The sequence below is a fragment of the Coenobita brevimanus genome, chromosome 38 (assembly GCF_032717465.1).
Source record: "Coenobita brevimanus isolate Jiangsu-jjx chromosome 38, ASM3271746v2, whole genome shotgun sequence".
Lineage (NCBI taxonomy): Eukaryota > Metazoa > Arthropoda > Malacostraca > Decapoda > Coenobitidae > Coenobita > Coenobita brevimanus.
Window position 1 is genome coordinate 1714777 of NC_136991.1, and position 71928 is coordinate 1786704.

At 40.1% G+C, this 71928-nt stretch overlaps 6 protein-coding genes across 6 annotated transcripts in view; 3 read left to right on the plus strand and 3 right to left on the minus strand.

Annotated features, from left to right (window-relative positions):
• Positions 1-20625: 20625 nt before the first annotated feature.
• On the minus strand, positions 20626-24664 carry DCTN5-p25 (Dynactin 5, p25 subunit). The gene is made up of 4 exons (XM_080269813.1): positions 24506-24664; positions 22720-22907; positions 21762-21873; positions 20626-21158 (listed from the first exon to the last, which is right to left on the minus strand). Exons 1-4 carry the CDS (start codon positions 24551-24553, stop codon positions 20922-20924), a joined length of 585 nt encoding a protein of 194 aa, XP_080125939.1. The 5' UTR covers positions 24554-24664; the 3' UTR covers positions 20626-20921.
• Positions 24665-25093: 429 nt separating this feature from the next.
• Sf3b6 (splicing factor 3b subunit 6) lies at positions 25094-30382 on the plus strand. Its single transcript, XM_080269814.1, has 4 exons — positions 25094-25133; positions 26228-26346; positions 28227-28356; positions 29063-30382. The coding sequence occupies exons 1-4, from the start codon at positions 25107-25109 to the stop codon at positions 29162-29164; spliced, it is 378 nt and encodes a 125-aa protein (XP_080125940.1). The 5' UTR covers positions 25094-25106; the 3' UTR covers positions 29165-30382.
• Positions 30383-35231: 4849 nt separating this feature from the next.
• Positions 35232-45522, minus strand: Kat60 (katanin p60). The gene is made up of 11 exons (XM_080269815.1): positions 45464-45522; positions 44491-44667; positions 43974-44079; positions 43476-43590; positions 42241-42412; positions 40527-40745; positions 39400-39579; positions 38042-38184; positions 37268-37380; positions 36889-37015; positions 35232-35708 (listed from the first exon to the last, which is right to left on the minus strand). Exons 2-11 carry the CDS (start codon positions 44656-44658, stop codon positions 35510-35512), a joined length of 1542 nt encoding a protein of 513 aa, XP_080125941.1. The 5' UTR covers positions 44659-44667; positions 45464-45522; the 3' UTR covers positions 35232-35509.
• Positions 45523-46056: 534 nt separating this feature from the next.
• On the plus strand, positions 46057-53053 carry LOC145396441 (protein Churchill-like). The gene is made up of 4 exons (XM_080269817.1): positions 46057-46172; positions 48434-48509; positions 49399-49531; positions 51001-53053. The coding sequence occupies exons 2-4, from the start codon at positions 48471-48473 to the stop codon at positions 51162-51164; spliced, it is 336 nt and encodes a 111-aa protein (XP_080125943.1). The 5' UTR covers positions 46057-46172; positions 48434-48470; the 3' UTR covers positions 51165-53053.
• A 1-nt stretch (position 53054) lies between these two features.
• On the plus strand, positions 53055-54762 carry LOC145396440 (ribitol 5-phosphate transferase FKRP). The gene has a single exon (XM_080269816.1). The coding sequence runs from the start codon at positions 53055-53057 to the stop codon at positions 54573-54575; it is 1521 nt and encodes a 506-aa protein (XP_080125942.1). The 3' UTR covers positions 54576-54762.
• An 11658-nt stretch (positions 54763-66420) lies between these two features.
• Positions 66421-71928, minus strand: part of LOC145396483 (galactosylgalactosylxylosylprotein 3-beta-glucuronosyltransferase P-like) — a 7386-nt gene continuing 1878 nt past the window's right edge. The window contains exons 3-7 of the mRNA XM_080269855.1: positions 71244-71385; positions 69828-69982; positions 68596-68772; positions 67746-67856; positions 66421-66552 (exon numbers count right to left, since the gene is read on the minus strand). Coding sequence (XP_080125981.1) covers positions 66430-66552; positions 67746-67856; positions 68596-68772; positions 69828-69982; positions 71244-71385 — 708 coding nt within the window. The 3' untranslated portion in view covers positions 66421-66429. The remainder of the gene's footprint in view (positions 66553-67745; positions 67857-68595; positions 68773-69827; positions 69983-71243; positions 71386-71928) is intronic.

Genomic DNA, 71928 nt, shown 5'->3' on the forward strand with positions numbered 1-71928 from the left:
CACACACACACACACACACACACACACACACACACACACACACACTGCAGCCCCCTGAATGCGTACGGCTTACTCTGCTGAATAAAATCGTCTGGTATTAGTGGGAATAGAGTACGGTACAAGGAAGCTAACCTACCTTACAACCCCCTGACTCTTATGGGTCCTGTGTGCTTCATAAAATCGTCCGGGGCCAGGTGGAATGCTCTTACTAACGCTGCGAAAGGGTCAGAGGGATGGCTTGTGACCTCTTCAGTAAAATGAATTATTGTTATCTTTTGTTATTGCCATCTCCAGACGATTTTATACTCAGCTTTGGAGAGATTTTTTTCGAAGTGGATGAGTTAGATACACGACTTTAAATAACGCCTTCACAACAATAACTTCGAAAGCTGGAAAATAAGGGTGGGAAGATGTACAGACGGACAGACAGATACGGTAGATGGATTACATACAAGTGAGTGAGAGAGAGAGAGAGAGAGAGACAGACAGACAGACAGACAGACAGACAGAGAGAGGGGGGGATATAGATAAAAACGAAAAAAAAAAAATCCAATCATATAACCAACGATACTACTAGAAACAGAAACTAAAAGGTGGGCATAGTGTCGAATATTGACTGATCATCAAAGACGGACAGAGATAAGATTGTGTATTTACCTATTTACCGGTACCTATTTGTAGTATACAGGAATTGAGCAATGCTCGTGTTGTCCTGTCTCCATATCCACATTTATCAAGTCTACCTTTACACACATGAATGTTTTTCTCATGCACCACCTCTTTGTCTAAGTCGTTCCAAATATTTAAGTATTTACCTAATATACCTAATTGTGATATACACGGAATGTACTATGCTCGTGGGTTTCCGTTGCTGTTTCTCAATAAGTCGAATTTAGCTTTAAACTCGTTTAAGTTTTTAGACTGGACGATCTCTTTGTCCAGGCTATTCCATAAGTCTATACTTCTGTAAGGAAAGCTATATTTCTTGATATCCTTCAAGCAGCTTGACTTTTTCAATTTCATTCCATGTCCTCTTGTTGCTCTCTTATCCCATACAAACAGATCTTCTTTGTCAATTTTATCTACTCCCATCATGGTCCTGAACACCGCAATCATGTCTCCCCTCTTTCTCCTTTCCTCTAACGAAGGCAAATCCAGTTTTTCCAGCCTCTCTCTGTATGACAGGTCTGTCAGACTGGGGACCATCTTGGTTGCTGTTCTTTGTATTCTCTCAATCTTGTTTATATCTTTCTTTTTGTGTGGGAAAACCTTTGTTCACCTCCGGGACTCGATATGTGGCGCCTAGAACAAGTGCTGACGTCATGTGTGTGTGTGTAAAGATATATAGATAGATAGATAGACAGATAGATAGATAAATAGATAGACTGACAGAGAGCCAAAAATAAAAATTGTGTAAAAGAAAGAGCCAGAAAAATTAAAAAAAAAGGAAGAGAGAGGGTAGGATCAAAACAAGTGTTATGTCATACTAACGACACCGGCATTAATAACGAGGTGATTACGTGGGAGGGGCGGAGAGAAGGGTGGACACACGGGAAGGGGTTGGAGAAGATGGGGGAGAGGCCAAGAGAAGGGGGGAGTTAACTGAGGAAAGAAAAGAGAAAAGTATAAGAAAGGAATTAGGAGCATGTACGCAGACAAGGACGAAGGAGGGAGGAGGAAGAGAACAGAAAGGTAGGTAATGAGGGCAGAGATGTGGAGGGGTGTGGACAGAGAGAAGGAGAGGGGGTGGATGTTGCAGAAGGGAAGGGAGGTGGAGAGGTGGTGAGGGAGGAGGTGGAAAAGGATACTGTGTTGAGAAGGGGACGGGTTATGAGAACAGATAGGTGGAAGAGGGCCTACAGGTGTGGACGGGGGAACTAGGAGTGTGAAAAGGGAGTGTGAATGGGAGTGGGAAGGGATTGGGATGGGGAGGGGAAAAGGGAAATAAAGAGGAAATAAGAGATATACAGTAGACTGATAAGGAGTAAAAAGAATAATCATACTCCACTTCCTCTCATAGCTGCATATATATATATATATATATATATATATATATATATATATATATATATATATATATATATATATATATATATATATATATATATATATATATATATATATATATATATATATATATATATATATATATATATATATATATATATATACAGACACACTCACACAAACACGTCCTCTCTTCCCTTCATATTTAATTATACACAAACCTGTCAAATAATTTCTCTCTCACAATCACACATTCCCCTCCCCCCTCCTCTCTCTCTCTCTCTCACACACACACACACGCACACACACTTGGTAACGAGGAACCACACCTATCATCCTTTATGTTCACACCGACTCGTTGGTGGGGAGGCTAAGACAGGACTCTCTCTCTCTCTCTCTCTCTCTTTAATATCTGAGAGTGGAGGAGTGAACTGCGCTAAGTACTACACACTAATACCCTGCCTGTCGTTAATGAGAGAGAGAGAGAGAGAGAGAGAGAGAGAGAGAGAGAGAGAGAGAGAGAGTGTGTGTGTGTGTGTGTGTGTGTGTGTGTGTGTGTTGGTATTGACAAGCTGAATTTGTTTTTGAGCATGAAGTTGTGTGTGTGTGTGTGTGTGTGTGTGTGTGTGTGTGTGTGTGTGTGTGTGTGTGTGTGTGTGTGTGTGTGTTTGTGTTGGTATTGACAAGCTGAATTTGTTTTTGAGCATGAAGTTGTGTGTGTGTGTGTGTGTGTGTGTGTGTGTGTGTGTGTGTGTGTGTGTGTGAGAGAGAGAGAGAGAGAGAGAGAGAGAGAGAGAGAGAGAGAGAGAGAGAGAGAGAGAGAGAGAGAGGTGAAAATAACACAAATTATCTCGGCCCCTCCACCGTCAGATTTATCACTAGTTATTATTTCTATTTCTAAACCAAATTAATATAAGAGGTGTCTAAGTATTTTTCACCCATCCTCCTTTCCATAGGAGTAATGTTTACAGTATGTATCTAATTACTGTTTCTTTTATATCTAGTTTATATATTTATCTTTACGTTTTTATGCCGTATACTAATTGCTACAGAATAACACAATCACATTCTCTTTTCACTCTTCCTTACACACCGTCTCCTTTGGATATGTACACAAAAACTTACTTAAACACACTCTCTCTCTCTCTCTCTCTAACTTAAATTCCTCTATCACAGACGAACTAGGGTATTCTAATCTATCCTAACAATCTAACCCATACCTACTCATCGTGACGTAACCTGTTCTAACCTGTCATCTGTCATCCAGTCACTTTTTGTCCAGTCAGAAACGTAGGCACCGAGGCTAGGCAACTCTCCATACATTAAATAGTCGAAACACTAACCCTCTCATGGTAGGGACATTTCTGGTACCGTATTATAATCTCAGCAGACGATTTTATTCGGCTAAGACTGAGCACAGAAACCCGAGAGCATTAAGCCAAGTTGTCAGATGCTTTCCTTTAAGTGGCATAATAAACTCCAACCAGCCCTCGGATCTACACCCTCATGGGCCATGTCTGGTTGGAGCACCTTCACTAGACAACCAGGAATCTACAGTACGATACTTGGTTACATGGTTGCCATCCAACGTATTAAGTAGTTTCACACGCTATAAAAAATCACTTATCACTCAATGGCGTCACCTGAAGGCAACACGGAGCACTACATCAGGTCAGTGGATGGTAGGTGAGGGCTAACTTATCCTACAGCTGGGTCCCACAACGTAACCTAACCAGAGTGTGGCATGCTGGAGAATATACAACTTTACCGGTGCTTGTAATAAATAGAACAGTGAGTTGTTATCTGTGCTCAGCCGCCGTGATAAAGGCTGCAGTGGACTTGGAGCCAACAATTTATTCTGGGTGTCTTGAATAATAGTTTTGTAAAAGGTTGGATGGCTGGAACGATGAATGAATGATGTCTGTGGTCCATTTTCGCTGGCCACAATAAGAATAGCGAACTGACTTTCATGCTTATTTATTTCTGCATCCTGCCTACCCTATATACAGTGCATAAACCTGCATGAAGATCTGATACCGTTCTGACACAGGTGAAATACACTGTGGAGGGTGTACGGTAGCTATTGGCCGAAACTGTACATCTCTCTTCGAATGAATGGAAGGCGTTACATGTACTGTTTTTATATGATGGTCATTATGTACACGGCAAATAAGTATAAGGAGTGGTACTTTCCGTCGTTTGTGGAGGAATGGACAATAAGGAAGATAGGACACAATGCTGGCTAAGGACTGTCGGCGAAAATGTCCTCATAGGTGTAGCAGTCCTAAAAACTCCAGTCACCTCTTTTTTTCCTCCATGGAGGTGGTGGCGACAATCATCCACTCACTTGATGTAGTGCTGCCTACTTCTTCCTTAGCCTTTATCTTTTTTTCTTTTTTTTTTCTGTGCCTGCCCTCCTCTCTTCCTATTTCTCCCATCTTTCCTGTCATTTCTTATTGCTTTTCTTTCCTTTACAGGTGGCTTTACATTGAGTGACAAGCCAAATGGTTTCCTGTAAGCCAAGAAACCATTTACAACGCTGGGTGGTAACCATATAACCAAATCCTACGTGTCAACAAGTGGGTTGGTGGAGGGTTAGTGCCCCTCCCTGTCAAACAAATAACTCAAAGTCAATGGCCACCCCTTGCGGGATTGTGGCGTCTGGCAAAAGAGAGACAGATAGACTTCAAAAATCTGTAATAAATCCATAACAACCGACACCGATGATTTAGTCTGGCCAGAGATCAACGTCATCAGGGTCGGTTCCTGAAAATTTACCTCACTGAGTCTCAAAGTTCAGGGAGAGAGAAAGGGTAGGGAAGGCGACATGAGTTCTGATTCCGACTGTACATTTTTTTTTTTCAACCGTCCTGTCTATCTTCAGTGTCATCAGTGTTAGTTCTTGCAAATTTGCCACATTTTTGAAATTTCGTGAAGATAGATAGATAGACAGATAGATAGATAGAGATAGATAGATAGATAGAGAGAGAGAGAGAGAGAGAGATAGATAGAGAGAGAGAGAGAGAGGACTCGATTCCAACTACTATATATTCGAGAGAGAGAGAGAGAGAGAGAGAGGGGGGGGGACTCGATTCCAACTACTGTATATTCGAGAGAGAGAGAGAGAGAGAGAGAGAGAGAGAGAGAGAGAGAGAGAGGACTCGATTCCAACTATAATCGAGAGAGAGAGAGAGAGGGGGGGGGGGCAGGAAGGGCGACAGGACATCTGATTCCCACTGCATATCTCTTCCAACGCCCTGTCCATTTTCCCTCAGAGTCCACCAAACGTAAATAAACGGCCAGCCCAGCGTCCCCTCCGACCGCCATGTAACCCGGATCTGTCCCGTCCTCTCTCAGTATCGCCTTTTAATCTACCAATTATAGAATGGAAATCGACTGCCCGCTCCTCCTGTCTGTGCAAGGGTGGGGGGAGGTCTGGTGGTGAGAGAGGGGGAAGGGGTAACGTAGATCTCACAGCCGCCAGGTCGAATCCCAACCGTTACAGGAGGCTGTCTGAATATTTGAATTTCGTCGCAACAGTTTTAACCGTCCTTTTCTCTCTCTCTTTTTATTTTTATGACTCCACTCCAATTTTCTTTCTTTCCTTTTCTTTTTTTTTCTTTTTTCTTTTTTTTTTTTAATATAAGCCTCCACTCTCTTCCACCGATTTCTCCATCTTTATGCTACTTCAGATGCGGTCATCCACTCCATTCCAAGCCATCCTCCTACATACGACTATACTTCCCAGCTTCATCCTTCATGCCACGTATTTTTTACCATTACCCATGCTCAAAAACGGTCTATATTGCAACCCAAAATAAATTCTAGTGTACATCATTAAATTCAAACCCGATTCAATTGCAATCTATCATTCCATGCAATTCAACCCTCTTGCAATTAAAACCTTCAATTTAACTTTCTCATTCCTGGTCTACTTCTCTTCATTTCGCTTTTTACACCGATAAATTCATCACTGTCGAGAAATTTCATCGTCATTATCATCATCACCACCACCAACGCCAACACTATCATCATCACAACTACCACCATCATCAGCATCGTCATTACCACCACCACCATCATCGTCATCACCACCACCACCACTACCACCACCGCCATCATCATGCTAACTCTAATTCTCGCTCTGTATGCATTTTCAAAAACTAAAAGATATTCGCTTGGTCAATGAAAAGATTTTGGTCCTCTCGCAAATCCATCGCGAGATTGCCAAAAGTGCTGTGAGAAAAATGAGAGAGAGAGAGAGAGAGAGAGAGAGAGAGAGAGAGAGAGAGAGAGAGAGAGAGAGAGAGAGAGGATAGTATGAACAGATACAGACAGACTGACTGAGAGAACAAATAACTATGTCTATCATCGTTTCTAACACAAACCTTCCATTACGCCTCCCCCCGCCCCGTCTCTCGTATGTCACTTTCTTTTTCTTTTTCTTTTTTTGCTTTCAATATGTTTGCTTTGACTGACACACATACAAATATTGTTTCACTCATTCCCTCTCTCTCTCTAAATACAGTACATATTGGCTATATAGATAGATAGATAGATATACACACACACAATTATATCAGCCTCTGCTTTCTCTTCCTCTTTTACTAATTCTTTGTCTTGTTAGTTTCTCCTCTTCATTTTTCTCCCATTTCTCCTCCTTTTCCTCTTCGTCCTCTCACTTCTGCTTTTCCTCCCCGTCTTCCTCCCACTTTCTCTCTTTCTCCTCCTCCCCGTTATTATCATATTTTTATTTTAAATTTCTGCTATTCCTGTCACATAATGTCTCTTCCTCCTCTTCTCCCCCTCCCCTCCCCTCCCCTCCTTCTTCTTTCCTCTCCTTTCCCTTTCTTTCCCTCCCCTCTCTTCTCTCCTTCATCCCCTCACCTTTTTTTTTTCTTCCTATCCTTTCCCCCAGTCTTCTTCACCCCTCCCTTCCCTCCACCTCTCTTCTCATCCTTCCCTTTCTCTACCAGATTTTCTTCTTCCCTTCCTCTTTTTCTCGTCCTCTCTCCCCTGTCCATCTTCTCTGTCCTCTCTTCCCTCCCTCTTCTCCATATTTCTATTCGTTTCTCCTCTCCTTCACCCTCTTCTCCTCCTCTCCTCTCCCCTTCTTCATATCCTTTTTCCCCTCCTCCAAATTTTTCTCTTTCCCCTCCTCCTCTCTCCCTTTTTCCTTCTCATCTTTCCTTACTTCCGCTTCCTCCTTGTCTTCGCCTCGCCTTTCTCTTCCTCTTCCCTTCCTTCCCCTTCTCTTTTCCCTTGTATTAGACTTTCCTTTCTTGCACTATTTACCTTTCATCCTCTCCCAACATTCCAATTCTTCTCCTCTCCCTCTTTCTCCCATTTCCCTTTTTTCTCCTTCACATTCTTCTTTCTTCCTCCTTTTCCTCTTCCCCTCCCCTTCTTCCTCTAATTCTTCTCCTCTCGCTTCTACAATTCTTTCCTCCCTTCCTCCTCCTCCAGCCAAGTGGCAACAATAATAACTCGGCCACATTGCAATTTCAGCCGAATCCTGCAAAACTGCGAATGTGAGGGTTGGCGAGTGAGCAGTTTTGTGTGTGTGTGTGTGTGTGTGTGTGTGTGTGTGTGTGTGTGCATTACAGGTGGTGGTGATAGCAGTTATTATTATTATTATTATTATTATTATTATTATTACTGATGCACCACAACGAAGACAATAGTAGTAGTAGTAGTAGTAGTGGTAGTAGGAGGAGTACAGTAGTAGTACAGCAGTAGTAACATTAGTAGTAGTAGTAACAGTAACAGAAATAATGATAACAATACCGGGTAACCAACATTTTTTTTTCATTATCATCCGTATCATTCTGTGAAAGCTCAAAATAGACTAAAAATTCGAAGTACAAAATAAAATGATGCCTGTCCAATAACGCAACAGAAACTCAGCTCAGGTGATATTGCAGACTAAAAGAAAAAAAAAGAAAAAAAATAACTAGCATATTGCACTGACATTAATCTCTCTGTACGTGTCTGCCTGTGTGTGTGTGTGTGTGTGTGTGTGTGTGGTCTGGAGTATATCAATGTCTGTCTGTATGTCTGCCTGCCATTGTCACTGTCTATCTACTTCTGTCTATCTATTCGTCTGTAAGATTGCCTGTCTCAATCTATCTGCTTAACATGTGTCTGTCTGTCTGTCTTCCTGCCTTCTCTATCTCTGTCTCATATTCCATGTACATCCCTGTGTGTCTTGTCTGTCTCAACCCCTTGTGGAATTGTCTGGTTTGTGGAACTGTCTGGACTCTCTCTCTCTCTCTCTCTCATATACGAATAAGCTATATATATCTATTTCTCCATCTATGACGTAAATGGCATCACGAACACTAGTAATCACACAAAAGGCAGACCAACATCACTAATATCCAAGTAGGCTAATCTATATGCCGGTACAAAAAAAAAAAAAAAAAAAAAAAAAAAAATCGTCTCTCAAAAACACCGCCAATTTGAGTACGCCACTGTTATATACATTTCACAGCATCACCTACTTCAAATAATGCCTAAGCCTACTATAAAATGAATAACATCGACTTTAATGGTTTGTTGCATGAAATCTGGTGTCTTAGTTATGAGGTATGAGTCTCCTTGGTTACTGGTCAAATAAACTCTTCACTCATGGTCATCAGTTGTGCTAAATGGGGTTATGTAGGTACGTCAAGGTAGAATAAATATGGTACAGCAAACCTACATAGAAGAGAGATTCACAGCCAACTCTGTACAATACATAAACAATATATCAGTAACAAAGAAGTAATGATTATATAATTATTATTTTTCATCTACAGGACAATTAACTGGATAAATTTAAACTGAAGTGGATTATAAAAAAAAGTACATTACCAGAAGCATAATCCCGAAACCGGGTAAAAACATGGCAGTATAGTTGCCTATGGCCTGAACAAATCATAAACCTAATCTAACCTAACCTATCTTAAATCAAACCCAACTTAACTTACTCTACTCCAATATCTAACCTAACCGCTCCCTACCACCCCCACCCCCAAGAACAAAGATTAATCTATGGATAAAAAACGCAGCATATTTTGTAACAGTTAAAGCAGAACTAATGAATCAACCCAAACCTACACCTAACCTAGCCCGTCAGAAGTTCAGAAGCTAACCTAACCAAAATAGCACTAGTTAAGAAGCTAACCTAACCTAACCCACGCTAGGAACATACCTTAGGAAGGGCAGAAGACTGATGGAAACTGCCTCTCCTCAACGAACTCTCTTGAACGACTTAACTCTATTCATCAAGTGACGTATTTTATGTATTATCTTCTCGTTACTTTCAGGCGCTTTTATTCAGTTCAGACTTCAAACTAAGCAGTTAAATAATATACCTCTTGTATTTGAGCGGCATTTCTTACGTTTAAAACAAAACTGGATAATAAAAAAAAAAGGGGTGGGGGTCATCGGATTTAAGGTATTTAATTCGGTAACTTCTTCACTGGTTCATTATTGGTACTCCCGGGTGACTATTTAGATTTGGAAGGACCTCTAGAAGCAAAAGGGTTGATAAGGTTTACAACTAACACCTCCAGTTTCGTGAAGTTTGCTCTCAGCTGAATAAAATCGCCTGGTTGTTTCGCAAAAACACAATACTATAGAAGATCATCGTAGTTAAGGGGTTAGCCAGACGACGAGATGGTGACGTGGTGGTGGTAACGGTGAATTCACTACGCCACTGTTCCGTAATTTGTTTATGAGACGCCACTGTTCCGTAATTTGTTTATGAGATCCACTTAGTTTCAACAGTTGCTACACTTTTCACACTTGGCAGTCTTCGTATTAACTAATGAGCACAATCGAAGTCGCTTAATTTAGTTATATAATCCTCCACAGTATCAAATAATCAGCAATATGAAATGGCACGTTCACACACCGTCAACGAAATTTGAACTTGCGTCTCACGAAGAAACTAATGTATAAAGCTGTATGTATAGTGTTGAAACCAGAGTAATTTATGCTCATTTCAAGAAAAGAAAGATTTAGGCACAAAGAAAAGATTCAGTACAATGATACGATGCGCTATTGTTTACAAACATGTACGGAAAAATAGATTCATTCGTCTATAAGTATTATGAGCAGGGACGCGGGAAATGAGGCGTAGCTTGAGTGACCATTATTAAATTACGGAATAGTCCACAAAGCTCTCTTCCAAAGCCCAATATTCGGCAAATTCATTATTCGTTGTGTTTTTATCCGTCATAATTTCCCTCTTCTAATCCTGCCCTCTTTGTGAACACTGAGAAAAAAGGTAATTCATGAGATGAATAACCTGTCAGACGTCTGTCATAATATGCGACGCAAGCTGGCATCATCTTTTTTTGCAAATGAATATCATAATATTAGTAATGGCCATGCAAATGTGATCAGTTCTATCCCAATACTATCAATCTCCATAAAAAATGAATAGTCATCAACATAATCATTAATATCAACGTGATTAGCACTGCCAACCCGAGAGTAATCTCTTTATAAAGTGAATGACCTCATCACACGAGTAAACTCTATATTTTGAACGGCCTCATCACGATGCTATGAGCAAAATATCATTAAATGGCAATATAAAACATTTACTAAGTGAACCTGATAATCTACCGCCGTTATCTGTTAGGTGGATTAAAGTAGCAAACACAAAATTATGCACACAAATAATTTTACAGGAATTTTATCTGAAGTACAATATGCAGCTATACGAAGCACATAACCCATATTCTAAAAATGAGGTTTAAAAAGCTGCAGAATTGAGGAGTAAAAATTGCTTTTAAAAGATATACAAAATGTGTATTCTTCACTAAACATTCTCTGGTATTTTCTGGTGATACCATAAAGTTACGTTACTGGCTTACAAAGTGTTTTACACTATCAAAATATATAATGACTATGTCGTTAATAACAGCAGGAAAGCGAAACAACACGGCGATCCAGCTTTTATAAAGATTTCTCTTGCTTTGGCGGTGCTAGTCAGTTTAATTAGAGATCACTGGTGTACTTGTGATACCATTTACCATTCTCTCATATAAACCTCATCCCATCTGCAAAGCTCATTTTCTTTCACCCTGTCTCTCATTCTGTATTCCTCGCATTCTCTTCGATTTCTATAACTGTTTAATTCCGCTTCCTGTTGTCTCTCTCCGCTGTCATTAAAGATTAAAATGGAGTGAGGGGCCAAGGGAAGAAATAACTAAATCGCTGCCCATTAACCCAACCACTGCCTATTGACCCAACCACTCCGTGTAGGCCACAAGAACTTGGAGCGTACTGACACACCTGACCACCGGGCGTCGATTTGCTGGTTATATGGTTACCACCCAACGTAAAATTAAGTATTTGCGTTCAGGAAACCATTTGGCTTGTCGTTCAGTGTAGAGTACCGACATGTAGCACGACAGCGAGCGAGTGGATGATTTGGCTCACTCACTTGTCAAAATAAAACAAGTAGAGTACATAAAAGAAAAATTATACATTAAGTAAACCAGTAAATGCAAAAGCAATAAAATATAAAAATAAATAGCTCCGCCTTTTATTACCCCTACTATTACATCATCATGAGAGTAGGTGGCCGGGGCTAGACTTTTTTTATTTACACATTATCTAAATAAATAACGAGAAAGATAAAAAACGTAATTTCCTTGTGGCAGTATATTTAGATAAGCACTTGCCAGCAACACTTTATGGGTACTTGGGTGGGGAGAGAGAGAGAGAGAGAGAGAGAGAGAGAGAGAGAGGAGGGGAGGGGGGTGAAGAGGGAGTTGTCTGCGCCGTGGAAGTTGTAGGTTATGGAAAGGGGGAGTGGGGGTAGATAGACATAAGGGGGAGGGATCTCAGAGGGAGGATGGAAGGGAGGGAGAAGGAGAAAGAAGAGTTTTTATGAGAGAGAGGGGGAAATGAAAATCGCTAAAATGCTCGGGGGTTGGGGTAGGGAGGGGGAAGGAAGGGAAAGGAGAAGGAAAAGAAGGAGGGAGAATGTGAAGATAGAGTGGGAAGGAGGTGGAGGGTGTTAGGGGAAGGGTGGATAAGAGAGAGAGAAAGAGAGAAAGGAGGGGGGGAGGGAACCTCATCAGCTACGAAGGGCACCGAAAAATTATGAAGACCTTTGTGTATATTCTCATCTTCAGAAATTTCGAATATTTTCTGAGTATAATTTTGGGGGTTCATCTACTACCAGCAAGTTTTTTAGTCCTACCTTTCCCTTCTTTATTGTCTTTCTTATATCTTCATTTCCCTTATGCTTTCATTCTTTACTCTTTCCTCCTACCTCTCTTCCTTATTTCTCTTCTTTTATACATGTATGATCCCTTTTCTTCCCTTCCTATAGCTTTTCCTCTTCTTTACTTGCTCCTTTCTTTTCCATTTTACTTGCTTTCTTCATTTTGTTTATGTGATTATTTCCTTTCCTTCCTCTATTCCTCACACTTTTTTCTTCCTTGCATTTTTCCCTACTTCCTTATTATATCTAAGTAACATAAAAGAGAACAATAAGGTGTAACATGCATAATAAATCACTAAGGAAAAGGTGCTACACTGCCTCAAATGCCAATTAGAGCACAGCCATCAGCCCTTCCTAGTACCAAGCCCTCCCTATCACCTTTCCCTTTCACTGACACCTTTTGTACTGTATATTACTCTTACTTTTTCTGTACTGAACTTATTCCATACCAAAACCCACATATCAATATTTCCCTTCAGACACCTTTTGTAGTGTACATTATTCTTACTTTTTCCATATTAGACCTAGTTTGTACCCACACTTCCATATCACCACTCTCCTTCACTGACACCTTTGATACTGTACTGCATATTATTCTTCAATTTTCCCTATTATTCTTACTTATTCATGGCTACCTAAATTCCTGGATTATGTTAACATCACTGTAAGGATAATTACCCGAGTGAATTATCCCAATGAATTACAAGATCCATCCCGGTGCATTCAATGAGCCGGACCCTCGTTTGGTTACCTCATTAGTGCATTAGTCATAATTGGGTTGGACGAGTTAATTACTTGCACGAGCAGTGGGGGTACGAGGAGGTGAGCAGATTATTAAAGGAGATGCACAGAGACACGACACAGAGAGAGACATAGGCAGAAACAGATACAGACACATACACACAGAAAAAGGTGGCCACACAGCCACAGAAAATTCAGGAAGAAAATTAATATTTGATGGAAAGTTTAGTATATGTTCCATTCAGAGAGAGAGAGAGAGAGAGAGAGAGAGAGAGTTTCCTAATCTAAGTAAGCCATTGCCAGTTATGTATGTGAAAAGAATACAAACTCAGAACATACAATAACAAGAATGAACTAAAAAAGACCATCACACTACCGAAAGCATCAATAGGTGTAACTTCTAGCCCCTTCACTCCTAACACTACCTAACCTGAATAAAATGATCAACCAGTAAAAAGAATAAATCTGAACATTAATGAACCCAGTGGACTGCAGGCTGAGAATACCCTTCTGCAATCCACCATCCTTCTTTAGGGGGATAAAGAGGGAGCTGAGGGACATTTGTATAATCAAACGGGAACCACCCAGCCACATCAGTGCCACCACGTGAAGGCCTCTCTCTCCACCACCGAACAGAAAGGGTTAGATCATAGTGGTCCTAATCATCCAATCACGTCCACCTCGACCCCCTCATCAGCATACCTAACGACCTGTCCCGTGTGTGTGGGGAGGCCAAGAAAATTGGTCAGTGATTGGCTCATTAACACCTTCACTGCCAAGACCTTTTTCATTCTTGCCACTCCCACACAAATGAAACTCAAGGAAAGCCTCTCATTAAGAGAGAGAGAGAGAGAGAGAGAGAGAGAGAGAGAGAATCAACCCAGTAATGTGTTTCATTGATGTGTTCTTGGTGCTAGAGAGGAACACCTTCATGTGTAGGCACTGATATAATTAGGTGGCTCAACTGCCTGGCTATACTGCTGTCCCTCAGCTACTTCCTCTTCCCAATAGCAAGATGGTGAAATGGAGCAAAAGGGCAACTTAAGCCTGCAATCCACTGGATTCACATTTGAGACCCTCTTCTCTCTCACACACAACATAAGCACACATGCTTATCACGGGCACCATTTCACATAATAAAAAGATATGAGAGAGAGAGAGAGAGAGAGAGAGAGAGAGAGAGAGAGAGAGGGGGGGGGTACTATGCGAGAAAGGCAGTGAAATGACGTGGGACAGGGCGACATGGAGGCGATTTGTTTGTGGCCACCCCTTACGGGATTAAGGAGTCTGGCAATAGATAGATAGATATAGATAGATGCAATTACTATTTCACTTTTCTTATGACCAGACAATTTCACATGACTGGAGGAGACACCTGTCTGTGAAATGATTAAACAGTGTTGTTTTAAACCTCTTCACATCATTCTGAGGGGTCCTGACAACAGAAAATTATCTAGCAGTAGAAAAAAAAAGGGGAGGGAGGAGGGGGAAGGGGGGAAGGTTAACTATAACTTTGCCAAAAATCTGTACAATATGATTCAATACACAAATACCAAAATGCACCAAAGAATGAAATACTCAAAACATAAGAACATAGGAAAACAATTACTGTACGAGCAAGCATGTTTTTTTTCATTCATTCATTGCCAGACACCATGTATCCCAGACGGGGTGGCCAAGGGCTTAGAGTTAATTGTTTTACAGGGAGGGGCACTAATCCTCCACCAACCCCACTTGAGCAAGCATGTATCATACACACACACACACACACACACACACAACTTGTTGATAAAAATTCTTAGTCTGATTAGTAAAAGACATAAAGTTCTCTACCCTTGGGTTGTTTGGCCTCACTGTAAACAAAAATATTGGGGACAGGAAAGGGAGTGAAGCTTGGAACATGGAAGGGAAAGAAAGGACTGAATGTTACTGAAGACCGGGGAAGGAATGAAGTTGGTGAAAAAAGCATGACATAAGAAAGTACTGTACTAAACTGCACCAGCATCAAACCCTATTACAGTAACCGTCAGAGACCAGTGTCACCTGTAGGTGACAGAAGTTTGCACAGAATTTTTAAGTTTTATTAGTTAGCCCTTAAATTTTAGTTTTCAACGGAGATCAGTTTTGTCTGTCTTCTTTGATAGTCAGGTGGGTACATTGTTTACATAGGCAGCTGTAGCAAGAGGGTGTGGAGAAGAATTTTTACCAAATTCTCAAGTAACATATTTATAATGGGTGCCAAAAGAGTAAAAAGGTAAGTGATTGGATTTACTGTCTTTGTTGAACAACATAAATATATGCCAAAAAAATAGCGAAACGTTCATATAATCAGAAACTGGCCTTAGTGCCGTTTTATAATTTGGTATTAGTAACTGCAGTTTCGGACATTTCCCTCAGTTAGGCCAGTTACATTACTTTGGTTAAATGACCTGGGTTGGTTCCCCAAGTTTAATCAGTTAGGTACTACCCTAGGTTACATTGCAATAGTTAAGTTAGGTTGGGCGGTAAATTTTCACAAGTGGACAATACACCCCCCAGGTAGTGCAGTATATTTTCCTGGCAGTTTTTGATGCGATTCGAATGTTTCTGACCTTCATTTTTGTCGGAAATGCCCTTCACCGAACACAATAAAACTAACCAAACCAAACCCAACATACCTAACCTATCTTAGGGGAGTAATAATCAATTTCTGAATGGGGTAATGGGGGTTATTTGTGATCCTTAGGGACTATACTATACGATAATGGTGCTAAAATTCCAAAACTGCATATTGTCCACTTGTAAAATAATACCGGTTGGGCCAGGTTATCTCTATCTATCTATCTATCTATTGCCAGACGCCTCAATCCCGTTTGGGGTGGCCACAAACAAATCGCTCCAAGTCGCCCTGTCCCCCGCCATTTCACTGCCCTGCTCCCAACTCACACCCCCCTCTCTCATATACCTCTCCACCCCATCCCTCCATCTCATCCTCGGCCTCCCCCTCCCTCTTCCCCCCTCCACCTCGCTCACATACACTCTCTTCGTCAGTCTTTCACCCTCCATCCTCTCCACATGGCCAAACCACCTCAGTGTGTTCCTCATAACGCTTCCTATCACATCCACATCCACACCACAACACCCCTTTATATATATATATATATATATATATTAGATAGATAGATAGATAGATATATGGATCTTGACTGTCTGAAACTGCATTTACCTATAATTTGTATAGCATGTCACCTGTAGGTGACAATAGGCACTGGAGCAACTATCGTGATACCAGTGTCTAGCAATAACAGATGATAGAGAATTTTATATAGCATTTATGTTTTTCATTTCTCAGTGGTTAAGGTAACAAATATAATGTATTATTTAATGATACATTTGTGGTTATGATGATTGAACTGTTATTTAGATTTTTATAGTTTTTTCTTTTGCTTCAGTCTGACTGTTGATGAAGTGCTACAAATATTGGAGACCCCAGATGTTGAGAACCAGGAATCCCAGGATGCAGATGAAGAAATTAGAGGCAGGGATATAGAAAAAGTCATGATTTTCCCTCCACAAGATGGGGCAGAAACAGACGAGGATTCAGATAATGAAAATACCAGAAATCTGAATCTCCTCACTGCAGCTCAGCTAGTTTCGGAATGTGAAGTAACGGCTAATGTTAGAGGGACAAGAAAATCTAGGAATCAAAATACCGAGAATGAAGGACAATCAAGGAGCAGGGAAAAAGATAGACAGAGGAATGCTAATGTAGAACTCCCTAAACTATCTGCATGTGAGCAAAATGTGCAAGTAAATGACACTGAGGGTGAGTTCATGACACCTATTGATTGTTTTGAACTTTGCTTCAACAAGTCACTGGTGAAGCTATTAGTAGACATGTCAAATAGATATGCATCTCAGAAAAATCATAACCTAAATGTGACTGAAAGTGAGATGAAAGTGTACATAGGAATCCTTTTGTTGACAGGATATCTTACTCTAAAGAACATACGCATGTTCTGGGAGACAAACTCTGACACCCACAATGAACTGGTTTCAGCTAGCATGAGAAGGGGGAGATTTTTGGAGATTCACAAATACCTTCACACATGCAGTAATGAACAGCTTCCTGATAATGACAAATTTGGAAAAGTGAGAAAGTACCTAGATCATTTGAATGAATGTTTTGTGAAGAATTCAAAGTACGTAATGGTGACAAATAACATATCAGTTGGTGAGACATTGGTGCCATATTATGGACATCATGGCAGTAGGCAGTATATACATGGAAAGCCAATTAGGTTTGGGTATAAATTATGGTCAGCTGCAACTCCAGGAGGATATCTGGTATATTTCATCCCATACCAGGGGTCAAAGACAGCTTCACTTCCAGACCAACTGAGGCTAGGACTAGGTGCTTCTGTTGTTTTGTCCCTCACGTCTCACTTACCTAAGACATTCAGGTCCTACAGTCTTTACTTTGATAACTTTTTCACTGGTCTGCCACTTCTGGATGAACTAACTGAACTGGGTCACAAAGGAACAGGACCAATCCATGAGAACAGAACTGAGAATTGTCCTTTGGAAAGTGCACAGGTGATGAAGAATATGCCAAGAGGATCAATGAGCATGAGAACAACAAAAGATTTAAATCTTGTCAGATGGCATGACAATGATATTGTGACATTTGCATCTAACTGTCATGGATGCCAGCCAGTTACAAAAGTAGACAGAGTAGCAATTGTAAATAAGAAGAGACAGAAGATCAAAGTTGACTGTCCACATGTGGTGACTGAGTACAATAAAAATATGGGTGGAGTGGACCGATTTGATCAGAATGTAGATGATCAAAGGGTGTCATTTAGAGGAAAGAAATGGTGGTATCCTCTGTTTGCCTTTGGAATTGATGCAGCTTGTCAGAATGGATGGCAGATTCATAAACTATGTGGTAACAGTAAAATGACGTATTGTGACTTTAGGCGTTCAGTAGTGCAGGGTTACTTGGGAACTTATCAGTCACCAACCACAAAGTCACCTTACTGCGGTGGTAGAGGGGAAAAACGAGTGCATCAGGAAGTACGCACAGATGCAGACATAACTGGCCACATACAAGGGTCGTGCAACCAAGCCCGATGTGCAGAGTGTCACCAGCGGACCAGAATCATGTGCAAAAAGTGCAAAGTACCTCTTCATATTCACTGTTTTTATGTCTTCCATTCCAAATAGGAGAACATAAGGCATAGATTTTGTTTGAATAGACTACTTATATATCATTAAAAAGTTTCATTTGTTTTTATTTGGTACCAGTGGTACTGCATCATGTCACCAACATTTTATGGATCAGAATTTTTTTTCATTTATGTATACATAGCCTAATATTTGTGTCCAGTGAAATTATTTATGAATAAAGATAAAATATTTGAGTGCTTTGAGTCCTCTGTAACGAGGACCATTTCCCTTTTTGGCATACTTGAGACACAAGTATAGTTGTTGCTACAGTAAAAGTCCTGCAATCCAAATGGCAGGGGAGAGGGTCATGTGGACTATTGGAAGGGACCTTTGAAAATATTATAAATACCAGTATATACATGATCAATACATAAACACTTCAAATGATATGGGTTATTGTTTTTCTCACTGGATATGCACAGAAGTGTAGCTGAATAGCTGCAGGCAGGTACAGTACATCAAAGTCGAAGAGCAAGTCCAAACCAGATAAATCCTTAGATAAAGTCCAGAAAAATTCAAAAAATTTTGCCCTGACAAATTCAGAGTATTAGGATATTCAGATTATTGGTGGTCAGATTGGAGGACTTTTAATGTATGCTCTAAGATTACTAAGATTTCCAAATAGGTATCATGGATGTAAATGTGAACAATAAATCTTCAATATGCACTTATAATGCATATAGTTTAATTAACTATAATTCCTACTAATATCAATAGTTCTATAATCTATGCAAACAAATATTACTTCATACATTTTTGAATGGATAGAAGATTCACCACGCTAAGATGGTAAGTCTAAAGCCCAATGTTACCTGTAGGTACCAGCCATTTTCTTAATGAACAATAGCACTTACGAGAAAAAACAGAAGTAAAAGTGTCTTACAATTGTGTCTTTAGTAATGTATCAAAATTTCATAAATACTGTCTGAGAAATAAATGAGTGGGCTTTGATGGGTTGAATAGTCTGAAACAAAACTTAAATCTAGTGAGACAAGTGCATTTCTATTAAATATACAAGTTTTTCATAAAAGTCCTGTGCAAGAAGTGCCCCAACAACAGGAAAAATGAATTACTACAGTATTAATAAATAACAATGAATGAGCTAGGCAATTATCTTCCTAGAGTTATGATGCTACTCATGACAAAGGTAAAGGGAGACAGACAAGCACTCTTACCAGTACCTTGTCTGACTTGTTCCATAAACTGTTCATACAGAATAATTATATGCATGTACTTACATGCAGTAAAAATACTGCATTATATATATATATATATATATATAATATCTATCTATCTATCTATCTATATATATATATTGTTGTCATTCCAGGTTCAACTTGAAGTGATCCCTGTGGTTCTAGATCTTGCACTATAGTTTTACCTTGTCATGGGTTAGCCTAGCATTTCCTTGGTTTGTCAAACAAATAAAGACAATCCCACTTAAAGTCTAGTATGTACACAGGCAAAATTTTTGGTAATACTTGCATTTGGCAGGTATAATAATAGCAATATTGTAATAACAATAATAATAATAATACACTAATCCATCCATCATCCAATCCTATGTTGCCCCAGGAGAAGCATAGAAGCCCGGGGCTAGGCTAGTTGGTCCTGATATTTAAGATGAGAGTGACCAGCCTCACTCATCCCTGAGTGGCATTACATAAGCAATAAATCCCAACCACCCCTTGGATATAAACCTACACCGGCTCAATCCGATAATACTACTACTACTACTAATAATAATAATACAGTAACAGTCATCATCATCATCATGACTATTACTGTAACAGTAATTACAGTAACAGTAATAATATAATAATTTCTTACTTTAAGAGGAGCGGGGTGGCTCAGTGGTATGATACATGACTCCAGATTGCGAAGTTGAGAGTTCACACCACACCTGGGTAGCTTCCTTTGCTGGGAGGGGTAGGGGGCAGGGTGGCTCATAGGTAGAGTGTCACTCGGAACTGAGGGTCGTGAGTTCGAGCCACACTTGGTAGCTGCTATGCTGGGAGGGGTAGCACCCTCCTGTCAACTAGCAGGGCTGTATATCTAATAAGGTCTAGCTCGCGGGAACATCTCCCTTCTGCTGGGAGGGGTAGCGCTCTCCTGTAACCCTAGCAGGACTATATGATTTTTTTTTTTTTTTTAATGCGAGGAAGAAGGAACCAAAGGCCACAAGCCCACAATAATTGTTCCTTCCAAGAGAAAAACAAAATACAAGAGAGAGCCAAATTCAAGATCCGATCATTTCGAGGTCTAAGTCTAGATTGGGGGACTAACCCCTTTCTTACTTTAAAACACATTAGTATCATCATTATTATTAGCATCAACATTATTTTTACTGTATTCTGACTTTTATCCCCATCAAAAGATGATGCAATGAAATGCACGCAATAAAAAAGCATCAAATCATCATATATTTAATAGCAGAACCAATTAAATTAAAAACAACTTTAAATGAGGAATATCTCTAGCCAACCTAGACTTACCACAATATGAGTAACAGTGCTGTGGAATGACTGCACAGTAGACTATCAGAAACCCCAGAATCTACTCCATTACATCCACTAGATTTCAACCAACTTAGCTACATTATCCTTGACCTTCGAAGCAAATCACTGATCCTGGTGGAGTGGTGGTAGTACAGGTAGGAAAAGAAAATACAGTATCAGAAAGAAATCTCTGTAAAATATGAAAAAGCAATCATGTACCTACACCACCATGTGCACTAAACCTCGACCAACTTTGCCTCCTTGGGCTGAGGTGGCATATCCTTGACCCTAATGAAGTGGTGGTAGTAAGACCTGGTGTAGTCTGTCATAAGGTCCTGTGTGGCCTCAGGCAGGTCTGCAGTGTGGGTGCCGGGAGAGCCACTGTAAACGGCGAAGGGTGGAACAACCGTCTCTGGTGGAAGTACTGTGTTGTCTGCCACCATACTGCAGTCCTTCAGCACACAACGACGACCCTGACACAGACACCAGTACATAAACACATCTACTGTATTCTTCATTACAATGACATCTATTTTTCCTTAAATTCAGGATATCTATAAAATATCTTACTTGAGTAGGAAAAGCCTCTTGTGCTGAAGACCACTACCAACCTGAATAACACTGCCTGACAATAACCAGAAATTTTCTTCGAAAATATGTTATCATGGTGAAATGGTTAACCCCTTCAGCATGTTGTTTTTTTTCCCCTGCTACTGTCAGATTATTTTATTCAGCTACAGAGAGCTACCTACTCCTAGAGAGGCTACATCTAATGCCTCCAGTATGATCAGTTTCTCCTATGTACCGTATATATAAAACTGTCTGAAAAGCAAGAATACAGAAATGAAACTGCATTGTACTGTAATGGTTAACTGTGTCTCTCATGGAGCTAAGGAGACTCTTTGCAGAGAACTGATTAAAAAGTTTCCAATAAACCTTTCAATACAATGACAAGTTTCCTGTTTTACTTTTTCTATTGCCAAATGATTATACTAGCATTCAGCTATGGAAACCTCCACACAACAAAGTGTTTATTATAAACTGATGTACCTAAAGCAGACTCAGCACATACTCACAATTACACAATTCTTGCCAATGTACACATACGACCCAACCACGGCTGCATTCACCACTGAGCCTTCTCCGATGAACACATGGTCACCAATGTGTAATGGGAAGAATGCAACACTGAAAGTAAAACAAACAATTGTAGGCTAATTAATTAATTTACTGCAAACATTCTTGACAAAGGCACGCTACAATAACTTTACTATTTGGAAACTATATTTATGCACTAGAAAATACAATACAAGCACTGTACCATGTAAAAAAATATGTGTCAGTTTATTTCATTTACAGTTTACTGTATACTGTACATATACTGGCACCTAAATTATTAACATTACACATTATGTATGTCTACTCAGGGGTAGAGGAGAATTTTTCACCAATGAAGGAAAACATGATACTATATTAACAACAATAAGCATAAGAGACTGCAACACAGAGACATGTGCTGTGTCAGTGCCATGTGGTAATGCTGACGAGCCAATTCCATCATTTCCATCCTGAAAAAGTAAAGCTCAACAAAATGAAGCTTTAGAAACAAATTACACCTTATTACTACTGTATTAATTTTTGTAACTGTACTCCTTGGCGAAATGATCTGGGAATACTTGTACAATAACTGTAACTCAGATTTTAACCCGACCAAGCTCCATTGCAGAATCTAATTATCACTCAGCAGCTACCATCATGACCCTATTTCCCATAAAAAAATAGGGTGAGGTATGATCCAGAAACACAGAAACAGAAGATATGAATGTGGGAGTTTTATCAAGAGAATGCTGAATGGAATGGAAATAAAAATAACAATAATAACAATAATAATAATACTGTAATAATAATAATATTAATAATAATAATAATAAAAATAATAATAATAATAATAATAATAATAAAAATAGTAATAATAAAATAAAAATAAACCAGAGGTATAAGTACACTATACAGTACTGTACATTGGGAACCTACCCTTTACTGAATTTCTTGAAGGGTGGTCGAATAACAGCCCTGGATGACACAACACAGTGGCGGCCGACCCTCACATTGGCCAGGTCCCCCCTCACCACCACCCCCTCCAGCACCACCACCTTCCCGCTCAGCACAATGTTCTGCGACCCACATAACACACTACCTCGGCTCACACGGTTACCTGTGGCCTGGGGGGGTAGTGTATGGAGGGGCTCAGTTAGCGGCAAGGGGATGAGATAACAAGCTATGATATTACTGACTGGAGGACTTGTTAGTTGTGGTAGCCTGTAGGAGTTGCCTGGCAATTATAAACTTCATTACGTGTGACTTCAGGGATAAGGGACTGAACAAAGATGTTGCTGGAGATTGAGCAGCATGGATGACTGCTAAGGTGACCAAGGCTGACACTGGAGAGGATATAAAAGCCTTTATAAACAAAGCAGCAAAAAATAAGTGACATCATTTTTTTTTTTTATTGTATTCAGTACTGGATAGTGTAATTTGAACTGGAGGAGTTAAATACAGCCTCATTACAGCAATCCCTTCACTACTAAGGCTTTTCCTGACATAAGTAAAATGTGAGGTAGCAGCAAAAATTAATATATAGTACATAAATATATAATTACAGAAGCAGCTTACCACTTCAACCCCCAGAAATCATCTTTTGTTATTATTGCTAAAGTACAGTATCTCCCTGCCATTTTATTCAAATTATGATATTCTATTTATGGGGTTAATGATGGTTATAGCCAAGCCCCTTCTGTTCAGAGTCCCTCCTAAACAAAATTGTTTTGAGACTACAAAAAGGAATGGAAAGTGACAGAGAATGGGGTACTGGTTATAATAAAACTGTTAAGAGAGGAAACAAATCTGGAAAAGAACATCTGTTACTGCTTATTCCCATCTCAATATTCCACTGATCACAAAAACAGTATATCTTTCAGGACAAGAGAAATCTTAACCATTTGATCATCCCTGAAATACTGTAATTAACTCAGGAGCGACCTCTTGTCATTTCAAGGTTAAGAAATTTTTGGTAATCCTTTCAGGATGAGAGAAATCCTTACATGCAATTCTTGCTACTGTGACATGATTTCATCCAACCCATACATGGTGTCCAGCTGTGTAGCTACGGGATAATATATTCTGCAGGATTAGGAGTGACTGATGGACACAGACTCATGTCATCTATGGGCTAATTATGTAACAGAACTTGGAAATACAGTACAATATTATAGTTATTAGCTACTACCAATCTTCATGCTGGGATGCTTGAAATTTACATTTACTTTTCTTTTAATGTCCTTCTTATTGGAAAAACTGGGTAAAAATGACTGACAATTTTCCAAATACAGTACTGAAAACCTTTCATCTCTACAGCACTTTTCTTCATTTCGCTACGGTACGTCCTTATCGAACCTGGCTTGTGTCAACTTTTAACTTTTCATTAATATTGCAAATAAAATATGAATTTTATCAGTCACATTCCATAACAATGGATAGAACCTATTAGACATCACCTTATTTAAAGTCAAAAGAAATGAAATACTGTCTTGCCTAATCTAAAATATGGGAAATCATAATTATCTGATATTCAAAACTTTCAGAACATTCCCTGCATTATTATAGCACTTGTACACCCAATACTCACTAAAATATTTATGCATTACACTTAAATAAGTACACTTACAACTAATAATACCTTTCAAAATAAAAAGAACCAGTAATACTTCAAACTGGAGTGCAGTATTGTTAAAGGACTGAAAAATCACCACCATCATCTCACCGTTTCTATGTACTGAGCTTTTGGGTAATATGAGTCCTCAAGCTCCATCTTTAGTTCTTTTTTGCCGCCCACGTGATATGAAGGGCGTGCTCAGGCGTCCATGGGTGAAATTCTGCTCTTTTTTATGGATTTTGACAACTCCCCAGACTGTATGACTCAACCCCTCAATCCTACACCTCGGCTCTGCTTCCACCTTAGAATGGCCTTGTCAAATCTGTAATATCAGATTTACAGTGTTGTCGATTTTCTTCTGCAATTTTCAGTTAATTATGTAAATAGTGCAATGCAAGTACTGTATAATTATGAGTAATTATTCCATGTTATCAGCCGAAAGCAACGAAGCATAAATGAACGATAATTATTATATATGTACGGAGTTTTTCATGTTTCTTTGAAGACGACTTTTATTACAAGAGTTTCCCAGTATGGAAAAATTGCTCTTATATTTGTTATATTATCTATATTATTACTGAAAAATATATACTGCTATTTTCACAGTCCTGAGTACAATTATAAGTTTTTTTTTTTTTAGTGTACAATAATTTAGCACCAATGGATAACACTCAGACTCGGACGTCCCAATTGTAAACAAAACGTCGTGATGGCGTTGGCACAGAAGCGCACCCATGTAAGTTTTGAGTACATTTAGTGACAGTTTGACTATATAATCATATCTAAAGTGTATTTGTGGATCTGAGAACAAAATCAGAACCGAAATCTTAATTGATTTTGTAATGAATGGTGTCAGAAGTGTCATTGTTGGCTTCAAAACAGCAGGTTGAAAATTGCAATCAAGGCCAGTGAAGGAACCCCATTCTTAACTTTAGGAGGACAGTATTCAGAAGCACACTGAGGTACAGATGTCAGAAACAATGGAATGTAGTAGCTTACATGATCAGATAGTATTTTCAGTTGACGATTTTGATCTTGAGTCAAGGCAGAAGGTTCAGATTTAGCTGACTAATGCAATGGTTTGGCCATGGGTTATATCAATTAATATTCTTTGCACTCTGAGGTCAGTTTTCGGTAGTTCACATCACTCGATTTCGGAACAAAAAATATTTTTTCAGGTTGACTTTAATGTGATTTGAATGAGTTTGAGTGTCATTTTTGTCGTAAATCAGTCGTTTTGGAGATTAGATCTACCAAGGCAAAGAATGCCCATTTTTGAGTAGTTAGGAAACGGCCAGGTCGCCAGTGGGAACGTTTACTGACGGTCTCTCTGACTGGCCACATTATTTACCAACCATCACTCCAACTGGACATGTCAGTGCATCTCTTGTCAGAGCGATGGAAAACTTAATGATTTAACCAGGTTTGACCTAATCCAACCTAACCTCATTTGCATTTGACAGTCAGCGTTCAAATGTAAAAAATGCTTGTTAGGAACGATATATATGTCTAGCTACTGGCAGACATTGGTGGAGATCCAAGGTAATTAAATATAGGAGTTTCACATTGAATATACATTTTATATTTGATTTGATTCAAAATAGTGTGGTTGTGTCAGATTTCCTGAACTAGGTGATGTGAACTACTCACTCTTTTAGCAACATATACAGTTCACACACATTCTGCCATATTTAGAGTATACTGTACATACTTGTATTCCAGTATACATATGTAGAATACCTGTACTACAGAAATATCATATATAAAGTGTAGAGAATTCATATTGTATATCATAGATGTTTCAAAACTACCTGTACTGTGTATCCTCAGGTTCGGCTGCCGCCAGAGGTGAATCGCATTCTGTATGTCCGCAATTTGCCATACAAGATTACTGGGGAAGAAATGTATGACATCTTCGGGAAGTATGGTGCCATCAGACAGATCAGAGTGTAAGTGCTGGACAGGTACCGTACGTGTACTTTGGCATACCTTTATATTATGACCCAAACTAACAGATGAGCATACAATGGTATAGTAACCTATAGTAAACTGTTGTATAAATAATTAGTTATTCCACCCTTTTACTCACCTTTCCCATTGTTTCTGGATGTACAGTTTATTGCCCCATCCTCTGGTGGAAAAAAGTTCAGATTGTTGGTGAAAGTGATTAAGATTAAAGTCAATTGCCTAATTTTTGCTGGTCATTTGCATTGCTGATTGATTATTGTAGGCAGATAATATCCTGATTGCATGTTTTTCAGAGTCACAGTGCACACACTTTGTTTAACTGTAGCTATCACATTAATATCATCACACCAGTGTTGTTTAAGATAGGCCAAGCATATATTCAGTGTGGATGGCATAGTATTAACACTCAGTGGTGTGTGGTGCAAACAATTGCTGATTTGAGGGACAGGTACAGAAAGCTTTGTTTGAGGGAAAGGTACAAAAAGCTTTCTTTGAAGGAAAAGTACAAAAAGCTTTGCTTGAAAGAAAGGTACAAAAAGCTTTGTTTGAAGGAAAGGTACAAAAAGCTTTGTTTGAGGGAAAAGTACAAAAAGCTTTGGTGACTGCAGTATTGGGAAGGGATAAGTCATAGTCTTCTTATACTTTTCCTTATGTGATTTCTTCATATTGAACCATTAACCTGAGTAATAATATATTTTAATATGGATTTGTCATTGAGGTTAGTTTGGAAATCTTGGGTTTGTGGCACTTTTTAGTTTATGGACAGTAGTGACACTAGTTAGTACTGGTCTATCTATCTATCTATTGCCAGATGCCTCAATCCCGTTTGGGGTGGCCACAAACAAATCGCCCCCAAGTCGCCCTGTCCCCCGCCATTTCACTCCCCTGCTCCCAACTCACACCCCCCTCTGTCATATACCTCTCCACCCCATCTCTCCATCTCATCCTCGGCCTCCCCCTCCCTCTTTCCCCCTCCACCTCACTCACATACACTCTCTTCGTCAGTCTTTCACCCTCCATCCTCTCCACATGGCCAAACCACCTCAGTGTGTTCCTCATAACGCTTCCTATCACATCCACATCAACACCACAACGCTCCTTTATATCCTCATTCGTCAGCCTGTCTCTCCATGTGACTCCACAGGCTCCTCTTAAATAACTCATTTCCACGGCTCTCACTCTTGACTTGTGTCCTTCCAACAACGTCCAAGCTTCACTTCCGTACGTTAGAGTTGGTATCACAATACTGTCATGTAGTAACTTTTTCACTTCCATGCTCACTTCCCTGTTTCTTATCACTGCTTTCAAAGAACCAGCAACCTTTCTTCCCTGCTGTACCCTTTCAAGCACTTCACCCTCCAAACCTCCATCCTTACTCATCACACTACCCAAGTACTTAAACGTACTCACATTTTCCAATTCCTCACCATCCAACCTCGCTGTACATTCACTGACTTCACCTCTCTCAAAGACCATCACTTTACTCTTCCCTACATTCACCTTTAGATTCCATTTCTTACACACTCTCTCAAACTCATCCACCAAGCCTTGCAGTTCCCCTTCGTCTTCATTCAACAACACAGTATCATCTGCAAACACCAGTACAGGGAGTTTCCAAACACTACCCTCTCTCACCAGGGCCACTCCAACATCCACTACCCTACCTTGTACCTCTTTTATTACCCCATCCATGTACAGATTGAACAAATAACAGTTAGTACTGGTGATGATGATAAATGTAAAACACAGTACATCTTTATTCTGCATCAACAGCCTTTCTGAAGCCTTGTAAAATATGTGTGTTATATAAAATATTTCAGTGTCAAGTGAATTATAACTCATCCAACCTCTATCCCTACAGAGGCAACACTACAGAGACCCGTGGCACAGCCTTTGTTGTCTTTGAGGATATATTCGACGCCAAGAATGCCTGTGATCATCTCTCGGGTTTCAACGTCTGTGGCAGATACTTGGTAGTGCTTTACTACCAGGTGAGAAATTATCAAGACAGGGTTAGGATGTATCATGGAGCACCTTGTGGATAGCCCTTTTTTTTTTTTTTTTTTTTTTTTCCCACCACCCTACTTGATATAATGGAAAAATCAGTAAGTCAGTTAGGAAGGTGGTGATAGGTTGTTGGTAATTTGTCTATTTCTTTCTTTGTCATAGTCAGAAGTAGCACAGCAGCTGTTTATTACATACTTTGTTTTTAATTACTGATTTGAATTGAGTCATTGTTCAGAAGATACTTTAATATCTATGAATTTGACAGCTGTTATTTAAATATTGTAATGTATATGAAATTGTTTGAAATCCTAAGATTAATATCCAGTGCATCTTGACATGCTTGGTCCTTTGTTGTTAGTGATGCCAGTGGAATGAGCTGGTCAGTACATATTACTTCATAGTGTATTGGATTGTGCAGTAAACACTACCATTTAGGTGCAGGATTATGCCTTAGAATGGACAGGCAGATGCAGTTTAGGAGATAATCAAATATTAGTGAAAAGCCGAAGTTGCTTTTACGAATCTGCTTTTTTGTTGAATAAATTGCAGTGTAAACTTTCTGATTGACAGGCTTTTACACTTGAAAACAACTCTGTTAACTTTTTTCAGTCTTTACTATGATAGGAAATAGTTTTGCCTGCAAACAGTCGTGAACGCCATCAACATTTTTTTCTCCCCCACCCCCCACAGTCCAACAAAGCTTTCAAGAAGATGGATGCAGAAAAGAAGCAGGCAGAGCTGGACCGTGTCAAGACGAAATATGGCATCAACACAGAAGAAGTTAAGAAATAAGGTGTTGGTAGTTGATTCCGTGTACATTAATTTTTGAGAAAACTCACCATTACAGTCATTTATTTTCTCCCATCATATGTGTACCGTAATCATATTCCTTTACTATAATTATATCTCTTTGGTGTAGTTGGTATGCAAGTGAGTATGAGCTTAAAATGGCATTCCTCATTTGAAGGAGACATTTTCATTAGCTTTTAATATGACAGTGCAGATTCAGTTTTTCTTAATCCACGACTGTGCTACTTTAAAGTAATGAATGAATGATGCAAGTTTTCATAACTGATATATTGTAATTAAAATGCTGTACTTGAAATATTTATACCATCATTTTCCTGAACATTCTTCCATCTTAGGATGTTCCTCCTGCCAAAATAATATCTGTAATTGAATAACAAATTATAGCACCTGGTGGTTTAGTGGGTAATTAAGGTGCTTCAATTGTATTGAGCCTGTGTAGGTGTATATCCAAGGAGTGGTTGGGGTTTATTGCTCACGTAATACCACTCGGATGAGTGAGGCTGGTCACTTTCATCTTAAATGTCAGGACCAATTTGCCTAGCCTCGGGTTCCAGTGCTCCTCATGGGCGACGTAGGATTGGATGATGGATGGATAGATGGATTATCATATGTAGTTTCAGGACCAAATACTTTGTGATGTCCATCCATCCTTCGTCCAGTCTGTTATTGTCCTGTCAATAGTATATGGGTCAGGGGCTTAGCTACTCACTTCAGACATTGAAGGCAAGGGTTTACCCAAGCAACTATATGTGATCAGTAAACCCTAACCACCCATTGGAAGTAGACCAGTACAGCACAAGCCACATCAGATTGGAGCTCCTCAGTCATGAGATGGGCAAATTTAACTTTTTGGAGCACTATTTTATCAGTATGGAATTACAGTAACCAGCAAATAAATTTTGAATTTCAGCTTGGATAGCTTACATTGTACACTCTAGTGTGTTATCACCATCATCATCTCTTGTACAAACTGCTGCCTAGGAACCCTCCAGCAGGGGATGATCTTGGCACATCCATCTCCAGGTTTTATGGCCTCTTGGAGTGATTTATAGTATCATTCATATAACCATTCTAAAATGAGAGGGTTGAAATAGTTAATAAATCTAAAAGACAGTGAATTTCTTATATTAAAAAACTAACATGATTTTAAATACAAACTGCTTCTGTGTTATTTGTATTTTGTGGGTAAAATTTATCATTATCCAACCCTACTTTCCATTAGAGAAAAAAAGGAGGGGGGATGGAGGCAGTATCCAGATATAGAAAAAGAAAGTACTGTATCAGATCAGGAGAACCAGTTACAACAAGCCAGCAATCCATGCTTTTATTCCCCACCCCCCACCAATGCCTAAGGGATAGAGAATTTCACTGACTGCCAAATTATCATGCAACCATTGTCCACGCATATTTCCCTGCTATACATATTTCAACCCATTCCGGTCCATCTGTTTATTTGCTTGATGCTTTCCTTACTGTATTAATTTCCTGTACAGTCCCTTATTGTATCTAGTCATCATTTTGGCCTTCAACACCTCCTCCCTTTAAACTCACACACACATCTTGTCCACCTCTTTTTTTTTTTTTTCTTGTCATCATAGTTAATTCTCTTGATACCATGGAAATGTGGATGGTAATGTCTGTGAGGTGGAGTCTGGATTCTGGGGGTGTGGGTGTTGAGTGAATGTGACTCATTCGTTAGCATGCTGTTGTTATTTTTCCCGTCGTCAAGTTTTTTCTTACTGTGGACCATAACTCACCACATCCTTGGGTGAGAAAGAGAGATTAGGATGCTGCTGCTGATGAATTGGCAGTCTACTTTATTTCTTACAAGTCTGAGTATACAGGCATACATACATAAGAATAATGCCGTGCTTCCTCGTAAGGAATCTCCATACTGAAGATGGCTATGGTACAGGTGATATTTTCTGTAGACTGAAAGCTTAACCAAAGACAAAAATCTTTTTTTATTTTTTTTTGAGCATTTACTGGAAGCTGTTTGGGGGGGGGGGGAGAAATCCATGATGTTAATAAGATTTGTAACACTGTGAGACTCTCAGGTTGGACTTTGACTCACCTTGCTTGTGACTGAGATTCCTGGCTAAGCATGATGATTGTGTGGCATGTTACCAACACCATATCAACATTCCACTCCTTGTAGTACCATCCATGTACTATCTAAATCATCTTATGTGCTACTACTATCATAGAAAGTGTGTTCCAAAATGATACTGCTAACTTTATAGATGACTAATTAGTTACCCCACAACTGCAATGGTATTTTCTGACCAGATCCTTCACTAGATGACATCCATTCATTAAAGGGCATTAATATAACCTGAAAATGTGAAGACAGCATTTATTTGGATAGAGACATTATTATATTGGCCTTAATCTAGTTAAAGCTAAGTTTAGAGGCAAAGAGTACAGGTATAAGGTAATTTTCTGGCAAATTAGTGACCTATAAAAAGATCATTGACAGGTGTGCTGACTTGTACATAATAAAGTACAGGTATACATAGATTATTACAGCTCTCTTCCTGCTATATATACTTAATGAAGCCATAACTGGGCAATCCTAGCTACAAAGGTAGTAAAATGATTTTGTTGGTATCAGCCATAAACCACTGGGGGAAAAGCACTACAATCCTCGACTTACTAGTACTACTGAGTGTGCTGTGTTGGAGGTCTTATGTGGCATCAGTGTATGTACGTCGTACGTCTTCAGTGGTTTGACCACTATAATGCGGTTGTTCTAACACAGCAGAATCAAGGTGTTCAAAAAAAAAAAAAAAAAAAAGGGGTATAAAGGGCCCACACGTTTCACGTGTGGAACCTAGAGGCCGGACGGTACTCGCATCACTACTCTTCTTCTACTCATAACTCCCAAAATTAAAAACAGAAGTTGCAAATTAAACTGTCCCATATGTGTAGTAGTAACCTACTTAGTATTTACTTAGAACATTTTATGAAAAAATCAAAATTTTCAAGGATTCACTTCATGATTATTGGTTTCTTTGTTGATGGCCAGGCAGTACAAACTGATGTTGTACCACCTAAGCACATAAAGATGTTGGCCACTGTCAGGACATTCGCATTTGACACACAAGTTCTCTACGTCCATTTTTCACTATGGGCAAACTCTTTCTTCATTATTACGACCTTGTTTGACCTTCAGTGTCAAATCTAATGATGTCCACTCCATCATTCTGGGGGGGCAAAGAACATATTTTGCTTTATACCTTGTCCTCGAATTTTGACTTCATGGACTTTTAAGAAAATCGAATTTTGAAATGGCCTTTTTATGGCCTTTATTGACCTTGAAGGCCACAGTAACATAACCACAGATAAGATTGGTTGTACATTAGATGGGGCTATGAAGTGGCTTTTTTACCTAGAATGCCTCCTTCTATGGTTTTATCGCATGCTTCCAAATTTAATGCTGGATTTTTTCCACCACTACCGAGTGTTAACTTACTGTAGAGGCTGGTCGGTGCAAAAATTACACTACACTACTCTCACAAAGGACCTTCAACACAACACCCCAGGTAGTACTTTAAGTGGAGATGGTTGTATAATTATGCATGTGCTGTAATACTGTTTAGTACCATATACAGCTAGAACTGGAAAAGACTGAACAATGAAAAATACTTGCACAGCAAATTACGTAAAAAACTGTTCATCAACAGCATTACATTGGAGAATTCTTATCACTGGACAAATTTAAGAAAAAATTACCAAGCTGCGAAAGGCATACTGTATAGCCTACAGTATTCACCTCAGGGTTTTGCCAAATTAAAGCCTGTGAAATGAAACATTACAGTATTAAAGTCCTATCTTGGTGTTTATTTTCCTGATGCCAGTACCAGTAAACAATATGTGTAAATGCAAGGCACTTAGATTATTAATATATTGCACAGACAGAGATACAAGTATCTTCCCAAGTCTGATGAATGCACAGCGGAAAAACTGAACCATCTGAAACATACGTTACTAGGGATATGGTTTTCATTTTATTTCACCAGTTGTAAATTTTCTTCAGAGGGAACTGGGAAGATGGTTTTTCTTTGGCTGTACCGTAATGATCCAGACATCCACTGCACTGATTACAAAAAGCTTAATTCAGTCCAGACAAATATGCTGTACTTTGAGCACCAAAAACTATAACAATAATAATTTGAAACTAATGAAGATTATATGAAACTGTTAAGGACTAAACAATGATTGCATATAAAAAAGTATAAAAATCTTAATCCTGAAGTTCATGAATAATCACTGCTACGTTAGTTATGGCTAAAGGAACGATGGACTATATTCAAATTTCGGTCAGTCACAAAACAAACACTCACACATACAGACATATAGTACCAGTAATCTCTTTTTGTCTTCATTTTTCAGCCTAAACACTCCAACCCTTTTCTTACCTACCTGGAATGCCTTTGCCTCAATCATTTACTCTTGCTTTCCTTAACTCCTTCAATCGAGTGACTTATTTATATTTAGCTCCCTTCAGATGTTGATACAGAATATAGGAGCCTGTTCTAACTTGGGTTAAATATTCAACAGCCTTCATTTGCCCTTCTCAGTATTAGGTGGCCTCATACATTGAATTAAATCCTAGCTGAAGCAAGAATAAACATAAGTTACACATCATCAGACTAAAGGAGTTAATTGTCTTGTTGTAAAACAAGGTTAGTATTGTCTGTGTTAAGTATAATTTGCAATTACAATATAAACAGACATGTCAACATTAACAAACTGTACAGCTCTTAACATAAAAACAATGTACAGTACAGCAGTGTTGTTCATAAATACAGTATACAATACACTCTGTGCCAAACAGTTGGGGCTGAATATTTCTGCACCTCATGTAATAATAGTGGATATAGCTTCAGGTTCAAGTGAAAATAATGTGAACTTAGTGGACTGCAGGCTGAACTGCCCTTCTCCAGCACTCCATCCTCCTCCTTTTGGGGTTAGAGAGGGAATTCAGGGATGTCTGTATAGCCACACACAAGAGGTGCTTGGTTATATCAGAGTCACCACACGAAGCATCTCTCCAGCACCCAGTACACTAGCTCATAAATATACAATCCTCTTTGCCTCAAACTGCTGGAGATTAATACTTCAAAGACTGAAAAACTATAGGAAAGCACAACATTTTCCAAGTATAGACTGTAGTGCATGTAACAGACCTGTTACAGATCATCTTGTAAGTAGACAGGTGTCTTAAGATGCATTATCATTTGACCAAAACAATAAGTCGCCCAATAACTCACTTCTCTCTAACAACAATACCAACAACAACAACAACAACAACTCTGCATTCACTCCATTTGATTATGTCTTTTGGTTTTACTCTTAACAGATCTCCCACCCGTTCATCACAATGCAAACTGTCATGGTGGGAAATAATGCAAAGTTTTGTGGTACAGTATATGATATCAAAGTTGGTCAATCTTCAGTAACCATTTAGATACTGAGGGATGCCATTAACTTTTTTTTTTATCACTTCTGCACAATAATTTATCATCATCATGATCATCATCTAATTCCTTATCTTATTCCTGTCAGATGAATATATTCAGCTTGAGACAGACTCGTCATAAAGGAGTTATTGCGATGACGCCAACAACTGTAAGGGAACACTCACAAGTTTTTGCTTAAATTACTAATGTAGTTTACCTACTCCTCAAAAGGGCTATCCAAGGATGACTGGGAAGTTTCCAAAGTTAGTACAGGTACTTATAAACTGAAGGAAACTTACTAAATGCCAAGGACTATATTAAATTACATACAGTACCTCAATACTGCTCTAAGCAAAGTTTTGGAATTGTTATTAATGTAATAAGCATAAACATTTGCAGAAAAACTAAATACCTCTACTATGAGAACGCGAATAATAATTAATCAAAATATGGCTACTGGTCTAAATTCGCCTGACAAACTGAACCTTCATCCTACCTCTCAGTTAGATTCATGCATTACTATACTACACTGTATATGATACAAGACCTCAACATATTTGTGACACAAACCTCCAAGGCCATCCTTGTAGTTGCAGTTGTGGCACTAGACTCATTTTAACATGAAACTGGTGAACTGAAAGCTGATGCTGCTCTTACACCATCCTCCTTTGGGGCAATAAGGAGCTGAGGAATGTTATATAACTGAACAGTGGACAGCTGTCCAGTTAAACTGGTGTCAAATGGAAGGGTATCCTGTTATATAACTGAACAGTGGACAGCTGTCCAGTTAAACTGGTGTCACCATGGGAGGGTATCCCTCTCCAGCACCTGTCCATGTTCTAAATTTGCAATGTACATTGTCCTAAGATGCCCCAAACTCCCTCATCCAGCTCTGGTACTTGTCGAGATCCTCCTGCGAGACAGACTTGTTGCACTTTGCAATGGCCTGGTGGAAGTCCTCCTGCGTCACTGGCAAATCCAACTCCTCCTTGGGCAGGGCTCGTATCTCCTCCGGCCTCAGCCCAGCAATCTTACGACGCATTGACATCATTGAGGCGTCCCTGTCGTGGCACAGTTTGTTAGTGTTGGTTGTTTTAAACTTATGCCATAATGTCTCCTGAAAAGCACTCGGACAGATAATAACCATAACAGAGTCACTTCAAGGCTACTTTATATATTAATACTAACCACCTGACTACCTCATGGTAGCCGAGTAGTTGTACTGCCAGCTGCAAAGAAACTGGCGCAGTAACACACAGGGTTCAAACCCTTGTGCAGACACCTGGTGCCATTGAACTCAGGAATCCATCTACTGGCAGGTAAAATGAGTGCCTATGGGAACATTAACAGGAGGTAACTATAATCACCTGGATCATGCAGTGGCCTTGGAATAGTGGAGGAATAACTCATTACAGGTTCAAAAGCCTAAGTTACTGAGATAAGCACCACAGCTAAGCACTTTATATTATCTGCCCCACCTTTACCTTTTAATTATGTTATAATCTTCTCCTTTACTGCCCCACCAGAAGCACAAGGGAACAAGGGCAGACACTGAAGATAAGTAACCAGCTGTCTGCCCCTGAGCAACATTAAGTGAGCAATAAACCCCACCCACCCTTCAGATGCAGAACCACATAGGCCATGTCCGGGTTGAGTGTCTTGGCTCACCCAACAACCAGGAATTTATCTGCTGGGTATATGGTTACAAGCCAATATAATAAATGGTTTCCTGGATTACATGAACCCACATGACTTGCCATGAAAGTGAAGAGCCACCTGAAGATAACACAACATTTAGTGGATGGATGGTGGGCTCCCAACATACTGTTACACATCATACATGGCAGGTAAAAAGGGTTCACATCATTATACCCGGGAATTTTTCTCTTCAGCATGTCCTGAAAAAATTAAACAGCCTTGCTTGAGGTCTCTCAGCCACATGCTTACATGGGTAAACAGTTCAGATGATGAAAAACAGTCTATTACAACATGATCCCTAAACTCTTGCATAAGTCAGCTACACCACAGCAGCAGCATCCATTCCATACAGAGATACCATAAATGGCAATCCATTGTATATTACAGGGCAAAGTTCCCCATTAATCAGGACACAAGTCTGAATTCTAAAGGTATCTCCCTCCTTCTTCAGCAAACATGACTTGGATAATTACAAAAATGAATGAACAGTCAACAAATAGCTTATGACCGGTAACTGATGGAAGTACTTGACAAGTCTCCTACCTGCACACGTTGGTGATATCTGCTCCTGAGTACCCGTCTAACATGGTGGCTATTTGGCTGAGGTTAAGGTTTTCCTCGGTCTTCACTTCCCGCAGGTTGATGGATAGAAGCGCTTCACGACCTTCCCCTGGAGACACACACGTGTAAAAATATATATTACATGTCATAGTGATGCTTGAGATGGACACCTCACATAATAGTGCAAATTTTTACAGAACAATACTGTTGCATAGGTATACAAACATCCTTCAGGTCCTTCCCTATATTTCCTGGTTATAAGAAGAAAACTAGTAGCTGCAGAGTCCATAATACTCATTACAAGGTCCCGAGTCTCATGTCCAGACTACCATAAAACTAACAAAACCAGTGCAGTACTGACTGTTAGGAAGTGGAATGTAGATCCTCTTCTCCAGACGCCTCCTGAGAGCCTCATCAATGTCCCACGGAAAGTTTGTTGCCGCCAAAACCATCACAACCTTTGGTTCCTCAGAACTGTTGGGGGGGGGGGGGAGAAGTAGGAGATGATGTGGCTGGGGTTAATTGCTGGCAGGTTGTTTTCTATCTCCCTAGCTGACAATGTATTAATACAAAATGTCCTCTTTTATATGGCTTTTTTAAAGTGTTTTTTATGGTAAGTTCATATTAATTTACATGAAAACTGCTACCTATAAAGCTAATTCATCAATTTCTCCCTATTTACTGTACAGAACTGCATCTGCTGTAAGAAAATATTGTAATATTTTTACTACAATACTGGCACACAATATAATTAAGACTTCTTTTCTTTTTTTCTTTATCATCATCATCATCCATATCTTTATTTCTGCTAAAAAATGGGATTACGCAACATTCAAAAACCAAGAAAATGAATGTACAGAAGTGGTTGAACTACTGACAGCATGCCCAGTGAAATGGACCACAATCATTCACACACTTTTCAAGCCCCTGGAATCCTGGCTCCATGTCCCAAGCTGAACTACCTGCACAATCTGTATACTGTACTATATTATTATTCTTCTGTGCTCATGCACTTCACTCAGGGCTTCCATTTGCAAAAATCTATATAAGTTTGTTTCTATTATAAATTAAATGTTAATAAGCCACGGGAAGATCTCTTGTAGTTAAGGAGTTCAAGTTTAAATTGTGTACTCACTCTGTTGACTGTATGCCGTCCATCTGCATGAGCAGCTCTGACTTGACTCGTCGCGAGGCCTCGTGTTCTGACTCAGACCCTCGACGTGAACACAGGGAGTCAATCTCATCAACAAATATTGTGCTTGGTGCATAGAATCTTGCCTGGGGGATACAAGAAGAAGATAAGGCCAACTGTAATGGAGCGAATGGCAAATAATCATGACTGGACTTGAACCACAGCCCCACTGGACGAACCTTCACAGTGGAAGCAACTCGAGTGGTATTCCTTATGTCTACCAGCCTCTGTGCACTTTTAAATATGAAAAAGGAAATGAGGGATGTAGGTGTCTTAGTAAAAGGTATACTGTACTTTTATACAACTTACCCCACCCTCTGATAACATAAGTATTTCTGGCCACAAGGAAACTCGTACATTTTAACACAGAATCAACAGGTCATAAGTAACAAAACACTAGTAAGTCAGTATGTCTTTTTCGATGTCACTGTTAGCCTGGTGTCAACAAAATATAAGAGACTGTTTCTTATATATCTTGTAATTTGCTACTTCAACAAATCCAAACACTGTGAGAAAGACGGAAGCACAACAGTTACCATTTTACCAATAACAAAAAACACTAGCTACTGGTATAACATCCATCCACCCATTCATCCATCTATCATCAATCTTTTTTTGCCCCTCCAGGAGTAAAGGGGCCCAGGGCTTGGCTACTCAGACCTAAGACATGAGTGATAAGTCTCTCTTACCCTCGAGTGGCATCAGGTGAACCATAAACCCTAACAGTTGCTCGGATGTAAACCCTTGTTTGTAGGCCCCATCAAACTGGAATGCCTTAACCCACTAAACCACTACGAGTCATCTGGTTATATGGTTACCACCCACAATAGTAAATGGTGTCTTGTGTTGCAGTAAACCAATCGGCTTGTCACTCAGTACAAAGTGACCTGAAGGCATCACTATAATGAGGAAGTATACGGTGGACATCCCTTCCATGGTATAATATACATAAACAGAACACTTTCCCATCTCAAAATTTAGAGGCTCTAGTAAAAAAAAAAAAAGAGAGAGAAAAAAAATACAGTAAATAAATAAAATACTTAGACATCAAGAGAAGTTTCAGTACAAGGATACACAACTTAACCAAATGCAGCTCAAAAGCGCTGAACAGATCTGATGGATTATTCTCATTGTTCAACATGAATAAAACAATCAGGCATGAACATCATTATACGTCCACAGGGCCATTTCCCATCAGTAAAGAGGGTGGATAGGCATAATACTCATGAACAGAAATGTGCAAAACAGACAGGAGAGGAAAAAAATTAAATAAACTGACCACAACACAAACTCAAACCCACCATTTCAAACAAGAGCCTGACAAGTTTTTCTGACTCTCCACGGTACTTTGATGTGAGGGTGGACGATGACACATTGAAGAATGTTGTGCCACATTCAGTGGCCACGGCCTTGGCCAGCATGGTCTTGCCAGTGCCAGGTGGTCCAACCATCAATACACCCTTCCATGGTCGGCGAATGCCCTGTGGATAGGATGATAAGGCAACTGAGTGGAAAGCATCAGGAATGAAGTAGAAATGAGAATGAGATGGTTTAGAGATGCTGAAAGGAAGGATCCCAGAAGTTGGATTTGATGAAGCACAAGTACTATGCATAAGAAACAATTAACAGAAATGCAGACCATGGGACAGGGTGATGTATGTCAACCTTCAATCTACAGATACTATTTGAGAGCTTGTGTAGAAAATTTTGAGCTAGGTGGAGGAATGCAATCACGTGAACCTGCCTAACTCATGCAACATGAAAACTGGACATAAAACAAAAATAATAGTAAAACAAAGAACAGGAAAAAAAAAAAAATCCCTAACCTGAATTACATCTTAAGTTAGTAAGACACAAATACTAAAGTGTATCACTACTTCTCAATGGGTTAAGCAAGTTAATGGTATTTTATGTAGGCCAAGGGAGAACTAACCAACACAAGACAGTTTTATTCAGCTTTGGAGACTTTAAACTGGAGGGATTGGATGTAGCTTTCATTAACCCCTTCAGTATGAGGCCTTTCCTAAGCTGAATAAAATCATCTGGTGGCAGCATGCATACACTAAAAACATCACTCAGAATCAATTGGTTAACCAGCCCACAAACCACAGCCCACTCCCCACACCCACCCTGAAGGAGTTGACTATCAAAATGGGCACACAGACCTGCCTCCTTCAATGGCTGTTTGGCTTCCAGGATGTCAGTAGACACCCTAGTGGATGATTATGTACCTCTCCTTCCTCTCCTCCCCCTTTCCCTCCTATCTTATTTTCCTATTCCCTCCTCCTCCTCTACTCTTCCTCTTTCCTCATCACTCATTTTTCTCTCTCCCCTTCCACCACCTCTTTCTACCTAACCTTGCCCTCCCCTCACCCTCTTCCCAAAATTTCTTTCTTTTTCTTTTCTCTCCTTCCCTGCACATACCAACCTTGAAGAAGTCTGGCATCAACATGGGCAACACAACAGCCTCCTCCAACAGACGCTTGGCTTCATGCAGGTCAGCAATGTCACTCCATCGGATACTTGGGTTCTTCTGTACGATGTCCCGCTCCAGCATCTCCACCAGGTCACGGTCGTAGCCACTCGGGTCAAAACGCTTCTCTTCTTCCTCCTCACCTCCCTTACCTTCCCCGCCCTTATCTGACCCCTGAAGAAATGGTGGAAGAGGGTAAATAGGTGGACAGTTGTAGAGTCTAAATTACCCACGTTCAAACTGGTTTCCTGGTTCCTTTTGTTGTTGTTGTTGTTGCTGCCACCACCATAATCTTCCCCATCCTTGCCTGACTTGTGGGGCAACACAAGGACAGGGAGATTATCTGGATGATCACACAGATCTGAGATGTGACCAAGACATCAAACATCTTTGAAGTTCACAATCAACAGCTAGTAAATTAAGAAAACAGACGGAAATGCTAAACAAAAATTTATTACACATTCATCAGTAAGACTGATTTTCATCTGCTGACTTAATAAACCAATATTTATCTACCAGAACTGCAAAATAATTATGCTACTGTAACATTCTAGCAATAACATCAGAAATTAATATAAAGATTAAGCAATCTTAACATTAACAACTAAAATATTATTATGACCACAGGGTAAGGACTCAGCTTTCCACAAGCATGGAATTATTCCTTTCAATATGTATTTATGTAAGTGTTCAGCTTATAAATACAGTATATCTTAATATGTATTCCCTCAGCAAATAGCCTCACTATACTAGGCTGCCATTAATAACAATGGTAAATCTGTTGCATACATACCAAGGGAATTTTACCAAGAAATGTTTCTGTTATTTACTTGGGAAAAAAAAAAAAAAAAAAAAAAAAAAGGCAACATATAAAAACTTCATTTCATAAATCTTTAGCATAACTACTGTGCCCTGGCAGATAGTCTCACTACAAGTAAACAAGCCTCTGTTGCATGTGTTCCTGTATTCCCTTAGTAATGTTCTTCCGTTCCTCCTTTCCTCTTATTATAGCGCTGGTCAGACACTTAGATTAATTATCTTTCCTCTGTTTCTGTTTGCATAGTAGCACAACTGAGAAGCAGGATGTAGTACCAACAACTCTGGATCATATTCTTGGAGGAAAGATTGAATGTAGCAAATACTCACTGTCTCGTTAATGACCTTTGTGAAGTCCATACACATAGTCTTTTTCCCTAAGCTTATCCCCTTTTCATTCTTTACTCTCTCCTCTCAAAATATTCTGTCTCTTCTAGCTATCTCTCCTCTTCCCTTCCATTCTTCCTACCCCTCCTCTTTGCTTCCATCCATCTTTTCTCTTCCTTTCCCATCATCCCCTCCTACTTCTCCCCATCCTCTCCCTTCCATCCCTCCTCCTTTCCCACCCCTCTTCTCCTCTCCTCTTCCATCCATCTTTCTTCCCCACCCCTCTTCTCCTCTCCTCTTCCATCCATCTTTCTTCCCCACCCCTCTTCTCCTCTCCTCTTCCATCCCTCCTCCTTTCCCACCCCTCTTCTCCTCTCCTCTTCCATCCATCTTTCTTCCCCACCCCTCTTCTCTTTTCCTCTTCCACCCCTCCCTCTTTTTCACCCCTCTTCTCCTATCCCCTTCCATCCCTCCTTCTTTCCCATCCCTCTTCTCCTCTCTTCTTCCATCCCTCCTCTCCACTCACCTTGCCATCCTTGTCACCATCTTTCTTGTCCTTCCTCTCCCCATCCTTCTTTGTCCTGCCTGTCTTAGTCTCTGTTCCACCCTTCTTTGCCCCAGTCTTGGCCCCTCTCCCTGGTCCACTCTTGCTTGAGTCTTGTCGGCGGGGACCTCTTGTTGGTTTCACCTGCGACCTGCTAAAATAAATAAGTTACCTACTCTTTATGTGAAAAAAAGCTGATGATGATTACCATTATCATGATCATGATGATGCATAAATAAATCATCATCCTAGTCCACTCTTCAGCCCTGATACCCCCAGGTTCAGCTCCAAGAAAACCTGATATTCTGTAATATTCCTTTCACTTTTGAGAATGGCTATGAACAAACAAATGAATTCTATGAAGTCTTGCATTTTTGTTTTCAACAAAATAACTCATACACAAATTATTTTTTGTGTATTAATATATTACCATACACGAAAATGCTACAGTATTTTGCTTTTCAGGATGCCTTTCTCGACACCCCTTAGAACTCACTTTGATAACCCCTGGTGGTATCGAGGTGCTACTTTAAGAACACCTGTCCTATTCCTAACTCCCACTTAACCCCACAATGGTCGTGCCTTCAGAAATTTGCGTGCTCCCCTGGCTGGTCTCAGGAACATTTTTTCAGAGTTCTAAAATAAATTTCTTTTTCTTACAGATGTGAAGAGAATCATCTGGTGCATATGGCACTGTGTTTGCTTCCTAAACCAATCCTGTGATTTGCTATGATTCGTGAAAGAATTCATATAATTACTGCACATGTGCCGTTAACAATAAACATATGGGAGAAATCATCGGAGATGAAGTGACTGCCTGAGTGCGTGGGATGGTAAAGTAAAGTCATGTAAACATACCACTGATCTTCGTTCCCTTCACACAATTGTTCACAGTTTTTTATACCTCACACTAACTTGACATCACCAGCACAGGTACGGTAAAGCATTGTTCAATGCTGGCATCTATTCAGGAGCTAAAAGACTGGGATAGATATGGAAAGAAAAAGGCTAGACTGTTTACTTCCTTCATCCGAACACTTCAAAAAATTCTTAATCTAGACATACGGTACGTACATACATACAGTATTTTAATACTAACATACAGACAGACAGGCAAACACACACACACACACACACACACACACACACACACACACACACACAGAGCTAGGCATGGAGGGCAGAAACTAGTAAGGAGAACAAGAACACTGGAGTACTTGTGGTCAGCAGGTGTGGGTGGCGGCCAAACATCTGGGTCACGGCCAGGAGGCGGACCCCACACGTCTGGGTCACGAGTGGGCTCCTCAAATGATGATGTGCGCAGTGACGTGCCTGGATAAGGAAACACAACACTGTACACTGACACAGATTTGTTTTGCTAGGGACTAAACATTAACCAACATCCTGTGCTCTTATTTTCCTTCCCCACCCAAGGATGGGGTAACATAGGGCCCGAACAAGCAAAGAAAGAAAAACACAGAGGGTGGAGAACCAATCAACAGCATGCCCAGCGAAATGGCCACAAACTCACTCACTATTCAAGCCCCTGAAATCCTGACTCCATAAAATCAGCTTCTTATTACACAACCATACATAAAATGCTGTACATATATATCCACAAACAAGTAGTTAAGTTTTCAGAATGGTGATGCCTTTTTTCAACTTTCTCTCTCTACCTAAAGGCCATTTCCTCCAGCACTGACAGCCAGACTCACCAAGGGGCCTGTCGGACATAGCAGAGGGGTTGTCGGACTTAAACATTGCGATGGTGTTGGTCAGTTCCTTCAGGTTCTCGTACTCGGCCGCCACCACCTGCTGTACCTGAGACAATGCAATGGTTTCCATGACAGTTATGAAAACAACTATTAAAAGCACCTACTTTGCCCTTGTTACTGGATTCTGTGATAAATGCACCACTAAACTGTTATCTCTCTCTCTCTCACTTATCTACAGAAGTCAATCTTGAATGCCAAGTTGTTGCAACAGACTAACACTGGAATACAAACACTGTTAATCACAAGGAAGTCCTATGCAATGGATGTAAGTACAGCTGTAGCACTAAGGCATCTTTTTCTTCCTCTGAGCTAGCTAGATAGTGATAAATTCACATTACTGTACTGTTTTTTGTTTTCTGCCACTAAGCGTAGTCAAATAATCTACAAAGGGACAGATATCTGGGCCATGTTTAGGTGAAAGAACTCTGTCACAGACGTTTCACCCCACAGCACACACCTGCTGCCATCGGACCTTGCGGTTTGGCTCGTGTATAGTGGGTAGGAGGCGGTGAATCTGCTGCACCACCCCCTGGTAGTAAACACCTGCTGTTTCATACTGGTTGGTGAGCACCATCTCTCGTGCAACTCGCACATTCTCCCAGATGTCCTGCACGCTTACCATCATTAATACGATCTGTAAAGAGGCTCACACATTAGTTAGTTCATCCTGGGATTTTAAAACTACTATGGCGAGTCCCAGGCACCAAGCAGTTCTGCACCTAAGCCAACTGTGCCAGTGAAAGTAACTGGATGCAGCATAATCTCATGGTAGAGACCTAGGTTATGGTAGGGGACATCACAAGAAATACAATACTCGTTTTTATCTCTTCCAGTTTTCCATGTTGGTTTAACTGTTACCGGTATTGTATATGAGATTACCCATGTACAAACCCAAGCTACCCTAATTTACCTTAATCTATGCTATAGCATAAACTAATTGGTAAAAAATCCCAGGCAGGTCTTTGTAGGATTATCATCTTTGTTCCACCATTATAACACGTGGAAAGTGGAAATCTATTGGGAACATTACATTGAAAGGTAACAGTTGTTGCCATTAATAAAGTAATAATAACAGGCTAATCACAAAGCTAGAAGCCAGTGTACAGAACCGGGCCATCTCCACAAATATTATTTTTTAACACTTCTGAACCTTCTCTTTCCAAAGCTAAAATAATGAAACCAGGTACTGCAAAAGTAATATTTCTAAATTACCAATGTCAACAGATAACTATACTTTCACAAAAATAAACAAGAAACAAGACTATATAGTTAAATACACAATAATGATCTTTATATTGGTTCCGTCAATTCCTAAAACTTTACTCTCCTTGACCCCGACCTCAGTTACACATCCTGTCAGCTGATTTGACATACTCTCCATATACAATTTTCCCTCACTCAAAATTCATTATCACATCACATACAATTACCTGGATCCGTTAATGTAATGCTGATCGCTACTTATCCAAAATTATCCCCCGTGAATCCTTAAAATTTGACAAATCTTGAAATGTCAAAATACAGCAACACTCGCCGAAAAGTCCGGGTTCGGTAACAGCTGTTTTCGACTCCGTCAGAATTTCTCTAATGGCTCAGGGGACAGTATAGTCAAATATTGCTTTACAAAATTGGTTTCTACTTTCCTATAATTAAATAATTTGGCACAAAAGTATCAATAGTGCATCGTTTTAAATTCGGCTCTTCACATTTTTGGAGACAAAACTACTATAGTACGTTTTTCTTTTCACTTAAATACATTGATTCATTTGTCTCTTTATTGCTTTAAAATTTAAAACATTAATTAAACGTAATGGAGGTGTGAATAAATAAGTGCAAATAATCGGTTTGAGTTAAATTATTTATTTACTGTTCCTGTTTTTCATCATATGCATAGGTAAATAATGGTTCAACGTTAGCAGTTAATTTATAACGCCTTAGTACTGTGTATCATTGGTTGTACATGAAGTAAGTTCTTAGTAATGTGGAAAGATATGCTGTGCGTGCGAATAACCCTCCCCTCCCAGTCCCTGTCAGCTCAAGAGTTATTGTTATTGTTGTTTTAATTATTGTTTACAGCGTTCCGACGCAACGTTCTGCGCTTTAATTCAGCCTGTCAACGCCCGAAAGACTAAACCAAAAGTAAGTGGCTTGTTTTTGTGCTAATGTTACACAGGCAGCTTTGTTATCAGTTGTAATTTGGCTTTGTATTTTGTAGGCTACGTTAGTTTTTGTTTATGGGAGGTGCTCATGCTTGACAGCCATAACATTTTGGTGACGGGTGGAACTCAAAAATTTCAAAGACCTGATTAGTGTGTGTTTATACGTGATGGACTGTCATATCATTACTCTCAGTGTTCGAGTTGTTAGTGATGATTGGACCATTACCGGTACTTTATATGAATTGAATTGTGAGACTAGCCTAGTTAGGCTTCATTTTTTTTTTTTTTTTTTTTTATGGTTTACACTCAGCATTCATTTCAGATTGTTGCTGTAGTTGTTGCCTCAGGTATATCTAAAAGTGTACCCTGTGGATTGCAGGCTAAAGTTTGTCTATCTGCAGTCCACCATCCTCCTATCGGGGAACAGGGGTAGAATTGAGAGATATTTATTAAAATAAACAGTTGAGCCACCTGGTTATGTTGGTGCCACTACATGAAGGCATTTCTCTTGAACATCACTTCAGAGTATAAGAAACAGCATCATACAAATACAGTAGAAGCCATCTCACATCAACCTAGCAGCATACCTTCACATCTGCCTTTGTCTGTCTGTTCCTCCGTGTAACTCTGCCTTTGTCTGTCTGTTCCTCCGTGTAACTCCACATGCTCTTTTCAGATAACTCATTTCCACTGCTCTCTCTCTTGATTTATATGCTTTCCTTTCAACCAGGTCCAAGCTTCACTTACATAATGTCGAGTAGGGTTCTTAGGACTGTCGTTCAGCAGCTTTTTATTTTTACTTATTTATTTTATTTATATATTTTGTTCACTTCCATGCTCACCTCCCTATTTCTTATCACTGTTCACAATGAACCGGCAACATTTCATATACTTCATTCTCTAAACTTCCGTCCTTGCATATCACACTACAGTACCTGACTACTTGAAGAGACTCATTCTCCATTTCCTGCACACACAATTTATCCGCAGCCTTTAAGTCCACTTAGTCTACTTTGTTGTACTGTGGAAATAATTTAGATTTGTAGAAATACCTGATGCTTTGAACTACAGTACTGTATATTTAGTGTATTGTGTTGTATAAATTACATACATACTACATATAGTGATTGAAATGATCTCTTCATTACAAGCATTCCTGTGGCTTCATCCAATGTCTGTGAGTAGATTATCTGTGGTATATAAGCAATAAAGAAAAAAAAAATTATTGTTATGGAAAGGCCAGTGAGTTTCTACTGAACAGTTCAGCTCTGTCATTAGGATTGGTAAACATGCATGTGTGCAGGATGTCAAATAAGACTGCTGTAGAATTATGCATAGAGAAATTATGGTTATGGCAAAAGTGTGTTTAATTTAATCTTGTAGCAAATATGGGCCTTGCGTCAAACCTGTCTTTTGATGTATCAGTTCATTTTCCACTAAATTTGTACCATGCATTTATTAATTCATCATCTAATCTAGTGTTGCCTCATGAGGAGTGTAGGAGCCCGGGGCTAGGCAAGTTGGTCCTCACATTTAAGATGAGAGTGACCAGCCTCACTCATCCCTGAGTGGCAAATCAATGAGCAGTAAACTCCAGTCACCCCTTAGGTATAAATTTGCACCAGCTCAGTCCGATTAGAGAGCCTTAATTGCCCACTACACCACCAGGCGCCATAATTTTGGTTATATGGATACCACCCAGCATAGTAAATGGTTTCCTGGTGTACAGGAAACCATTTGGTATGTCTCTCAGTGTAGAGTCACAAATAGACAGGAGGAGGAGGAGAGAATGAAAGAAAGAAAAACAAGAAGAAAGAGAGGAAAGGGCAGGCACTGGAGAGCAGCACTGCGTTGAGTGAATTGATGGTGAGCACCCCCACCAACCACTTCAGTTTTTAACAAATTTTTTTTTCGCAGTGTGTACAATCGTTCTTAGCCCTTTTAGTACAATGGTGCCCAATTTGTATTTTGCCTAGCTGTCACCAAACAGCTTTATTTACCATAGGAGAGACTTTGTGTATTGAATGGGTTAAATGTATATTTTCGTATACTTTTAATCACTGTTAGATTACCAGTATAAATGTAATTAGTCAGTCTGTTGACATGAAACGTTATTTGTATCAATTCCTTCTGTTCCCTGTCTATAGAACTGATTGAGAAAATTTACCATAGCTGTAATGCATCATCTTCATGATAACTACACTTTTGTTTTGCTTACTGAGTTCTGTGCTTTTTTTGCAGACTTTGGTTGTGAGGAGTCAGCATGTAATCCGAGAGGATGTGTCGCGAGTGTGTTAAGGAGGAATACCCAGACAGAGTGAGTTGAGTGAGGATATCTAGAGACTTCCTGTGTAATGCATGGTCACCAGTGTTGTAGTGTAATGTCTTGAGGTCTGGCAGTACAGTATTGGGAACAAATTGTGTCAGGTGAATGGTAGTGTACTTTACTACCTGTTTTAAATTATACCGTACCACAGTTTACAGTAGTTTGAGCACTTTTACTTAAGATTGTTTAACAGATTGTCTAATATCACACAGTACTTAACCATTTATTCGTGGATTCTTAGAGTTCAGCTGCAAACTGGTTATAACTATACATTATACTATTAATATCTGCCTAAGGTGACAGCCTAAAGTAAGTGACTTGAATATGGGCTAAATCAGGTGACATCTAGTTCACATGGCTGAATGATTAGCAGGATAGTTTCACACCTTGCAGGCCACAGTATGAAGATTTGGTTTCTATACTGTCCTTAGGGAAAAGGGAATGAATAGGGAAGCTGCCAGAAATCGAGCAGCATGGAGAGGCACCATTAGGTGACCAAGGCCGATGCATGCAAGCTTGTTGGAGCCTTCAAAATCGAAATGAACAAGATGAACTGTCCATGGGATAAACTACATATCTGTGTGGACTGATATATATATATATATATATATATATATATTTTAGTGTTTATCCTGGCAAACTCCAAAAAATTATTTTGAACTACAGTACAATACCAGTTTAGGTGTAGAGCTCAGTGACAGAGCCCATACATAAAGTGAAGTAAAATTAACATACAGTACTGGGTATGTTGGATTTTTTCAAACTTTTATCTTGAAACAAGTAAGCAGTGAGCAGCAATGCATTCCCCTAATTGCTTAATGGTTAGTGGTAATTTGGCACAGTAAATGTCCCATTAAGTGTTTATTCTTTCTCCGCCAAGGGCACAGTGTGTCTGGACTCTGGTGCGTACCTGGCCAACCTGCGAGGGTGTAGAGGCTGCGGTCAGAAGGACACCCTAGCCGTGGCCAACAGGACCACCCAGGACACACCACAGGAACTGGTCCAGTATGATCGTAAGTCCTGTTGTATATCATATTTGTTATCGTCGCCTTTTCCGTGTCAAGGGATGGGGTAAAATAGGATCCAAAAACAAGGAGAGACCAAGCATGGGCATATTTTCTTAGTGGTCACATGCCCTTTCTGTCATGAACCCTTATTAGGGCTTTGGTTGTGTATTTAGAGTTCATCCTTCTTCTAGGCCAGCTGCCAACCCAGCCTGACAGGTCCAGCCTACCCCAGGGAGTACAGTACACTCAACCCCCTGCTATCGCGCCTAATTGGTTACAGGAATCGTGTGTGATAGCTGAATTCGCGATAACTGAACTGAACAATCAGTGGGAAAATATCAAATTGGTTTTTCGGTGGCCCGTTTTTCCAACTTTTAACCACTTTATGCCTACGATTTCCAGCCAGTCTCTCCTCCAACATGAAATCAAGCATTATTTCATTAATAATAACATTATAATGAATAAATAAACAACATAAGAGGCGATCAAACTTTGGTTTGGGTGGTTTGAAGGGTTCTGAGACTTGGGAGTGGCTTAGTTGCTGCCAGATCTCTTTGGCTTTCTCCATGATTTCTTTAGTGTCCACAGCTATCACACGGTACTTCGTATCAGGAATGGCCGGGTAAGATTTAAGTGGAACAAAACTTGGACGCTGTCACACACGTTCCTCGTATCCTCTGCAAAGGACATGCTTCTCACACTGTTATCAGAGCACCGTCTCAGTTGTAAACACGTGATTACTTTATCGACATCACAGTTTTCTCAGTATAGGAAATATTAACTCTTTATAATGGTTTCAAAACGATTGATATTTATTCTAAAATACTAATAAGTATTCGGTGTTAGGCTAAATGTTCAGTGCCATAGTACGATATATTCTCTGTCGAGTCGTCTGGGTTTTGGTCACACTGTTTTGCCCATCGTATCGGCAGGAATCCATCCAGATGAATTCCAAATGCCCGTGGTATCGTTGGCGATGGTTGGTGTTTTTTTGTGCAGTCTGTCAGCCATTATATCACACATAAAAAAAAAAAGTGTAAGGAATTCCTCTTTCACTGTCGGCAGAGAACTAACGCGCATTCAACTGAAGTGATTGGGCGGTTGGGGATGAGTCGCATCAATCTGGTGCGGTGTTCACAACCCGGGCTCTTCAAACTTGACGCGTGATAGCGGTCTTGGGGTGCGTGATAGCATGTATGGTTGTGCATTTGATGTGTGCACGATAGCAGATAACCACGATAGCTGAACGCGCGATAGCAGTGGGTAGATTTTGCCATAGTTGTGTAGAGGAGATAAGCAGGTGCAGCAGTCTCAGCCTGGACTTAGATTAGGGTATGTACAGTAACAGTAGTGGCGTTAACTACCTGGGAGTGTTGTGCCAGACCAGCTACAGGGCTTTTGGCCCCTCACCACTGTCATTGTAGTACGGTACCTTCCAGGTTTTCAATATATTCTTAACTGCCCATGTTTCCCAGATGTGTGCGGTGGTTGCAGCCATGTGATTGCCAGCCACACACACCGCTTCTGGGTCGAGGATGACTACCAGTACTATGAGATGAGTTGCCTGCTGTGTGGCGACGCCGACGACACACGTTCCTGCCAGCCCGACGACCCTCGGCTCTCAACCATGCTTTTCTGATTCATTCTCTATCAAGACGCATCATGCTTGTATTTCTCTGAAATCAAACAAGTCATGCTGGTATTTCATCACTGTTCTTATTGGATACAAATTGTAATTTTGTAGCTCTTCTGATGTACACGTGATCAAAGTATGACACATTCTCCTGCAACCCCGACAATCAAGCTTGGGCAGTGTGGTCATTGGTTTCACTCGCGATCAAAACGTGTCTTGCTGCTGGGCCTATCAGTTACAAAGAGTGATTTTGTAAAATGTTGCCAAAAATACATAAAAGTTCAGGTTACATATTACAATGAGTGATTTTTAGTGTATTGTCAAATTACATACAACAAGTAATTGTTGTGCATTACAAAAAGTGATTTATAGTTCATTTCCAAAATGCGTACACATTATGGTTATGCAGTTTACAGAAATTCCTAATGCTCAGATATTGCTTCTCGTCTCCAACACCCAAATATGCAAAATGCTCTGGTTTTGTGCATTGCCTCAGGATACCGATGTGTATTGATGTACTCAACCGAATTATACGATCACTGTGACGACTGTAATGAAGTGCAAAGTTTTAAATTTTCTGTACAGTATTGTATCCAAACTTGCAATGACATACGTAACTGCCGTCTTCTGCAGCCAAAGTTGAATGTTGCAAAGCTAACATAATGGTATGAGTTTTCACACTGCATTGTAATTACTAGTGATGTCTGTTACCAAGTCTATAAAGTTTGACTTGCATGTTTATGTGTCCAAATTTGAGCTTCGAGATTGAGTCAGTGTGTGATTATGATAATTTGAGTGACTGCTGTGTTGGTAAATAGTTTTGTAACACTTAACTTCCAAATCTGATCTCTGAGATAAATTCAAATGAGTGTTTGTGACCACTTGATTGACTGTAGTGTTGGTGAGTCATATGTCCAGAATCACCCCCACCTCAGTGAGAATGGGATGTTGAGCACTTGTGATTTTATTCTCAGATGGGACAAGAATGTAACTGTCGTGTGTTTGTGGTGTGCGCTTTGTTTTGAAATATGGTGATGCAGCCATATCGCCGTTCATGAGTGCCAGTGAAATGTGATGGCATTTTAATTTTATGCCAGTCACCTCTTGATGAACTAATAAACAGTCAGTGATTCAGCATTAATTTTTTGGCAATACCCTTTTGATGAACTAATAAATGGTTACCTTGTTGGAGGAGCTAGACAGTGCTGTGTGTACTTAACAGAATGACAGACTATTGACATTCACCCTTGTATAAGAGGTTTAGCCTACTGCAGTGCACAGAATGAAAATTTTTAGAACATGGATGGTTCAGTGTTAGAACAGTGATGATTAACCTCAGTGCAGTGAAAGTAAGCAGTGTGACTAACCCATTGTATATGTGGAGCTGTATGTGATCACCCATCCTCTGCTGTATTCAGTGTACCGTAAGGAAACCCAGTAATTGTCTTCTTTCATTGGGTTATTGCCTATATAAATATGCCATTCCGTGTGTCTGTGCTGTTTTGTTTCCGTGATCAAATCGTTAATCAGTTTGTGTTGTGTCATACTGTATCTGAGTAACTACAAATCATTTATATTGCTGGGCTCAAAGTTGCAATGCAATTACTTTACTTTCATACTTGTGAGTGTTCTATAAATGATGATACAAGTAAGTGAGATTCATATAGCCATCAATCCAGTGAAGATCAGTTGAAATTCAGCTTTGATAATGAGTTATGAGTTACAAGTTTTGGCTTCAGGGATGAGAAAATTGTTGACGTGTCTCCTGTAACATAAAGTAAGACTGGTTTAGAATATGTGATTTGTGTTGAGTATGTCATCTGCAAGTTGTAGCTAGGGATGAGAGAATTATTGGCTTGTTTCCTGTGACAAAATTAAGACTGGTGAGAGGCAGTGATGGTGGGTGTAAGGAAGGTGAGGACATTGGTGGTGGTGGTGGTGGTGTGTACAGTGGTGGTGGTGGTGAGGCAGGCAGGGCAGGGTGTATGGCGGGGGCATGGCCGAGGCGAGGAGGCTGAGGTGAGGGAGGGGAGAGGGGAGGCCAAGGACCCTCTGGCGGGGCTGGTGGTGCTGGTACGAGAGTTTGAGACTTTTGACAACGATGTGGTGGAGACTGTGGTGAGTGTGTTGAGAGGATGCGGTGGTGTGTGTCGTGCTGCAGTGGTCAGTGATCAGGTGGTGTATCCACCCCTGGCCCTGCCGCCCCGTATATCTTCCATTGTCCTCACCCCAGACCTGTTACGTCCACGCCCAAGCCTGCATCAGCTGCTTGCTGGTGCAGCACATGTGTTGTTGCTGCCTGATGGAGCACGGGTGTCATCCTCAGGGCAGCTGCAGGACCTGGTGGCCATGTTGGAAGGAGGTGATGCCCAAGTGGTAGCAGTAGGTGTGGGTGGAACACCCCTTACGTGTCACCGCTACACCCTCCAGGTTGCGGCCTGGACGCTGACAGTGGCCCCAGCACCTCAGAGTGAGGCCTGTGATGCTGTCAGTGGCCGTGCTGCCCTCCTGCTGCACACAAAAGACCTCTTGGCCCTCACTCATCCACTTTCCCGCCCCATCCCTCTCAGCATTGGGATACAGGGTGCTGCACGGGGATGGAAGGTACACGTGGGACGAGGAGGGCTACTGGGAGAGGGACGACAGTTGTACAGCACAGAACACTTGCGCTGGAAGAAGGACGGTCTGGACGAAGAGCGGCGGGTGTCGCTGTATGCTGCCCTGGGTGTGAAGAAGGTGGTGAGCTCTGGTGGCGATGTTCATTGGTATGGGTGTACCAGAGCCACCCCTCGCTGCTTCCCAACAGTGGTGCAAGACACACCCCAGTACCTGCACCTGGGCCGCTGGACGCCACCATGCTGTCTGGAGGGACTCAGGGCCACTGCACGTCATGTCTTCCAGGTGCTGAAGGGCTGCCGGGCCCGCTGGTGGCTGGAGGGGGGGTCCCTGCTTGGTGCTGTGCGCAGTGGGGACATCATACCTTGGGACTATGATGTTGATATAGGCATATATGCCTCGGATGTGGACCGCTGCCCTGCCTTGAAGTCTGCTCGTTGGCAGACTCTTGAAGATGGGGAGGGGTTTGTGTGGCAGCGGGCAGCAGAGGGAGGGTTCTTTAGGGTGCATTACAGCACTGCCAACCACCTACATGTGGACATATTTCCCTTCACCCCTCGTGGTGGCACCATGACTCGCGGTGGAGCCTGGAACACGGGACACCGCCAGGATGTTGACTTTCCGGAGCACTTCCTGCGTCCACTGGCAGCCATTACATTTGCCGGGGTCCTGGCTGCCGCACCTAATAATGTTAGGGATTTCCTTGAGCTGAAGTTTGGCCCAGGTGTGATTGAGACCCCGCAGTACCCAAACCCTGACCTGCAACTGCCTCACAACCTGACAGCACTCCTGCACACCTGACCAACATTTACCCTCACCACTCACCCCACCACATCTGATGGTGGTAATCAGCTCATGGAAATACTGCAGCATATAATGCTCATAAATGTTGTCTACCAGTACACTTCAGTAGTCTCGCTGTGCTCAAACTTCTTTGCTAATGGCCAGCCACTAGCAGTTAGTCTCTTTCTTGTCATCCGAACTTGACTGACAAACACATTATTCCTTGAGTGGATTAGCTTTCTTTCACAGTAGTTGCTTCTAAAACAAATCATTAGGGCTAAATTCTGTCAGCGATGTACCAATTGCACCAGGTAATGCTGTACAGTAGTTGACAGTATTTGAAGGATATACTAATCCTACCATTATAACACAAATGCTTTGCTCTATTGTATTGCTCATATCCTGCCCTACATTTTGTAGGCTGTAGGTAGTGCCATAATTCCTGACTTGCCTGGGAATTAAATATTATGGTAAACCCAGCACCTCTGTGATGGGCTGCTGAATCTTAAATTATAAGGACTGTATAAATGGTTCAATGGAAGGGTTTCTCTCGGTTGTGTACAGACTTTTAACCAAGTTAGACTATTTGAGTTAGAGTTGAGTGTTGATAGCAGTGCCTCTCACTGTCTTCAGAATCAAACATGGCTTTTCTTTGTTCAGGAGGTGCTCTGCAATTATTTTTTCTCTCCACTATAATGTAACTATCGTGTGGCTCATATTTTCGGCTTAGGAAGCTCTTTAGCTCCTCTTCCATACCAAGTTATTTGTATATATGGTATGTTTGTATGTTATTTGTGGCTTCTTGTAGCTTGGAAGACCATTTCCCACACTGGGTGGTGACTGTATGAGTAAATGGATGCTTGGTGGTCAAGTGGGTTTTCATGCTAGCAGGATGTGGTCCATTAGGGATTACTGTACTTCCAAGGGGTAGTTGGAGTTTATTGTTTTTATACAACTGCTGGGGCAAGCAGCTGATCACTTGCCTTAAATGTCTTTGCTAAGTAGTCAAATCCTAAGCTCCTGTGCTCATGACTGGACAAGGAAGGAGTTAAGGACAGATGAATCGAGTACTTATTTACCAAGTACAGAATATATAACTATGAAAAAGTTATAGATAAAATAAAAAGAGAATAACGAGCTGAAGTGTGTAAAATAAATGAGTAAGGAAGAGCTGAGAGAAAGGCTCATAAACTGACAAGAATATGAACCCAAGTGCTGAATATTGTGGCTTGGAACTAATTCTTCATCTCCAGATTGCAAATGGATGGTAAAAGCAAAAGAAGGCAACTTTCAACAGTGTTTTGAAAGCTTTGTATGTATTTTATTATAACACCAGCCATATCAGTGTTCCTTGTGATTTAAGGTCTAAATGATATATAAAGTAAGCATATTAGTATGTTCTGACAAGTAATAATCCCACAGTCACCTAGTCATTAGTCAGTTAAATTGGGTGTCTCCTATTTTTATTTTTGCTGCAACCAGATTATTTTATTCAACCCTGTTAATGAAGCCTTAGTTAGGAATACATGTGACCCATCAGTATCCTAAAGTCTGTCCAAATCTAAATAAAATAATCTGGTAGGTGCAAGAGTAAAACAAAGACATCACTGTTGAAGGTGTTAACTGAGAGGCAAGTACTAATAGGATGAGAAAAACACTTCCTACTGAACCTTATGCTGCAGAATTAACCACTTCAGTCTAAGGATGTAATTATATTCCAGTCTCACAAATACTCCAGTTTCCACATGTGCTTCTCACTGTAGGGTACATCCTTCTACACCTCCATCCGTACATGAAGCACTGTGTGTTGGTGGGTCACTTCACTGACAGAATGGTGTTGCTTGGCCCTGCACATTAGTTTCTCTTAAACGCCTTTAGAACATGGCTTGTAATGTGCATCTTAGAGCTGCCTACCTTTGTCAGGCATGAACAAGCCAGCTGTTGCAGTATATACTGCCAGACAGTTTTATAGGAAAACACATTAGTAATGAAGGAGGTAAGTGAAATTAAATTATACCTTCAAATAACATACCTCAATTGACTGGATATTGGATTTAATGGAAAACATGAAGCCACCAGACTTCCTTCAGCTGTAATGAATGGGGTGCAGTGAGTTGCAATTTATGTGTGTCATGAAGAAATGCAGTGACAAGGATGAGAAATAAATTGCAAAAGGGGAAAATGATTGGCCAAGTAGATTAAAATGGGTTTAGTTTTCATTTGTAGTACTAGAATTTGTTACTGTATTCATTTATTTTCAAATGTGCTTGAAAGCCCACGTCAGGGGGAGCCACCAGATGTAATGGGTTATTGGCTTTTTCAGATCAGGCTTCCCCCCAGTTAGTCTATTGGAATGAGGGTCTGCTGTATATGTACCGGTAATCCATCCATCTCTAAAAGTCTGCCCAGAGTTAAGCAAGATCACTGAAAGGTAATGGCATAGGAATAAATTATGAAAGACATCCTTGGGCTGAAGGGGTTAATATCATATATCTCTTTGTCACTGTGATTCCTCTCTATTTCTTTTATATTTTGATATGGTGCTTGTAATAGTGTGTGTAGTGTAAGCATTGTGTTGTTGCCCAGATTGTGATGGTCTGTAGTTGCTGTGTTGTGTTTGTCTTCCAGCATACTATAGTGCTGTGGCCATGTGCTAATGACTTGTGTTCTAAATGTCTCGGAAGGTTTCTTAACACATTTTTCATACCCACTTATTCTGCATACTACACCTCATTATCCTTCTGTATGTCTTTGATCTAAATTAGGATGCAGGTGCAGGCTAAATCATAAAGAAATTGTGCAACAAAGCCTCCTGCACCACCCAGAGTACAGACTGACATATTGTGAAGAGGAAGGGAAACCCACAATCTGTGACAAGAATCTCTGAAGCATTTGACATGTCTGCAATACCTGGCCTCACTGTTGTGTCCCTATGTTACAACTTTGGTCTGTATTCTTTACGGTGAAGGAAACTCCCTAGCACCTCTTCCTTGGCAATTTCTTCTTTCATAGGGCTAGCTAATATCAATTTGTATGTTATTTATGCTGAGGAGGATGATATTTGAATGTTTTAAATGACACAAAAGATCATGGGGTATAATAAGCAAGATAAATTGCTGAGGAAGAGGTGTTAGGGAGCTTCCTTAACTGATGAGATTACAGGCCATACCCACTTGATGCAGGCTACTCAATTCTAAAATCCATAGGCTCTTCATAATTATTCCTTGGAAATTGGGAGCTTGCTGTACCCTTTGCAGTATAAGTTCTTAGCATATTACCTTAAGTGTTGTGATAGTCCTGGCACATGTAGGTATAATCAAAAGTGCTTCTCGGTGGTAATCCAATGCTTCCTAGTTCCCGTGTTGCTTCCTGAGGCTAATGTAAGGAGAACAAGTTTTCGTTTTGAAGGTAAAAGTGCTGTGTTTGGCTGTATTTGTAGGAGCTGTATGTGCTAGTGGAAATGTTGGGTGAGGGAGAGAGACAGGTTAAAGCTAGAATTCGTTATTTTGTCCAACATTTCAGGTTACACAGAAGCCCAGAATATTGGAGAAAGTAAAGGATTCAAACTCCCACCTGTGTCCCTTTCCCACCCAACATTTCCAGGGGTACGTGAGTTTTTTGGAAGGATGGTTGTGTTCGGTGGGAAATTGTGTGTATGATTAGACTTACAGTGAGGGATTTAGAGACCAGATTCTTGTGGCATTACGAGGCTCTGTCACCCTTTCCATAGCAACTTATTTATACACATTGTTTCGTCGTTTTGTTTTTAACCCCTACACCGCGGGCATGTTTACCGATGTTTTGCGTGTGCCGCGGGGTTATTCGGGCTCCGACAGACTCTCAAAAAATATTTGCCAAAAATCAGTTATTAATCCTAGAATATTAAAATTACATATGCTTATGGCACATACCTTCAGCTTTCTCCTGGAATGTTTGTTGAGCCTTCGTCAGTTACCGTAGGACCTGTGGAGACCTCTGAAGTTGGGTAATGAAGTCTCCACTTTACACTTCCAGACAACCCGTAATATGATTACCACAGCCAGATATTAACACTATAAACACTACTCTATGATTTTCAAGTAGTTTGGGATCCATACTCCAAAAAAAAACCCACTGTGAAAGCAATGAAAATTACGAGCACGTCTGACCGTCGCACTTATGCTAGTTTGCTCTTGGTACTCTGTCATTTATTATTCATAAAACCCCTCACACTTTATATTTCTATTACTATATAACACTTATATATATATCTACAGTCTTTATCCATAAGTTTCCTTCAGTAGTATTAGTTTATTGTCACTGTAGGGATTCAATTTCTTTCAGTAAAATACGTAGCATTCACTTTCTCGTCCTGTATACTAGAATTGAGAGTGAATGTCACTTTCATCTTCACTCTCATAACTCATAGTATTCAGACATGCTAGAGTGAAACTTTCACTTTCATTACTCCTAGGGTATATACTCGTATTCTTATAATACTACTCATTTACATTTCTATTTACGTTCTCTATTTTATTTACGTTATTTACATTTCTATTTTATTTACACTGTGTTATGCACTGTCACTTGAAGTAACTTATAAAACTATTTTCCATTGTTCACGTATATTTACATTCATTACTTTCACTTGCTGTTTACACATTATTTACACATTATTTACAATTCCACTTGCACTGTTTTACTCAATAGAAAGATCGTAGTCACTCTTTTATCAATTGTCAGCCCTTTACCTCTTTCCACACGAGGTTTAGTAGGGGGTAAAGATCACAGGGCCCTTTGCATGGGGCTGAAAAAGTCCCTGAAGTCAGCAAGAAGAAACAGACGTACCTCTACTTCGGAAGATGAGAGTAAACTGATAACGGAGGGCCGGGGTAGAGGCCTACTTAGGGGATATTCAGTGCTACCAATGTTCGCTCTTGAAACAGCTATGTTTAGCACTGAAATGATTGGCAGGAAATCTAGACAATACATTATAAATTAGGTAGTTCCAGGTGAATGTAAATATCACTTAGGCTTCTCCTTTCCCTCCTTACATGTATATTTATTACAAAAATAGATTATACGGCATATTTCAAGGGGAAAAAAACAGCGAAAATTAGCGAACGAGTGCATGTGAGGTGTTGTGATAATTAGCCAATTCCAGGTGTATGGCACTCTCACATACCTTATTTCTTTCTTGCATATATTATTTGGTATAAGAATAGGGCATAGGGCTTATTTCAATGGATGAAATCAGTGAAAAATTCCAGGGAAGATTTACTTAGCGTAGCACGGCCGGGCAGGCGAGAGGATAGGGTAATGGAGGGGGGGGTAGGTAGGGGAGTCAAGAACGGGGAGAAATGGCTAAATTATCAACAATGGATGGGAGTACAGATGAGATTAGGAGTGCTGACTAGTGTTGGACATTGGCAGTACTGATAGATGATACAAGCCCCCACTTGGAAGCCCGGGTGAATTCAAAATAACACAGAATCAGAAAAGCGACGCCCCGCGGTATGATCCCTTGCTCCCAAGCGTCACGAAAGTGACGCCCCGTGGTTAAGGGGTTAAAGGCTCCTCTCATGTTTACTTATTTGTTATCTGTTGCTGGATCCCTTCTGCCCCATGTTTTAGTGAGAATGAGATTGAGATGATAGAGCAATGGATGAATGTGTACACAGAGTACAGAAATTAACATGCAGGACAGTAAATATGCCACGTCTCAGAATAGAAATTGGTAAGGAAAAGGTTCTAGGGATCCTCTTAAACCAATGAGATTATGGCCCTATGATATTTTGGAGTGAAGAATGTATTGTGGGAGAAAGAGTGTGATGTGGAAAAAAAAGAATGTGGGAGAAATTATTTGAAATAGGTAGTATTTTGGAGGAAGGGTTATGGGAAAAAAAAAAAAAAGAGTACCATATCGTGGAAAATAGAAGTACCGTATCATGGAAGAAAGATTATTAATTTTAAGAAAAAGTTTAAAATTACTGAGAAATGAAATGTATTGACTGTACGGCCACCCTCAGAAGACAGACCACCATTTCATGTTTTAAATGTAAAAAAGAAAAAAGAAAATGGTTCTTCGGATAAGATTCATAGTGTATGTCCAGAGGCTCTTATGGTAGTAGTGATTTAATTCTTTAGAGGGCAGAGGATTCCTAGAGCTGAAGAAAATTCATGTGGTATTAGCCAGATTTAAGGCCTATGGGAGGTCACTACCCTCGTATGAGTTAAATGTCAAATGTTATACAGAGTGCATGAACATTTTTCAGAATTTTTAGAACAATGCTGTATTTTGTAGGCAGTAGTTGCACCTGTAGAAAAATCACAGTTCAAGTTTCTACCCACAAATCTACCAATTATCCACTGTAGAAGTGCACAATTTAGGGGGTGATGTGATAGTTATAGTCACTGAAATTTCTTAATGTTCTAACATCTATTAAGAATTGTAGAAAATATGGTATTCAGGGATTAAGCTGAAGTGACCAGATCTTTATTTATTTACATATTATTATGCAAAAAGTCAGCCATGCAACATTTGACTTTTCCAGGGAAATTGAACAAAAGGGATCCAAAATAAAGCTCCGTTCATTTTGAGATGCCCGGTTACATGACTGAATCCTTGTTTTTGCTCACCTTTGTTCTGTTTTTTCTGGGAAGGACGACCTTTTACTGGCTTATTGCCTTTAGTTCTTTATTTTTGCATTAAAGAAAATCCTGAATGCAAGATTTTAGTAATTTGTATGAGAAGTAGGTTTTGGATACTGCTTAGTAATAGGAATTGTCATGATCAGTGTTGAGAAGGGAATGCTATATTTTGCATTACCCTAACTTTAGACCATTGTCTTGTTGGATTAGGAGGTTTGTAGCACTTCTTCCTTTCTAGTTTATTTCCACCTATGACACATGTGTATTCATTTGTATTTTATGTCCATATTGTAAAGATTCAAACACAGCACAGTAGTCTACAATTGAATAGTAAGGTGTAATGTGCAAAATATATATCACTGAGGAAGAGGTGCTGGTAACTTTACTAATCCCATGATAATGTGACTTGTCCCTAGTAAGGCAGAGCCACCTCATTGCTATTAACCTTTCCACTCTGATGATGTACTTTTTTATTTTATTCTTAGTACCTTTGGATGATTACATTTTGTTATGGGGAAACTTTTCATGGTGAAGTTTAGCAAAGATTCCTTCTGATCCATTCACAGCAAGAAGTTTCCCCATAATCAAATAAAATCATGTGAAGGGGGCACAGATTAAATAGACAATATGTCACCAAATTGAAAGGGTTCTAGTGGTAATTAATTGTTCTCATGTTTTGCAAATTACAGCACAAATTTGTAGTAAAAATGTACTCCATGGCTCTCCCGCCAAACGTATCAGGTATGCTTTTTTTATCACTTTTATGTTCCTGCAACAAAATGTATAAAATCAAGTAATGACACTGTATGTTCTCATTGATCTCAGGATAGACCATTTCCTATTTGTATACAGTCATACCGAGTGAGTCAGGGTCAGTGCTGGTGTCCTGGGGGTTCAGGTTCTGTATATCTGAAGGGACCCCATAGGACAGATAGAGGTAGGGTATGGAGAGAGTGCAGAGGGAGAGGTATGGAATGCAGAGATTGGGGAGGGAAAGTTATGGAATGGAGAGTGGAGAGGGAGAGTTCAGGAATGGAGAGATTGGGGAGGGAAAGATAGGGAATGGAGAGAGTGCAGAGGTATGGAATAGAGAGATTGGGGAAGGAAATTTAGGGGGTGGAGAGAGTTGAGAGGGAAGGGTAGGGCATGGAGAAAGTGGAGAAGGAGAGGAATGAAATGGAGAGAGTGGGGAGGGAGTGGTTTACTTTTCCTACCTCCAGACTGTTATTCAGCATAAGGGAAAACTCTTGTGGTGAAGGGGTAAATGAAGGCTGTATCAATCCTCTCCAGTTTAGAAAGTCTCTCCCAGGCTGAATGAATGCAGGTGATGGTAGCAAGAATTAATCAGTGAAGTATATTACAGGACTGAAGGGATGAAACAACTCTGTGATTCTGCTTCCAGATGTAGCTGACTGGCTGGAGCTTAATGTGATGGATTTATATGGTTTTGCTGGTGTGTACAGGTGACCATCCATACTCACCTGGTGTATGTAGCAAACATTCCTGCAAATAGTGAAAATCCTTGAATAATTGCTACCCCCTTAAAACCACCACAGCAGTCTTAATTTAACTACAGTATATGATTGCCGGCTGCCCATTGCAATGCTTTCTCATAAATTGGGGTTTAATGAATGTCACCACACTGCTGGAAGTTTTGCTGTATCATGTCCAGCACATACCATAGAAGTTTTTTATTTGTTTAGGCCACATTATACGAACTATGGCCTTAACTTAAGATCGGGTTATACACAACTTGCACAGTTGTGATCATATGTTTTAATGTTATACCAGTACAAAAAATATTCCAGTTAATGTCTTAAGTCCAAGTACCCCCCCTCTTTTTTTTCTACTTCCAGACAATTGTTAACTTTAGGGAAACCAGTTGTAGTGATGGAATTTGAAATAGTCTTTATTAACCCCTTCACATCTTGATTTCTTGCCCTAAGCTGAGTAAAGTCATCAAAAGATAGCAAAAATAAAATTTTAAATATGCAACCAAACTGAATGGGTTAAAGTTAAAAGAGGCAGGATGATGATGATGATTTATAATGTTGAAGTATGATGAAGATTTGTCGTATTGAAGTGTATGTGCATCCCATCTTTAACACATCTGTGCATGAAATATTTGCTCCTGTAATCCTTTCACTGTGAGGGATCTTATCAGGCTGGAAAAAAATCAAAGGGTAGTGAGAAAAAAAATGACTAATCCTGCCAGTATAATGAATTGTTTATACTGTATTATTTTTATCACATCCAGACAGTGTACAGTATAATAATTCGACTTGGGAATGACTTACACATAGAAAGAGAGTATGACAGCTGTTTATATCCCTCTCTGTATGAGCTATCTTTCCTGAGCCACATGAAAACCATCTGACAATAGAGAGACTAAATGCAAAAGATGTCATTATCATGAAGAAGGTAGGGGTCATTTGTAAACAGTCATATCATCTGGTGGCAGCAAGAACAGTATGGTAAAATCATCATCATCATTATCATCACTGTCAAACTGAGTTAAGTTCAGGTATGTAAAAGGCAACCTCATGATTGTTAATACACCAGCTAAAAAGAGAAAAGAAAAGAAAAGAGGTTGCAGTTAATGAGCAGTACAGCCATTTTGATTTTGCTGGTTAGTTGTGTGAAGAAGGAAATATATATATATATATATATATATATATATATATATATATATATATATATATATATATATATATATATATTTTAAAGTGCTAAGTGCAGGTGTGTAGGCATTGATTAGCTTTAAAAAGTGAAGGTTGAGAAATGAAGAAGCTAGATGCACAAAGAAGAAAAATTATGTTTTATAGTGCTAATGGCAAGTGTGGAAGGCCATGATGATAAAAAAAAAAGAGAGAGAGAGAGAAAGACACACAAAAGAAAAAAGATCAGAGTTATGAGTAATGAGCGAGTCAGGTGCGCTAAGAAGGGAAATGAGTGTTGTGTCTAGTGTTATGGGGTGTTTTTTGTGTTTGGTCTCATGCTGACGTCAAGTGCTGGGGTTACAAAGAGCGCAGGCAATGTTCTGTACTTCCTTTGTAATCTGTATCTGAGCAATATTAATAAATTTGTGATTTTATGTGCCAGTTTATTATTTATGCAGAGTAATGGGATGCTGAGTGATCAAGGGGTAGGGTATGGTATGTCTTGTTTTATGATTCTCTCTCTCTCTCTCTCTCTCACTCACTACAAGGGGGCTCTTCCTAAGCTGAATATAATCTTAACAGAATATGCAAAATCAACATAACATCCTGTGACTGAATAGATTAATGTTAAGGTGCAGAAAAAAACGAGAATGGGATGGAGGGATGGAGTGGAGAGGTATATGAGAAAAGGGGGTGTGAGCCAGGGGGGAGGGCAGCAAAATGGCAGGGGACAGGGCAACATGGAGGTGATTTGTTTGTGGCCACCCCTTATGGGATTATGGTTTCTGGCAATAGATAGATAGACAAAAAAAAAAAAATACTTTTTTAAAACATAAAGCATTGTACAGTCCATATAAATCATGTACAGAGTTCATGGAATGTTCACAAAATTATAATAAAATAGATCTTGGTGAATAATCATGAATCAGTGATGTGTACAAGAGTTAGTAAAGGCACATGTAGTTGAACCAAATGGGCCAGATTCACAGATAAGCTTACAGACAGGTCCTATTATACAAGCATCTGCTACATGAGACATCGATGATACGAGAATGGCAATTTAGATCCAAATTCAGTGATGTGTCTACAGTCAATTAACCTAACCCTATTTTTCCTTTGTGTTTATGTGCCCTGTTATACGAGTTTTCACTCTCCTATTTATTGTTTTGTTATCAGAGTTTTTGCTATCCGAGCAGTCCTCTAGTAACATACCCCACTTATAATGGGACCTGCCTGTACAATCTCTCTTGTAACCTTGATATCTATTTGCAGGAAGGACAAAGAAAGGGTGTATTGAGAATCTGCAAGGAAAATTGAAATCAGTGCCAAGCTATTGTCTTTTCCTTAAGACAGTTCTGAAACCTTGAAGCTGCCTTTACCCTTTGATATCAGTGGTATATATTTTTATTTTTTCATCCTGTCTTCAGATGACTTTATTCAGCTCAGGAGAAACTTTTTGCACTGTGGGGTGAGGTACAGCCTTAACCACTTCACTACAAAAACACTCTAAGCTGAAGAAAGTAATCTGATGGCAGCAAGAATGAAATGTATAAGGCACAGCAAGAAAAAAATGTATAAGGCACAGTACAGTATGAGGAAAATTGCTGAGAAATGGATGAGTGATTGGCATCCATTTAATTACTACTTAAAAAAAAAAAAAAATGGGTTTGTGTGTGAGGTAGAATCAGTAATTAAGAAGGCTTAACTGGTGTGTTAATCGATGCCTTCCATTCATGTGCGCATTCCTATTTTCATGGTGTCATACTCCTGTTTCTGGCTCCTTCCAACCCACTTACTGTTTCAGGGGGAAGAGTGATGGTGACAATGATGATGATGATGAAGAAATTATTAATGATGTGATGTTGAAATGTATCCTGACGTCTTTGCTTTCATGGTCACTCCAGTAACTCCTCCAGCAATATTTCATTTTGTCAGTTGTATTTTGTCTCCATATTTTGACAGTTATTCATGGGGTGTCTGTGATTATTAGATTTTCTTAGCTGCATCCCACATTACAGAGTGTAGTTAAGTACATTACAGACCAGGCCCATTCTGTTTTCGGTAAGTACCTGCATCAGTAATGTAACTGTCAAAAATTGTGGAAGTATTACAATTGCTGTGAGATAGTTTGACCATATGAAGAGAATGGGGAGTGAGATACTGACTAGGAGAATGTATGTGGGCGAGGTGGAAGGGAAAAGAGGGAGGGGAAGAGGATGAGTTGGAGATGTTTATGTATGTGGTGGTGTGTGTTTGAGGGAAGGCAGCCTGATGACAGTGAACAGAGTGACAAGGAGACAGTCTGTTACAGCTACCCCTTCCTGGATTAAGGTATCTAGTCTGTTATAGCTACCCCTTCCTGGATTAAGGTATCTACCTATAGGCAGGCAGGTGATCATGAAGAGGAGTATTTACCTTATTCAGTCTAGTTCATCATTGTCTGTTATAATATCTGATATATGATAGTGATGGTGGTGATGATGATGATAATGATGATGATGATATGCAGTATATACTTTATCCAGTATGGTTCATCATGATGTCTGGTGCAGTGACTCCTCAGGCAATGCACATTGTGTCCGCTATGCCGGCGCCAACATCATGGACTCCTGTAACACCCTGAGGTTGGTGGCATCGTATTTTGTGTCTAGGAGGGTTCGCTTTGATGGCTTGTTTTTCTTGGTCTGAGTGTGCCAGACATACACCTGGTAAAAAAGAGTAAGAAACTGTTTGTGCACATCCATATCATGACATTAATTAGAACAGTCACCAAAAATTACTCAGACACCTGGGCATACAGTAGATGTAGGAATATGCAGAATGGTACCATACTTGTAATGAATGCTTGCTGTGCCTGAGAAAGACTAACATTTGTATCTGGTCTACATTCCTGTGTAGTGCCCAACAATTACGGTAGTGCTGAAACAAATACTGTAATACTGTGTTACAACTAAGAAAGGTGTCTGCAGATTCTTTGTTCATTATACCAAACTATATAATGCTCACAACCAATCCATGTTATCTGTTATGGGCATAGGAGGGTCAGAGGTTAGGCTAACACAATTCAGATTACAGTATTTAAGTTATAGGAGGCTATCCTACGACACTGGGATACACCCTAGGTCACATCCATACCAAGAGCCTCCTGGTGCATGCAAAAGTTTTGCATTACTGTAACCCTTTGAAGTTCTTGCCCACATCCAGTGAGGTCAGTAGGCCACTTGTATGGACAGCAGTGCTGAAAAATTTCCACCTGTACCAGGAAGCATTTGGTGTGGACATTGCCTTGGTAAGGCTAATTACAGTATTAGCAATGAACATATTGTATATTCAACAAAACAAATAACTCCTCCAATATGATATCATTTTAGAGTACATTCTTATTTCTACCTTCAATTATATTCAGGTCAGGAGAGTCATTTGTTGGTGAAGGGGTTCATGAAAGCTATTTAACCCCTCCAGGTGAAACAGTGTCCTCATGGCTGAGTAAGATCATCACTCAGTAGCATGAGCAAAATGAAAAAGACATCATCATACTGAAAGTGTAAAACAAAAGGCTTGACTATGGTTCATCCATCTTAAGCTGGATATTTTTATCCTTTTGTAGCTTTATTCCCACATCTCAATGGCACTGCTTCGTGACTAGCACCATATATCATGAAAGTTCCGTGGCAGAATAAGACAATAATACAGTACAGCTCTAGGCTACTATATTCTTGTGTTAATCTCTTGTTAGAATTTGATGGCAAAATAAGACAATAATATGACTGTGTGTTTTCCATAGAGTGTATTCGTAACTAGTGCTATGTTCTAGTGTTAATCTTTTGTTAGTTTTGCAATCTAGATGGAGAGATTACATTTCAAGGCCAAGTTAAAGTAGACAGAGTGTAGTGCTCACCTTGGTACATCCATCTGCTTTGAACTCTATTTCTTCTGGTTTAATCTTCAAACTTTTAAGGAAGCCATCCTCTTCATAACCAGCAACAAATGGCATCTTTGCACCTGGCATCTGTAGTGACACATTCCACATCATCATCATCATCATCATCATCATCATCATCATAACCCTGTTTCCTAATAATAGGTGGGATGGAATGTTGTTGTTGTTGCTGAACCTCAGTCTGTCCAGTTGAGCAAACCCATCAACCATAAATTAATTACTGCTTCTGTGGGGTCATTGTTCAGGTACAGTGCGGTGCATACACTGTGTAGCGTTCCATTGTCCCCTTATGGTAGATAGTGCCTTGCCTTGGTTGGTCCAGGGTCCTTCCCTAGAGTGAGGTGCAAGGAAATATGAGGTCTGGCTCCTGTATGGATGCTGCAGCTGTCCCACCCAGGGTGTAGGGCACCACCACAGGTAGGTTCCTCATCAGCACCAGGTGGTGTGGGTGGCATCCAGAAACAAAAGTAGGAAAGCATAAAAGTAGAACTGTTGCATAGAGCAACGACTTTATTTAGATACATGAAGTGAATAAAGCAGTAAGAATTAAGTATAAAAAGATATGTTTGCCAATAAAAGAGTTTAAGAAATGTACAAATTAGTATACTGTATAATGATCACCTGTTTCTCATACTTGATGCTATGACCACCACCACCACCACCTTCCTCCTCATCATAATTTTGACTATTTTCCCATTTACAGACAGAGGGAGAAAGTACAAAAATGAGAAAAATAAGTAACTATTAGTGAACTGATCAGGGGTAATACTGTACAGTAAAAATAAGCATACTATTACAGAATAACTACCTGTTTCAGATACTGGACGCTGACAGCAAATCCGGCCATATCAACAGGAAATTTGCGACCTCCTATCCACCCATCGTACCATCCCTTAAAGTGCCCCTCAGACAGCACCGGAGTGGACAAGCCTGCCTCTGTCACCAATCCCACTGGCCACATGGAGACTCGCTGTGTGTGTCGCATCTGCCAGGGAAGGTGAGGCTGAATTAAGACATTATGAAATCAAGGTTCATTAAATTGGGTTGATCTGGCTTTCTTTGATTTGCTTTGGGCTAGGATTGGTTGTGCTGTATTGTGTTGTGCTATGTTGGTTTAGGTCAGAGTAAGTTAGGTCATGCTTCTGTAGCTTGGACAGAGTTATTTTATGCTGTTAGTTTGGGTTAGGCTGGGTTAAGTAGAGGCAGGGAAGATGGGGTGTGCTGGAGGGAAGTTAGATTGTATTAGGCTGGGATGGGGTGGGTTAGGTTGAGGTGGATTGGGTTGGGTTGGGTTGGGTACTTCAGTTAGACTAGACTGATTGAAAAGGAAAAGGTGACAAGCACAATATGGCGAATGCAATACCATTTGCATGAAGCACCGGGTTGCGTGTGGTATGTAGTTAATAAGTTACCCAAATCGTCAACATCGTAATTTTACAAACAAAACATTATTAGGCCTAGCATCATGGTACTACCTCATTTAAGTTGCTGACATTGAGGGTAAGGAAGAATTCATTTAAGAAGTTATGCACATCCTCAACACACAAACCTTACAAACATAACATTATTAGGCCTTGCAATATGATTCCTCCTAAAAAAATGCAGGTATTGTACATGTGACAGTGAGATAAGATGGACTTCATTTAACAGCTTGTGCAGATCCTCAGCATCTTAATCCTGCAAACATAACATAGGCCAAGCAAAATAGTACCTCCTCACAGACGCGAATATTATAGTTAACAAGCAACACAAATCTTTAACATTCTAATTTTAAGAACATTATTAGGCCAAGAGACGTGGTGCCTCCTCAAAGACGTGGATATCATAGTTAAAAAGTTATACAGATCCTCGTTACGCTAATCTTACGAACAGAACAGAGCTACAACTAATAGTACCTCCTCAAAGATGTGAATTTTACGAACATTATTAGGGCAAGAGATGTGGTGCCTCCTCAAAGATGTGGATATCATAGTTAAGAAGTTATACAAATCCTCATTACGCTAATCTTACGAACAAAACAGAAGTACAGCATAATGGTACCTCTTCAAAGATGCGGATATCGTAGGTGTTGTCGTCATCAGCAAAGTAGACAACGCCCTCCGTCGCGTGCTGCCTCACCCAGTCCATGCCAGCGTTGCGGTTTGCCACGCCCTTGGGTTTGGTTGGTTGCTTCTCGAACTTCTTGGGCATTGGGGCTGGGGAAGGGGGGGTTGTGGAGAGGAGATTTAAAATTAATACTCACAGGTTCCTCTATTTATTTTTCATTCTCTCTGTCTGTCTGTCTGTCTCTGTACACTATCAATCAGTCAGTCTTTTCAATCTTTAGCTGTCTATCCGTTTATCCTTCTATCCATCTGTCAGTCTACAGCCTGATGCCTTAATTCCGGAAGAGGTGGTTACAAACACCTGTCTTTCTCAGTCAGGCTACCCGTCCCTCTAGATCACATCACCCTCACTCATACTTACCACCCCATCCTCCTGCAGTCACTCCTTGCTGAATATAATAAAGTTGTTTTGCCCATGAGAGAGGCAGTGTCATGCTTAAAGAGAGGGTTTATGACTGCATATGAGAGAGAGAGAGAGAGAGAGAGAGAGAGAGAGAGAGAGAGAGAGAGAGAGAGAGAGAGAGAGAGAGAGAGAGAGAATGTACCCCCACGTCTCATAAAATTATGCAACACCAGCATTCTCTCTCTCTCTCACTCATGTAACTTGGCCCAGATTTTCTGTTATTATTATTATTATTACTGAAGCTTGTTCCACGTAGCTCGATGCCAGAATAAGACTTATGACTACATTCCATAGCACTTCTTCGTGACTAGCATCATATTTTAGCGTTCATCTTATGTTGCAGGTCAGATTTAAGATCGAGAGATGTCAGTTTAGGCCAGGTTAAAGTGAAAAGGGTAGTAGTAGAAGTAGTAGTAGTAGATGATGGTGTTTATTTTCGATTGACTCCCCACCAGATAAGCTGAAGAGAGGAGAAAAAGCCCTGATGATGAGTTAACTGATTATGTGAGTAATTATAGGTTTTCATTCCTTTATTGGGTAAATGATTACTTCGGGGAGATGGAGAGATAGATAGACAGATAGATAAACATAAAATAAAGCTTGAATCCCCCAATGTAGGACCGAAGGACCATGTAACTGCAGGGCAAGGAGAGACCCGTGGAGACCGCTACATCACTCAATAGAAATACGCTACCTTGGTGCGGGCCCGAACTCCACATATATATATATAGATAGATAGATAGATAGATGGATGGATATATACTGTACAGGCAGATGGACATTGAGATAGCTACAGATAGATAGACAGACATATGGATGGATGGATAGATATGAACAGGTGAACAGAGGTGGCTATAGATAGGTAGATAGATAGACATGGATGAATAGATAAAGAAACACACACACACACACACACACACACACACACACACACACACACACACGTACAATTAAGGTAGTTATAGGATAGTCCTGTTGAAGCCAGATAGTCCACTACGGCTGGGTTGGGTACCTCGGCGTCGTCTGCAACCAGCCAGTGGATGCGCGGCACGTTCATGAGGGTCTGTGCCAGCCGCGTTAATTCAGGGATCTGGGGAAAAGGGAGAACAGCAGAATTTAGAATCTGTTTTGGAGGGAGAATTACTGGAACTTCTATCTGTCTATCTATAGCCCGACGCCCTAATCCCGTAAAGGATGGCCGCAGACAAAACGCCTCCAAGTCGCTCTGGCACTCACTATTTGATGCCCCCCCCAACTCACTCCCCCATCCCTCATATACCTCTCAACTCCATCCCTTCACCTCATCTTCGGTCTCCCCCTCCCTCTACTTCTCCTACATACGCCCTCTTTGTCAGTCTTTCATTCTCCATTCTCTCCACATGTCCAAACCACCTCAGTGTATTTTTCCTAATTTTCTCAGTCACATCCACATCCACCCCACAACGTTCTCTCATTTCTTCATTCGTCAACCTGTCCCTCTATGTCACTCCACATGCTCCTCACGTAGCTCATTTCCACTGCTCTCATTCTTGACTTGTTCCCCTCTAGCAATGTCCACGCTTCGCTCCCATACGTCAGGGTAGGGATCACAATATTGTCATGCAGTGACTTCTTAACTTCCATACTCACCTCC

Bases quoted from the DNA above. Each gene is read 5' to 3' on its own strand.
- DCTN5-p25 (XM_080269813.1), bottom strand. From the start codon at position 24,553: ATGGAGCTTGAGGACTCATATTACCCAAAAGCTCAGTACATAGAAACG. The intron at 21,874-22,719 runs GTAGGTTCCCAA...TTTTACTTTCAG, and splicing joins TTCAAGAAATTCAGTAAAGG to TGTTGCATTCTTCCCATTAC. The intron at 21,159-21,761 runs GTGAGTATGTGC...TGTCTGTGTCAG, and splicing joins TTGGCAAGAATTGTGTAATT to GGTCGTCGTTGTGTGCTGAA.
- LOC145396440 (XM_080269816.1), top strand. From the start codon at position 53,055: ATGGTGGGTGTAAGGAAGGTGAGGACATTGGTGGTGGTGGTGGTGGTG.
- Sf3b6 (XM_080269814.1), top strand. From the start codon at position 25,107: ATGGCGTTGGCACAGAAGCGCACCCAT. The intron at 25,134-26,227 runs GTAAGTTTTGAG...GTGTATCCTCAG, and splicing joins TGGCACAGAAGCGCACCCAT to GTTCGGCTGCCGCCAGAGGT. The intron at 28,357-29,062 runs GTGAGAAATTAT...CACCCCCCACAG, and splicing joins TGGTAGTGCTTTACTACCAG to TCCAACAAAGCTTTCAAGAA.
- Kat60 (XM_080269815.1), bottom strand. From the start codon at position 44,658: ATGATGGTAAGCGTGCAGGACATCTGGGAGAATGTGCGAGTTGCACGA. The intron at 44,080-44,490 runs GTGTGTGCTGTG...GCATTGTCTCAG, and splicing joins GCAAGGTCCGATGGCAGCAG to GTACAGCAGGTGGTGGCGGC. The intron at 38,185-39,399 runs GTGGGTTTGAGT...TGTATCCCCCAG, and splicing joins TCAGGCTCTTGTTTGAAATG to GCAAGATTCTATGCACCAAG.
- LOC145396441 (XM_080269817.1), top strand. From the start codon at position 48,471: ATGTGTCGCGAGTGTGTTAAGGAGGAATACCCAGACAGA. The intron at 48,510-49,398 runs GTGAGTTGAGTG...TTCTCCGCCAAG, and splicing joins AGGAGGAATACCCAGACAGA to GGCACAGTGTGTCTGGACTC. The intron at 49,532-51,000 runs GTAAGTCCTGTT...CATGTTTCCCAG, and splicing joins GGAACTGGTCCAGTATGATC to ATGTGTGCGGTGGTTGCAGC.